This window comes from Nycticebus coucang, chromosome 6, assembly GCF_027406575.1.
Source record: "Nycticebus coucang isolate mNycCou1 chromosome 6, mNycCou1.pri, whole genome shotgun sequence".
Lineage (NCBI taxonomy): Eukaryota > Metazoa > Chordata > Mammalia > Primates > Lorisidae > Nycticebus > Nycticebus coucang.
In genome coordinates this window covers 15454837-15526925 of record NC_069785.1, presented here as the reverse complement: position 1 = coordinate 15526925, position 72089 = coordinate 15454837, and the positions used below count along the sequence as shown (strand labels likewise).

Genomic DNA, 72089 nt, shown 5'->3' with positions numbered 1-72089 from the left:
TACTCTGCAAAGGATACCATTAAAAGAATGAAAAGACAGATTATACCTGGGAGAACACATTTGCAAGTTACATATATATTAAAGGACGTATTTCCAAAATATTCAAAGAATTTTTAAAAGTTCAACAAAAACAACCAATTTAAAAAATGGACAAAAGATCTGAACAGGCACTTCAAAAAAGATTTATAGATGGCAATTAAACCATAGAAAAAGATGCTCAATACTATTTCTCATTAGGTGAATGAAAGTTAAAACAGTGACATACTACTACATACTTCTTAGAATGGTTAAGAGTAAAAAAAACTGTCAATACCAAATGCTGCTGATCTCATACTTGCTGGTAGGAATGCAAATGCCACTTTGGAAGACAATTTGGAAGTCGCTGTGAATGGCAGTTTAGCAATATCTTACAAAGTTAAACAGACTTATCACATGGCTCAGCAAGAGCACCCAGTTTGGTGTTGACTGAAAACTGAAAACATATATCCATATGTGTGGATATTTGTGAATAGGTCCATATTTACAGTTGCCAGCTTTATTCATAATTGTCAAAAACTGGAAGCAACCAAGAAGCCCTTCAACAGGTGAATGGATAAATACCTTTTGACACACCTCTATTACTTTCTGGTACTACAAGTGGTATATGCATACAATGGATTTTTATTCTGTGATAAGTAGCAATAAGCTATGTTTTTTTTTTTTTTTTTTGAGACAGAGTCCTTACTCAGTCCCCTAATGGCATCACAACTCACAGCAACCTCAGACTCTTGTGGTTAAGTGATCCTCTTGCCTCAGTCCCCTGAGTACCTGGGACTACAGTTGCTCACCACAACACTGGCTAGTTTTAGACATGGGGTCTCACTGTGGCTCAGGCTGGTCTTGAACTCATGAGCTCAAGCGATCCACCTGCTTCCGTCTCCCAGGCAGTGAACTATTAATGCTACAACACAAATGTACTGTAAATGCATTTTTCTGAGTTAAAGAAGCTAGACTGGAAAGGCCGCATGTTAAATGGTTCCATTTGTTTGGCATTCTAGAAAGGGCAAAACAGGAATGAAAGCTGATCAGTGGTGGCCAGAGATTTGAGGAAGGGGGAGTGTTTGATTAGGGGAGTTGGGGGAGTTTTAGAGTGATGAAACTGAACTCTGTAGTAGAGCACATATGGTGCTGTGTATTTTTCATGATCTGTAGGGCTCTACAGCATGTACAGCTTAATATATACAAATCAAATCAATCAAGAGTATGAAGGATCTCAGAAGGGAATGCAGATGAGGGCAAAAGAACCTACAGATGTATTACAGATGCTTGGTATGACCTCACTGAAGTGCTGACTGAAATAACTTTGGAAAACAGTTTTGATTGGGAACTGCAGACTAAAACCAAAAATGCATAAATGCTGTATTCTAGTTGGGAAAGTTGGTTCTCACCAGGGTATTGGTTATCAATTTTGAAATTGCTGTGAATGTATATTGGAAACTAACAAGTAACATATGGTGGCTGATAGGAGCTGTTTTCTTGCTGTTGGGAAGAAAGTTTTTAATAAGGAAGGAAGGCTAGAATGAAACATGTGATACTGAATTAGATTTGGAGACATCAGCATGAAATTATGTTTAACTTAATATAGATACAGCTAGATAGATACACAAATAATTTTAAACATGTGTGTATATATGGATATTTCCTAGTTCTAAGCTGAGAGGGTGTAGAAGTCATGATATCCCAGTAACAACAAGCAAAACCAGTACCCAGATATTTGGTTGCCAGTACCATTCTTCAGTAACAGGAACCAGGAATCCTTGCAGAAATAGTTGATTCTGGGACCAAGTTAATAAGTATTCATGATGTACCTGAAGTATATTTGTAGTGCCAGAAAGTAAGGAAGTGTTCACGGAGGTGTCAAAAGGACATAGGAACCAATTTGAAAGAGATACTAATGGTCAAAGCTGGCACAATTTAAGCAACAAAATAAATAGTGATAGTGTTCAGTTTAACCCAGAGTTACATACCCATGAATCTATACTGATATAAGTTAATAGTTGCATAAATAATCACAAAATCTCAAAACTGCAGATGCTGGTGTGGATGTGGAGAGAAGGGAACACTTTTACACGGCTGGTGGGACTGCAAACTAGTACAACCTTTCTGGAAGGAAGTATGGAGAAACCTCAAAGCACTCAAGCTAGACCTCCCATTCGATCCTGCAATCCCATTACTGGGCATCTACCCAGAAGGAAAAAAATCCTTTTATCATAAGGACACTTGTACTAGACTGTTTATTGCAGCTCAATTTACAATCACCAAAATGTGGAAACAGCCTAAATGCCCACCAACCCAGGAATGGATTAACAACCTGTGGTATATGTATACCATGGAATACTATTCAGCTATTTAAAAAAATGGAGACTTTACATCCTTCGTATTAACCTGGATGGACGTGGAAGACATTATTCTTAGTAAAGCATCACAAGAATGGAGAAGCATGAATCCTATGTACTCAATTTTGATATGAGGACAATTAATGACAATTAAGGTTATGGGGGTGGAGGAAAAGCAGAAAGAGGGACGGAGGGAGGGGGTGGGGCCTTGGTGTGTGTCACACTTTATGGGGGCAAGACATGATTGCAAGAGGGACTTTGCCTAACAATTGCAATCAGTGTAACCTGGCTTACTGTACCCTCAATGAATCCCCAACAATAAAGACAAACAAACAAACAAAAAAAAACAGATCATGCCAAATCTTATAGACAATAGAAAAAGAAGAAATATTTAAAATCATTCTACTTGATCTGGGTACACCTGATATTAAAATTGGAGAGAATATATTATTATAAAGGGGAAATTACAAACATATTTCACTTATAAATGAGGATGCAATATCCCAAACAACATATTAACAAGTTGAATTAAAAATTAATGTTTAAGTAAAAAAAAATAGTTGCATAAATAAATAGGAAGAAGAGAGAAATATCACATATAGAATTCTTAAATAATTTGTCTAAAGGTTTCTCTCTTAAAGAGTGCAAATTTAACTCTCCATCCTTTGAGCATGGGGTGTGCTTAGTGATGTGTTTCTAAAGAATGGAGTATGGAAAGAAGAAAAAGCCAATTGGCTAGGTGACAAGGTTAACATCATCAGTGGTAAGTCATGTTGATACGCCATACCCCTAACTGGAGCAATGACAATCACATTTCACCTCTGTAGTCTTCCTTCCAAAATCCTTAATACCAGTCTAACCATGACAAAAACATCAGCCAAACCCATACTGGGGGACAATCTACAAAATACTTGAACAATATGTTAAGGCATCAAAAATAATGTCTGATGCCTCAAAATGTTAAGGCATCAAAAATAAGGTCTGTAAATTTGTCACCAGAAGGAAGTAAGAAAACATGATGACCAAATTTAATATGATATCCTGAATGGAATCCTGGAACAAAAAAAGACATTGGCAAAAAACTGATGAAACTAATGAAATCCAAGTAAAGTGTGTAGTTAATAGTAATATACAAGTATCCATTCCTTAGTTGGGACAAATGTGCCATGTAGTGTAAGATGTTAATAATAGGGGAAGCTGGGTGAGTGGTGTATAGGAACTATCTTGGCAACTTTTCTGTAAATCTAAAATTCTTCTAAATAGGCCCATTTAAATAAAAAAACCTTCAATGAACTAATTTATTATGATTCCACAGTACAAAACCAAATAACATATACTAGCGTTACATTTCTCTATCTCTGTGTCTAGTCTCGTTTTTAAAATCTTCTTTTCCCAGAATATTCTTTGAGATTAATTATCTTTGGGAATTATCTCTGGAATTAATTTTACTTATTTTTTTTGTGTTTATTTTTTTCTTCCTTGCTCCTGGTTTTTCTCATATGTCTGGAAATTCTTCAAGGTTGTGTTTATTTGGGAGTTGACATGAATTTCCATCACTATTTGATAAATCTATTAAATACTTCTTTTGGAGTCTGACCGAGAGCCTTGTCTGTGGCTGGGTTCTATCAACTAGTAAGCTTTGTTTTAGGAAGAACAGGAAGAGGCCTGGTGGTTACCTGGCAGTCTGTCATTGCCAACAGTTTAGGGCGATTCTTCGTACAGTTTAGGGAGATTCTCACAGTTTGATGACCTCAAACAACCACTACTTAGGTCACTTTTGTGGCTTAGCAATTTAGGCTGGGATCAACTGGGTGATTGGCATCTCACTTTGGCTCCCCTATGCTTTTATGATCAGCTTCAGGTTAACTAGACGGCTGTGCTTATGAGGGTGACCAGCTCTTGCCTGAGGCAACAGGGGCAACTGGGTTTTGTGTCTCATTTATGTTGCTGCAGACTAACTTAGACTTGTTCCTGTGATAATTGCAGGGGCCCAGCCAGACAGCATAAGTATTGCGAAGGCCTTTTGAGGTGTAGACTTGGAACTGGCATAATGTCACTTCTCTTGGACTCTTTTGGCCAAAACATGTCATAAAGCTAGCCCAGACTCAAGGAATAGGGGGAATAAACTATGCCTTTTGATGGGAAGTGCTACAAAGTCATATTACAAAGGGTATCAATACAAAAAGGGGTAGGGAATTGTATTTAACCATCCCTTCTAGGGAATTGATGTGCCCTTTAGTATTCTTTTTAAAGTGAATTAAAAAATAAACTTCTATGTTTCTTTTTATGTGTGTGTATCTATATAAACTATATATGGATAGTTTCACATTGTCAAAGAGCAGGACAGTAAAGTGGTAAAAAATGGATATTATTCAGAAACTACTGCAATAGGGAAAAAGAGACCTTGTTCTGGACAGTGTACTCAATTCTAAATACAGCTTGGACAACTGGGGACTTATATCCAATGATTAGGGCTGGGGCCAGTGGATGAAAAATTACTGAGAAGAAACATCATGAGTATGAGGGATTCTGGTTAAACTTACTTGACAGGATTCTTGCTGAAGGCAGGTCAAGGTGTTCAGATATCAAGGATAAATTATTCTCCCTAAATTGACTTAGCAGGACTCTTAACTGAACAATGTAAAGACAAATAATGGTAATGCAAAGGCCAAGGTTTAATTGAAAAGAAGATTCAGAGGAGTGTGACTAAAGTCTGATCAAGGAGAGACTCTGCCATATTTATGTAGATACACACTGAAGATCCTATGTGAATTCCTTAGTATTTAAGAGATCTTTTAAGGTTCTATTTGTGAATATTTCAATTTGATGAGGAAATGAATAATATGAATACAACTTTGTGTGCTGTGAAATTTCCTACAGAATATTTTGATTTTCTGCCTTTGGAAGAAGATAAGGAAAAATCATACTGTATTTAGAGTTTAGATAGTACATTTTTTGTTTCAAATGTCTGACAAAGGGTCAGTGAAGATTAGGTAGAAGAACGTTTTGATTTCACATATACTGCCAATATTTCCCCCCTCTGTAAAGTAAAGCAGTTGAATAGTGATTAGATTCTCTATTTGTGTGCCTGGGTTTGAGGAGGGACCTGCCTGGTAAATAAGAGAGAATCCCCTGCTTTTGATGTAAAAATACTGGGAAAGACAGTCTGAGAAGAAGCAAGCTACACAAGTACAAGAACTTTGGAGTGGAGAGCATTATTATAACAAGTCCAAGTCCTTATCTAGGGTTTTAGATTCTGTTATTCTTAACATATGTAGACGATATCCTGAAATACAGCTTTCAGCTCAGCCCAGAGCAAGAAATTCAGGGATCTCCTCATTTCATCCATAATTCATGAGGAGACCCTGACACTACATCCCTATCAGCCACAGTATCCCAGGTGGAAGAGTACCTGGATGTGAGAAGGAGCCCTACATGCTACAAAATGTGGGAGATTGGGGATGGTTATAATAATAATGAAAACATCACCTCTTTTAACTGTGTGCCAAACACTCCTCCTTAGAGCTCTAACTTAAAGTCAGTATGAATCTCACATTCAAAGCAGATCATGTCTCTTCTCCTAAAACCCAGTTCTCTTATTCTAGAGTCTCTTTTCTTAATATAAATGGAATTACCATTTATTTTATTCCTCTAACCAGAAATCAGCTAGATATCCTTAAGAGCTCTCTCACCCTCACTTTCCATATGCTGTGCAAAGCCAAGTGATGTCAATTTTACTTTCTAAATATTTCTGAAATTTATTTTTTCTTCCTGCTGCTACCATACTTGTCCATAATCTGAGCATAGATTATTATCCAAGATTCTTTTCATATGTACCACTGCAGTAACATTTTATCCAGTCTTTTATAAGAGCATCATTCCTCCACCCCTTCAACCTTTACCTACCACAATTCACCCCCTCATTAGAAATTCATTCTCCATGAAATGAAGGAGGCTTATAGTGAAAATTGATTACATCATTCCTTTGTTCAAAAAGTATCAGTGACTTTCCATGACTATGCAGGTGTGGATCATAATTCTTACCAGGCTACGAGGAAACAGTGTTATTGATGAGGTGTGAAAATTGTGTAAATGTGTGGGATAGCCAGGGACTTTCTGAGATACCACACTTTTGCGTTTATACAAGTCAAGATAATCCCTTAAAGATAAAATTTCTGTAAATTGATATTGAGTCAATGAAGGCAAACAGGTTTAACACAGTTTGATAAATTTGCAAAATTAGTAGACATTTTAAATTGCTCATTTGTGCATTAAAGACACTTGTTTTTCTACGTTCATCCTTTTCTTACTGCTCTATTGTTAGGCCACTTGTCTCCAAAATAAGAGTTGCAGTTCTGTGCGATGTCTTCAGGAGATGATGCAGAAAGTAAATTTGTTTCTGATAATCTTTAAACTGTATAGTGGAGAATGGGCTTTGTAGCAGGTGGCCAGTGCTGTAGTTTGCAATGTTCTCATCTTTTTCCCACTTCTTTTCATCCAGAGCACAACCCAAAAACAATTGCCTTTATTTTTCTGCCTGTCTTTTTTGTCGTTAGCCAAACTGTCCTCTCCTGAGAATAGATTATTATGTAAGATTCTAAACAACTAGTCCAAATGCTAACTAATTCCTGTAGCTAGAAGTTATCTAACATTTTTACCTGAACAAAAATATCCAAAAAATTTCTTTTGGATAGCATGGGGAATTTTGTTTACTTTAAAAAAAAATTTCAGGTTAATGTGAGGGTACAAACAACTAGGTTGCAGTATTTGCTTTTGTTAGGTAGAGTTCCTCTTGTAGTTGTGTCCCGCACCCGGAAGGTGTGCCATATACCCTTACATTGTGCCTGTTAAGTGGGAGCACCCCAGTTCGCTTCCCTCTTCTCCTCTCTCTTGTTTGCCCTCCCCCAGCCCCCCCACCTTGAATTGATTTGAGTTTTTCTCTTATGTGGGCTTGTGTTAGGTCACTTACTGGCTTCATATTAGTATTGGATATTTGCTTTTCCATTCTTGTGATACTTTACTGAGGAGAATGTGTTTCAGCTTCATCTAAGATACTATAAAAGATGTAAAGTTTTCATCTTTTTTAATGGCTGAATAGTATTCCATGGTATACGTATACCAGTTTGTTAATTCATTCCTGGGTTGATGGAATGAACCACCAGGTTGTTTCCACATCTTGGTGATTGTAAATTTAGCTGTGATAAACAATCTAGTGCAGATGTCTTTATGATAGAATGATTTTTTTATCTTCTGGGTAGATGCCTAGTAATGGGATTGCAGGATCAAATGGGAGGTCTAATTTGAGATCTTTGAGGATTCACCTTACTTCTTTCCAAAGAGCCTCCAAAGATGCTTTCTTCTCTCCACATCCGCATCAGCATCTGCAACTTTGGGACTTTTGTTTACTTTTTTGTGAGGTAAAATGTGAGTCCCTTTGTGTCTAATAGGATTTCTTTGGGGATAATTTTGGGACAAAGAAACTACTGCATACATCAGAAGAGAACATAAGGATGTCTGCTATCCAATTGTGGTTAAGATTTACCTAAATAGGGCGGCTCCCATAGTGGAGTGGGTAGCGCGTTGGCGGTGTATACCAAGGCAAGTGGGTTTGAACCCAGCCCGGGCCTGCTAAACAACAATGACAACTGCAACAAAAAAATAGTCAGGCATTGTGGCAGGCATCTATGGTCCCAGCTACTCAGGAGGCTGAGGCAAGAGAATTGCTTAAGCCTAAGAGTTAGAAGTTGCTGTGATGCCACGGCACTCTACCCAGGATAACATAGTGAGACTATGTCTCAAAAAAAAAAAAAAAAACTAGGTAAAAAAAAAAAAATATATATATATATATATATATATATATATATATATATTTTACCTAAATAGTTCCATTTTAAAAGGTTATTAAGTAGAGCTACTAAAATACATCATAAAAATATAGTAAAATTCAAAGTAGTTTGATTTAGCAGGTTAAGAAGTGGAACTTTTCCCGTTCCCTCTGATTTTGGGCTGAGCTTCCAGAGCTGAGAACAATGCATTTTAGTGTCTGGAGTTGCTAAAGAAGGGATGCTGCTCCATCTGTGTGGAACCTGCTCTGGCCACAGTACTTGCCAGGGAAGCAATTCTAGACAGTTCCTTGCATATGGTGGGTCTGTATAGTGCCATGAGACTGCCAGCTTGTCTACAGTTAACTGGGGATTGTTGGATTCTGTGCTGTCTCCAGTGTAGCCAGGACAGTGGCCTTGGAGAGGATGCCATGATAGATGCAACAGCCACATAGATGCAACAGCCGTTTGCTGGTTAGTGACATTCTTTCTTTGAATTTTGTTTTGTTTTGAAACTGCCTGAGGCAGGCAGTTGATTACAGGAGCGAAAGTCAGAGAAGCACAGATAACCTGAGTCATGTCGGTGCAGCTTTAAAATAGAGATCCACCAACTCCTGCTAGAACTGTCCAGATTTGTTTGTTTTTTTTTGTAGAGACAGAGTCTCACTTTATGGCCCTCGGTAGAGTGCCGTGGCCTCACACAGCTCACAGCAACCTCCAACTCCTGGGCTTAAGAGATTCTCCTGCCTCGGCCTCCCAAGTAGCTGGGACCACAGGTGCCCGCCACAACGCCCGGCTATTTTTTGGTTGCAGTTTGGCCGGGGCCGGGTTTGAACCCGTCACCCTCGGTATATGGGGCCGGCGCCCTACCGACTGAGCCACAGGCGCCGCCCGAACTGTCCAAATTTGTATTTTAAAAAATATGTTTTCGGCTTGGCACCTGTAGCACACTGGTTACAACACAGCCATATGCACTGAGGCTGGCGGATTCGAGCCCAACCTGGGCCAGCAAAACAAGAATGACAATTGCAACAAGAAAATAACTGGGCATTGTGGCAGGCGTCTGTAATCCCAGCTACTTGGGAAGCTGAGGCAAGAGAATCACTTCAGCCCAAGAGTTTGAGGTTGCTGTGAGCTGTGATGCAACGACACTCGACTGAGGATGACATAGTGAGATTCCGTTCTCAAAAAAAAAAAAAAAAATAAATAAATAAAAAATACACACACACACACACACACATATGTTTCATCTGATCAGGTTCTATTTAAGTTTCACATAAGCTTGGTTTTAGGTATCAACCAGCCCCAGGTTCTTGGGAATAGTGCTCATCACCTGTTAGTTTATGGGAAGCACTTTTCCTGTTTCTGTTCTCCACGCACGTCCACTTGAAATCCGTATGTGAGTCTCCACAATTGTTGCACCGGTAATTCTATCTGAAGTTTACACTATAATTTTTGTCCACTTAATCTGTAAGGACTGACAGTATCTTCTGTTGCCATCATGATTTCTTTAGGCTCAGAGAGTATAGTTATATTTTGTACCTGTCAGGAAAGGAAGACTTGGTAAGATAGTGTTTATTTACAGAGTAATAATCTTTTCTTAATGTTATTCTCAAACCTGTTCCAAAAAGTGCCCCTGTTAAATAAAAACTTCACTCTAAGGAGAAAACATGTAATAGATAGCATTCAGTATAGTGTTCATGTTGTTGGCTTTTGATGGGCTTTGTAATAAGAGATTAAAGTGTAGTTTTATAGAAATCTAATAGGTTATATTGAAAGAGAGAGAAATGCAGGCTTCTTTTCCAGATTTATGCCTTCTGCCATGAACCCAAAAGTGTAATTCAGCCTCTATAAATAACCACAGGCGTCACTGAGTTTCCGCAGATTTTCTGGAGGGAAATTATATTGAAATTCTCGTGGTCACTGTCTTCTCCACCTGTTAACTAGACAGTGGAAATGGCTCTTTCTCCCTCCAGGGCTGTGTGAGTTGGAAACACAGAGCATGCAGGGACTGCAGCCTGACCATGTAGCTCAGCGGTTCTCAATCCCCGCGACCCTTTAATTACTGAATTAAACCTGTCACCACCCACAGGTTGAGAACTGCTGATCTAGCTGCTCTAGCTGAGGGCTTTTTTTGTTTTTCTTCCTGGTAGCTTTTCTATTAGATACCACTTGGCAACCTTTTTCTATGATAGCAGCTTTCAGCACTTTTTCTCACAACTGACTTTCACCTTAGGGGACTTTCTTTAGCAGTTGCCAATTTTGAACGCAGGGTCTTAGCTTTTAACTCCATTGCTAAGCACAGGCTCTGGGAGGTAAGAATTTGTTGAATGAAGGAAGGAATGAGCCCGGCAGCTAGACAGCTTAGAGTAGTGCTCCCAACACCATTTCTAAATAACAGCTTTCATCAGAGTTTCTGCCAGCCCACATGGGACACATATAGTGTTACATTGCTCTTTTAAAAAAGAGAGCAATCATTTTAAGAACCTTAATTCTATATATATATTTATTATATAAGGCAAGTGCTAGTTGTCATGGGAGATACAAAGATAAGCACGGCATAATCCCTGGTCTCCAGGAGTTTATAATACAGTATAATGGAGGAGACAGAGATGTTAGTAACTTTAACACAAGTAAAATTTTGCAAAGACTTCAAGAACGTAGTGATTTTTGAACTGGTCTTTGAAGGCTAGAGAAATACTGCACCTGAATATAGTGTGAGAGAAGAAAGAGGGTTATTCCAGGGGAACAACATGAACAAAAGCATAGGGAAAGGGAGGGGGAGGCATGACTAGGGAATGAAGGCAGCATTAGGTAGCAGCTTTGATGTGTGTAATGACTGGAAAGATAACATGGGACTGTTGTTATGTTATTCAAAGGGTTTTGAATGCCAAACAGAACATTTTGGATTTTATTTTGAGCAAGATCGAAAGCTATCAATTAGTTTTGAGAAAGGAAGTGATACATAGTAGAATTGTATAAGAAGGTGGTTTTTAACTGGCAAAATGCATGAGAAACTTCTGTGAAATTTGTAGGAAATGACCAAGCTAGGTTCTTATTCAAACTGGCTGACTCAGAATTTATGGGTTGGAACATAGGTTTATGAATTTTAAGCTCTACAGGTAGTTCCCATGCACACTAGTAATTAAGAATAGGACGGTCAGTAGAGAAGCTATCAAACACCAGTCTTGTTTCATGGACAAGCGACATAACTTTTCTGAATTTCAGTTTCCACATATGAAAAGAACTAGGAATATTAATGCCTGTAATATCTATCTCTTAGGTCATTGGGAAGATCACATATGATAATATATAGTCATAGGCCACATAACAATGTTGGGTCATCGAAAGATCACAAATACAATAGTGGTCCCATAAGATTATTATGGACCCGAAAAGTTCCTATCGCCTATTGATGTTCTAATATCTTAGTGCGGTAAATTGCCTTTACTATTTTTAGATCCACAAATACTTGCCATTGTGTAACAGTTGCCCACAGTATTCAGTGCTGTACCTGCTGAATAGGTTTGTAGCTTAGTAGAATTAAGCTATTTTATAGCCTGGGTGTGTGATAGGCTACACTATGTGGGTTTGTGTACATGCACTCTATGATGTTTGCACTATGATGAAATCACCTAACAACACATTTCTCAGAATGCATCCCTGTCATTAAGTGAATTATGTATATGAAAGTATTTTATGTGCTATATTAAATATACAAATGTAAGGATTAATTTATAGTCATACTTATGTTTTCATTGTAAATAGTTTAAGTAATGGGTTTACTGTAAGAATACAACCAGAAGTAAGGAAACAGGAAACAGGCCCATGGTGCTCATAAACTACTTGCTTGAGACATTGTATTCTTAGTGTGGAACATCATGGTGGTCTTTTCTTCTTTAGCTTTTGGAATTCTCTCTCTCTCTCTTTTTAACAACAATTTTATTAAGTGTCTACTGTGAATTATGCACTGTTCCAGGTGTCAGGGAGATATTGTGGTGAACAAAAAAATCTCTGCCATTACAAAGTATTGTTCTGGTAAGAATGGTTAGTAAATGTAAGTGGTACTACAGAGGAAAATAGTTGCTCATTTAGGTAGGATAGTTAAGGAAACCCTCTCTAATTAGATCACATTTGAGCAGAAATCTGAAGGAGGAAAGAGAATAAAAATAAAACATGGTTATTTGGTAGAAGACAATTCTAGGCAGAAATGATGGCAAGTGGAAAGGCCCTGCGGTTGAAGCATATTGCTTATTCACGGAATGCCAACGGTCCAGACTGGACTGTTACAAGCATAGAAAAGGCTAGTTGAGGTCAGAGAGTTAACAAATGGGTCCAGATTGTATAGGGGCTTATTGGCCATGGTAAGAGCATTTCCTTTCTGAAAATGACAGAAAGACCTTGGAGAGTTTTGAGTAGGAAAGTAAAAATTGTGATTTACATTATAAAAGAATAAGTTTGGTTGTTATTAGATTTCTAACAGAAATATGAAGTACATAGTTAAACATATACCCTAAGGCTGGAGTATAAGGAAGAAGCCTTGGCTGAATATAAAGTATCAACTTGTAATTTGTTGCTAACAAGATATTTAAATTCATCTTAAATGCTCTTAACTCTCTTAAGAAGATCCCATCCACTGTAGATTGTATTGTTCCAAAATTTTTTCTATGTAAATAAATCTTTAGCTCACCTAGAATTTTAAAACATGTTTTGATGTAGTGATTCAACATTATTTTTTTCCAAAAAATGGATAATAAACACTATTTATCAAATTAATCATTTTTTCCTTCCATATGGATAACTAGTCCCATTTCTTTCTTTTTCTTTTTTTATTGTTGGGGATTCATTGAGGGTACAAGAAACCAGGTTACACTGATTGCATTTGTTAGGTAAAGTCCCTGTCACAAATGTCACACACCGAGACCCCACCCCCTCCAAAAGGTGTGTCACACACCGAGACCCCACCCCTCCCTCCTTCTCTCTCTCTCTGCTCTCCCCTTCCCCCACCCCCACCATGTCATTAATTGTCCTTAATTGTCCTCATATCAAAATTGAATACATAGAATTCATGCATCTCCATTCCTGTGATGCTTTACTAAGTATAATGTGTTCCACTTCCATCCGGGTTAATACAAAGGCTGTAAACTAAGTCTCCATTTTTTTTTTAATGGCTGAATAGTATTCCATGGTATACATATACCACAGCTTGTTAATCCATTCCTGGGTTGATGGGCATTTAGGCTGTTTCCACATTTTGGTGATTGTAAATTGAGCTGCAATAAACAGTCTAGTGCAAGTGTCCTTGTGGTAAAAGGTTTTTTTTTCCTTCTGGGTAGATGCCCAGTAATGGGATTGCAGGATCAAATGGGAGGTCTAGCTTGAGTTCTTTGAGGTTTCTCCACACTTCCTTCCAAAAATATTAGTTTGCAGTCCCACCAATAGTGTAAAAGTGTTCCTTTCTCTCCATGTCCGCACCAGCATCTGTAGTTTTGAGATTTTATGATGTGGGCCATTCTTGCTGGGGTAAGATGATATCTCAGGTGGTTTTGATTTGCATTTCTCTAATAATTAAGGACAATGAGCAGTTTTGCATATGTTTGCTAGCCATTTGTCTTCTTTAGAGAAGGTTCTATTCATCTCTCTTGCCTATTGAAATATGGGATTGTTGGCTTTTTTCATGTGGATTAATTGAGTTTGCTATAGATTCTAGTTATCAAGCTTTTGTCTGATTCAAAATATGCAAATATCCTTTCCCATTGTGCAGGTTGTCTGTTTGCTTTGGTTGTTGTCTCCTTAGCTGTACAAAAGCTTTTCGGTTTAATTAAGTTCCATTGTTATTGGTGCAATTGCCATGGCAGTCTTCTTCATAAAGTCTTTCCCTAGGCCAATATCTTCCAGTGTTTTTCCGTTGGGGTCCCACCCCCGAGAGCAGCATCCCCTGAAACCTGTGGAAACTGGTGACGATCCACTGAAGAAATACAGAGTTAGACGTGATGGTAAAGAAAGACAAGAGACATAGAGTAGAATTAAAAGTGGGAGCCAGGGGTCCATTGCCCTTCCCTGGGCTTCTGGCAATGGCCCAGATTGTTTGCTCCACTCTGATTTTATTGAAGACTATTTGCCCAGAGGGTAAGATGAGGGAGAGAACAAAGACATCAGCAGTTTCTCCATAGATCATATCAGCTTCTATTTTTATTATAATTAACCTTAAGGGTGGCCTTCAGTAATCTGAAATCTGAGCCTTGGATTGGGAGAGTCTCCTGCTTGAGGTCACACACACAGATTTCTAGGGAGGTGTTAAGCTACACTAGTTCTCTGTGGAGTAAAACGCCATCAGCGTTCATCTCCTCTGAGGGATCGGTGGGAGAGAGGCATTTTCCTCCCATCACCACCACAGAGGATTTTCCTCGCTGTAAGGGTTATACGCTCTTCTGCCCATATCTCAGAGCTTGAGCTACTCCCTTGTTCTCTGGCCCAGGCAAATGCAAATCTCCGCAATGGGTATCTGCTTTGCTTGTTTAATGGGTAGGAAATGCCCTAGAAGATGTATCTTTTTCTAGGACTTGTCATAGACTTTTCTGTGATCATTATTCTCCTCAGAATGCTCACAGACCCAGCAGGGTTTTTATAAACTGTATCCCCAACAGGCTACAATTTCAGAAAAGGCAAGAACCTTGCTAGCAATGGCTACCTTAAATGTAAACTAGCTGACTTTTCTTTGTTCTGACTCCCTCAGCTTAGTTTTTAGTTTCCTCTTTTTCTGGGGGTGCTTTTCCTTTCCCAAGACTGGGGTCTTCAGTCCCCATTCTCCCAGCATTTTTCCTATGCTTTCTTTGAGGTTTTGTATTGTTTCACATCTTAAATTTAAGTCCTTTCTCCATCTTGAATCAATTTTTGTGAGTGGAGAAAGGTGCGAGTCCTGTTTCAGTCTTTTACATGTGGATATCCAGTTCTCCCAGCACCATTTATTGAATAGGGAGTCTTTCACCCCAGTGTATGTTCTTATTTGGTTCATCGAAGATTAGGTGGTTATATGATGTTAGTTTCATTTCCTGGTTTTCTATTCAATTCCAAATGTCTATGTCTCTATCACTGTGCCAATACCATGCAGTCTTGACCACTATGGCCTTGTAGTACAGCCTAAAATCTGGTATGCTGATGCCCCCGGCTTTGTTTTTATTACTAAGAAGTGCCTTAGCTATATGGGTTTTTTTTTTCCTGGTTCCATACAAAACGCAGAATCATTTTTTCCAAATCTTGAAAGTACGATGTTGGTATTTTAATAGAGTAGCATTGAATTGGTAGATTGCTTTTGGAAGTATAGACATTTTAATAATGTTGATTCTTCCCAGCCATGAGCATGGTATGTTCTTCCATTTGTTAATATCCTCTGCTATTTCCTTTCTTAGGGTTTCATAAATTTCTTTATAGAGATCCTTCACCTCTTTTATTAGGTATATTCCTAGGTATTTCATTTTCTTTGAAGCTATGGTGAAGGGAGTTGTGTCCTTAATTAGCCTCTCATCTTGGCTGTTATTGGCGTATACAAAGGCTACTGACTTGTGGGCATTGATTTTATATCCTGAGACATTACTGTATTTTTTGATGACTTCCAGGACTCTTGTGTTTGAGTCTTTGGGGTTCTCTAAGTGTAAGATCATATCGTCAGCAAAGTGGGAGAGTTTGACTTCCTCTGCTCCCATTTGGATTCCCTTTATTTCCTTGTCTTGCCTAATTGTTTTGGCTAGAACTTCTAGCACTATGGTGAATAGTAAAGGTGACAGAGGACAACCTTGTCTGGTTCCAGTTCCAAGTGAAAAAACTTTCAGTTTTACTCCATTCAGTGGGATATTAGCTGTGGGTTTGTCATAGATAGTTTTGATCACTTTAAGAAATGTGCCACCTATGCCTATACTCTTCAGTGTTCTAATTAGAAAAGGATGCTAGATTTTATTGAATGCTTTTTCTGCATCTATTGAGAGGATCATATGGTCTTTGTTTTTGCTTTTGTTAATATGGTGAATAACATTTAAGGACTTGCATATGTTAAACCAACCTTGCATCCCTGGGATGAAGCCTACTTCATCATGATGTATGACTTTTTTGATGATAAACTGTAATCTATTGGCTAGGATTTTGTTGAGAATTTTTGCATCTGTATTCATTAGTGAAATTGGTCTAAAGTTCTCCTTTTTAGTTGGGTCTTTTCCTGGTTTTGGTATCAGTGTGACATTTGCTTTGTAGAATGTGTTGGGGAAGATTCCTTCCTCAACTTTTTGTAATAATTTCTGCAGTATGTGAATAAACTCTTTTTTGGAGGTTTGATAGAATTCTGGTGTGAAGCCATCTGGACCAGGGCATTTTTTTTGTTGGGATATTTTTTATTGTTTCTTTGATATCAGTGCTTGAAATTGGTATGTTCAGGAGATCTGTTTCTTCCTGGCTAAGTCTAGAGAGAGGGTGTAAGTCCAAATAAGGATCCATGTCCTTCACATTTTCAAATTTGTGGGCATAGAGTTTCTGGTAGTATTCAGAGATAATCTTTTTTTTTTTTTTGCAGTTTTTGGCTGGGGCTGGTGTTGCGTGACCGGAGACGCGAAAGAACAGCAGCTTTGCCGTGGGTATAAGTTCACTCCTGTAATTATTAAAGGTAAACAAGAAACAGACTACATCGCGTGGGATGGCATGTAGCAAAACATCTTTATTCTTGACCACCTTATATACACTGGTGGTCACGTACACACTTAATCTATGATCTCTAACTCTTTCTATCTAACTTTAACTTGTGAGGAGACATCAAGTCTACAAATCAGCACAATTTCCTCTGCTTTTTCTTTCTTCTCAGACATATGTTAATTCTTGAGCAAGGTATCCAAATAAAAATCACAAAGAACTTCTGGGGAAGAAGGGGAAATAAAATCCCTCAAGCACACACTTTAGTTTGCCTCATAATGGAGTAATGACTTTGTTCTTCGCAAAGCAGAGAACTTTAGGCTCCAAAGACAATGTGTTTTTTTTTTTTTTTTTTTTTATTGTTGGGGATTCATTGAGGGTACAATAAGCCAGGTTACACTGATTGCACATTGTTAGGTAAAGTCCCTCTTGCAATCATGTCTTGCCCCCATAAAGTGTGACACACACCAAGGCCCCACCCCCCTCCCTCCGAAAGACAATGTGTTTTTAACACCTGTCAACCTCTGGGCCATATCTCCAGCAGAGAGATTATAAGTCTCTGACCATGTGGGCTTAATGGGAGCATAACATCAGGAGCATAACATCAGAGAAACTGTTCTGAAATAGGCTCTGAGTATGCCTCAGAGGGGAGTCCAGTTCCCTTTTTGCCTTTGTGTTAGCAAAAGCCATTTTTAACCCATTACAGACTTGCCTTGTGTGGCTTATGTGGGACAGTTTAACCCATAGGCTGGACTTGAACTTACCACCTGTGGCATACATGGGGCCGGTGCCCTACTCCTTTGAGCCACAGGCACCGCCCCAGAGATAATCTCATGTATTTCTGTGGCATCAGTGGTTATTTTCTCATTATCATTTCTGGTTGAGGTTACTAGAGATTTTACTTTTCTATTTCTAGTTAGTCTGGCCAGAGGTTTATCTCTTTTATTTATTTTTTCAAAAAACTAACTCCTTGTTTCATTAATTTTCTGAATGGTTCTTTTGTTTTCAATTTCATTGATCTCTGATTTAATTTTGGATGTTTCTTTTCTTTTATTGGGTTTAGGCTTAGATGATTCTTCTTTTTCCAGTTCCATAAGATGGCTTGTGAGTTTGTTAATGTGCTCTCTTTCTGTTTTTCAAATGTAGGCATCTAAAGCAATAAATTTTCCTTTCAGGGCTGCTTTTGCAGTATCTTACAGGTTTTGATAGCTTGTGTCTTCATTGTTGTTATGCTCAAGGAAGTTAATGATTTCCTGTTTTATTCCTGCACCCAACTGTCATTCAGCCTAAGGTTGTTTAGTTTCTGTGCCTTTGTGTGGGGTTGAATGTTTTTGTTGGAGTTGAGTTCAACCTTTAGTGCCTTGTGGTCTGAGAAGATACAAGGTAAAATTCAGTCCTTTTGATTCTGTTGAAGCTTATTTTGTGTCCTAGGATATGATCAATATTTGAGAATATTCCACGGGGCAATGAGAAGAATGTATATTCTTTATCTTTGGGATGGAGTGTTCTTTATACATCTATTAACCACAATTGTTCTGTGGTCTCATTTAAGTCCCTTATATCCTTGTTTAATTTCTGTTTAGAGGATCAGTCCAGCTCTATGATAGGAGTGCTAAAGTCCCCTGTTATTATGGTGTTATAGGATATCATATTGCTCAGACTAAGTAACATCAGTTTAAAAGAATCTGGGAGCATTTAAGTTGGGTGCATAAATATTTGGAATTGAATTTTTTTTCTTTGTTTTCAGTTTTTGTCTGGGGCTGGGTTTGAACCCGCCACCTCTGGCATATGGGGCCAGCGCCCTACTCCTTTCAGCCATAAGCGCTGCCCTAAATATTTGGATATTTGGAATTGAAATGTCTTCTTGTTGTATTTTTCCCTTGACCAATATGAAGTGACCATCTTTGTCTTTCTTGACGTTAGTTGCTTTAAATCCACCATGTATCTGAAAATAAGTTTGCAACCACTCTTTTCTTCTGGATTCCGTTTGCCTGAAAAATTGTCTTCCAACCCCTAACTCTTGAGTTTTAATTTGTCTTTTGAGGTTAGGTGTCTTTCCTGTAGACAGCAAATGGATGGCTTGTGTTTTTTAATCCAGTCAGCCAACCTATGCCTCTTCAGTGGGGAATTCAAGCCATTAACATTTATTGAGATAATTGATAAGTGTGCTAGCATTCTATTCATCTTATTTTGTGATGAAAGTCCATTGCTTAGTTTTGTCTTATGTATTATTGTGGAAGCTAGGTTCTGTCTTTTAATTTCTGGGTACTTACTTTGCTGGTGGTCATTGTGATAGTTAGTGTGTAGAACAGGTTGAAGTATTTCCTGTAGAGCTGGTCTTGTTGTGGTGAATTTCCTCAATGTTTGCATATCAGTAAAACATTTGATTTCTCCATCTATTTTAAAACATAGCTTAGCAGGATATACAATTCTGGGCTGTAAATTGTTCTGTTTAAGTAGATTGAAGGTAGATGACCATTGTCTTCTGGCTTGAAGAGTTTCATTAGAGAAGTCTTTGGTCACCCTGATGGATTTGTCACTGTAGGTCAATTGGCACTTACTCCTGGCAACTCGCAAAATCTTTTCTTTTGTCTTGACTTTGGACAGGTTCATCACAATGTGTCTTGGAGAAGCTGTATTTGAGTTGAGGCAACCAGTGGTCCAATATCCCTCTGAAAAGAGTGTATCAGAATCTTTGGTGATATTTGGGAAATTTTCATCTATAATATTCTCTAGAATGGCTTCCATTCCGCTAGGGCATTCTTCCCTTTTTGGATACCTATAACTCCTATTTTTTTTTTTTATTATTAAATCATAGCTGTGTACATTAATATGATCATGGGGCACCAAACACTGGTTTTATAGACCATTTGATGTATTTTCATCACACTGGTTAACATAGCCTTCCTGCCATTTTCTTAGTTATTGTGTTAAGACATTTATATTCAACATTTACTAAGTTTCACATGTACTCTTGTAAGATGCACTGTAGATATAATCCCACCAATCACCCTCCCTCTCCCTATCCTCGCCCTCCCTCCCCTCCCTCTCCCCCTTCCCCATATTCTTAGGTTATAACTGGGTTATAGCTTTCATATGAAAGGCATTGGATACTTTTTCTTCCATTCTTGAGATACTTTATTAAGAAGAATATGTTCCAGCTCCATCCATGTAAACATGAAAGAGGTAAAGTCTCCATTTTTCTTTAAGGCTGCATAATATTCCATGGTGTACATATACCACAATTTATTAATCCATTTGTGGATCGATGGGCACCTGGGCTTTTTCCATGACTTAGCAATTATGAATAGGGCTGCAATAAACATTCTGGTACAAATATCTTTGTTATAATGTGATTTCTGTTCTTCTGGGTATATACCTAGTAGAGGAAGTACAGGACTGAATGGCAGGTCTATTTTTGGATCTCTAAGTGTTCTCCAAACATCTTTCCAAAAGGAATGTATTAGTTTGCATTTCCATCAGCCGTGTAGAAGTATTCCCTTTTTTCCATGTCCATGCCGACATCTCTGGTCTTGGGATTTTGTGATAATGGCTAATCTTACTGGAGTTAGATGATATCTCAAAGTAGTTTTGATTTGCATTTCTCTGATGATTAAAGATGATGACCATTTTTTCATATGTCTGTAGGCCGTGTGCCTGTCTTCTTCAAAGAAGTTTCTCTTCAAGTCCCTTGCCCACCCTGCGATGGGATCACTTGTTCTTTTTTTGCTTATATGTTTGAGTTCTCTGTGGATTCTGGTTATTAAAGCTTTGTTGGAGACATAACCTGCAAATATCTTTTCCCGTTCTGAGGGCTGTCTCCTTGCTTTACTTACTTTGTTCTTGGCTGTGCAGAAGATTTTTAGTTTGATTAGGTCCCAATAGTGTATTTTTTTTTAACTTTTAGATATTTTATTACTTTAAGCAGTAACCAGTCCAGACATCACACAAATAAAAATGAAAGCGGTAGCATTTTTTTATTTTGCCTCAGAAGCAACTATTTCATATACATTTTTTCCCTTTCTAGACTAATAGTAGTGTGCCTCGCCTTGTGACTTTGTCATGATTTTTAATGGGTTGTAGTGTTGCATGACTGGAGACGCGAATGAACAGCAGTTTTGCTGTGGGTGTCAACTCGCTCCTGTAATTATTAAGTCAAGAAACAGACTACACGAAATGGGATGGCGTATAGCGAAGTTCTTTATTTAGGGGTTTGATTTTATACCTTTCCAGTTATGTACACACTTAATCTATTATCTGTTAGTTTCACCATTACCTCATTTTACCTATCTGAAATTAACTTGAAAGGAAATATCCTGTCACCATATCAATACAATCACTTTTTTAGTAAACATTTTCTTCTAGATACTTACTAATCTCTGGGCAGGTATCTAAATAAAGATCACAAAGAAGAAAGTAGCCACAGGGGAACAGAGTTAATGGAAGAGTATCTTCAAGCTTTCACTCAGTTTACTCAGTATGAAGTAACGACTATGTCTTTTCCTCAGGGCAGAGCACCTATAGTCCTCTGACAATATGTTGTTAACATACGTCAACTCTCTGGCCCGTATCTCTGAGGAAGGGCAGCATGCCCTTTGATCTCAGGCTTCACAGGTGCACAGCTTCAGAGAATGGGCTTGTGGAATTTTTAATCCAGGCAAACCAACTCTGCATGTGTCCAAGGGTGGGCCCAGGTCCCTTAAGCCTGTGGACAAAAAGCAAGCCATTTAAAACTCACACTGAGTTCACTTTGTGTGCTTGATGTAGGATATGTTTATTTCTAAATATTATCCTACACGTAGATAGCATCTTTTACCTTTGTGATACAATTTCAGGTGTAAGGATATAATACTTCTTCCCAATCATCCTTAGGAATGGTGAGGGCTTATGGTTAATGATAATGGGATAATTCACAGACTACTTTGCACTGCATTATATGGCATTCTGGCACAGAATCAGGTTACTTGTGGTCAGTAGGATCCTGCCAGCTATTTGCATTTCCTGAATTGTCACTGGGCACTGTTGGGGTAAGGGAAAGGCAGTGTCCACAGAGGCATGGTAGGGTGATAAGAGGTGTTCAGGTCTCAGCAAAGTGGATTCTTGGTCATTGACTATAGTTTTTAGGATATAAGGTCTAAATATTTACTATTCTTTGTTCTGTGTTGCCTCACCAGGAACTGTGTGCTCATCAGGACTCTCCCATACTCAAGCTCTAAATTCGGGTCTCCTGGGCTCCATTCTGTATTTACCAGCACAAGAGGGATCTATGACAAGGCTCTCAAATAATGTAGTTTGATTTCAAAGTTTTTGTAGTGAAGTTAAAAAAGAGACATACTCCCAGTTTGGTGCACAGTGCAGACCGAGCTGCTCGAGTGTGTGTTTGTGTTGTGTGTGTGAGAGTTGCCGCAGGGAACTGAGCTCACAGGTCACGATATCCCACAGGACTGGGCTGTGTTCCAGTAGTGTTATTTTTGAAGCTGCTTCAATTGCCTGGGGAGGTCCTCCTCAAAAAATACTCACCCAGACTGATTTCTTCAAGGGTTTGCCCTGCACTCTCTTGTATTTATAGTTTCATGTCTTAAGTTTAAATCTTTGATCCAGTGAGAGTCTATCTTAGTTAATTGTGAAAGATGTGGGTCCAGTTTCAGTCATCTACAGGTCACCAGCCAGTTCACCCAGCACCATTTGTTAAATAGGGAATCTTTTCCCCACTGAATGTTTTTAATTGGCTTGTCAAAGATCAAATATGGTAAGTAGCTGGGTTCATCTCTTGGTTCTCTGTTCTGTTTCAGACATCTTCTTCTCTGTTTTTGTGCGAGTACATGCTGTTTTGATCACTATCGATTTACAGTATAGTTTGAGGTCCGGTAGCGTGATTCCTCCTGCTTTGTTTTTATTTCTGAGTAATGTCTCGGCTATTTGAGGTTTTTTCTGATTCCATATAAAATGAAGTATTTTTTCAAGATCTTAAAAGTATGACAGTGGAGCTTTAATAGGAATTGCATTAAAATTGTATATTGCTTTGGGTAATATGGACATTTTAACAATGTTGATTGTTCTCAGCCATGAGCATGGTATGTTTTTCCATTTGTTAACGTTTTCAGCTATTTCTATTCTTAGAGTTTCATAGTTCTCTTTATTAGAGATCTTTTACGTCCTTTGTTAGATAAACTCCCAAATATTTCATCTTCTTTGGCACTACTGTGAATGGAATAGAGTCCTTAACTGTTTTTTCAGCTTGACTATTGTTGGTATATATAAAGGCTACTGATTATGAATGTTGATTTTATAACCTGAGATGCTGCTGTATTCCTTGATCATTTCTAAGAGTTTTGTAGTAGAATCCCTGGTGTTTTCCACATATACAGTCATATCATCTGCGAAGAGTGAAAGTTTGAACTCTTCTGACCCTACATGGATACCCTTGATCGCCGTTTCTTCTCTAATTGCGATGGCTAAAACTTCCATTACAATGTTAAAGAGCAGTGGAGACAATGGGCAACCTTGTCTGGTTCCTGATCTGAGTGGAAATGATTCCAATTTAACTCCATTGAATACAATATTGGCTGTAGGTTTGCTATAGATGGCCTCTATCAGTTTAAGAAATGTCCCTTTTATACCAATTTTCTTAAGTGTTCTGATCATGAAGGGTTGCTGGATATTATCAAAAGCTTTTTCCGCATCAATTGAGAGAATCATATGGTCTTTGTTTTTTAGTTTGTTGATGTGCTGAACTATACTTATAGATTTATGTATACTGAACCATCCTTGAGACCCTGGGATAAAACTGACTTGGTCATGATGTATAATTTGTTTTATGTGTTGCTGGATTCTATTTGTTAGGATCTTGTTGGATATTTTTGCATCTATATTCATTAGTGATATGGGTGTATCATTTTTTTTTTTTTCTTTTTGGGTCTTTTCCTGGTTTGGGGATCAGGGTGGTGTTTGCTTCATAGAACGTGTTGGGTAGTCTTCCTTCTTTTTCTATATTTTGGAACAGGTCGAGTAATATAGGTACTAGTTCCACTTTAAAGTTTTGGTGGAATTCTGATGTGGGGCCATCTGGTCCCGAGCTTTTTTTTTAAGGGAGATTTCATATGGTTGATGCTATTTCAGAACTTGATATGGGCCTGTTCAACATTTCCACTTGATTCTGGCTAAGTCTGGGAAGGTGACATGCTTCCATGTATTGGTCAATTTCCTTCAGATTTTCATAATTCTGAGAATAAAGTTTCTTGTAATATGCATTAAGGAATTTTTGAATTTCTGAGGAGTCTGTTGTTATTTCATCTTTGTCATTTCTGAGTGATGAAATTAGAGGTTTTACTCTTTTTTTCCTGGTTAGGTTAGCCAAAGGTTTATCCATTTTATTGACCTTTTCGAAAACCCCACTTTTTGATTTATTGATCTGTTGTATAATTCTTTGTTTTGAATTTTACTGAATTCTGCTCTAATTTTGGTTATTTCTTTTCTTCTAGTGGGTTTGGGGTTGGAATGTTCTTCTTTTTCCAGTCTTGAGATGTCCCATTAAGTTGTTTAACTTCCTCTTTTTCTGTTCTCTTGAGGAAGGCTTGCAGTGGTATAAATTTCCCTCTGAGGACTGCCTTTGTGGTATCCCAGAGGTTCTGATAATTTGTGTCTTCATTGTCGTTTTGTTCCAAAAATTTGGCAATTTCCTTCTTAATCTCATCTGTGACCCAGCTATCATTCAGCATAAGGTTATAACTTCCAAGTTTTTGTATGAGTATGCAGATTCCTGTTGTTACTGAGTTCAACTTTTATTCCATGGTGGTCCTAGAAGATGGAAGAAACAATTTCTATTCCTTGAAATTTACAGACACACTGAAGCAAGAACTTACAGCCCTCAAAGATATGAAAAATACAGTAGAATCCCTCAGTAACAGAATGGAGCAAGCAGTAGAAAGGATTTCTGACGTTGAAGATAATGTCGAATGCTCCCAATCTCTCAAAGAGGAAGAGAAATGGAGAGCAAAAACGGATCACTCACTCAGAGAACTCTCAGATAATTCGAAAAAAAGCAACATAAGGATTATAGGCATTTCTGAGAACGATGATGTGGCCTCCAAGGGCACAGAGGCCCTTCTGCATGAAATTATGAAAGAAAATTTTCCAGACATGCCTAGAGAATCTGAAATTCAGATAGCAGACAGCTTCAGAACCCCAGCACGATTCAACCCCAATAAGTCATCCCCCAGACATATCATAATTAGCTTCACTAAAGTTAACATGAAAGAGAAGATTCTCAAAGCAGCCCGGCGAAAGAAAACTATAATGTACAAAGGTAAGAATATTAGAATCACTGCAGATCTCTCTGCTGAAACTTTTCAAGCCAGAAGAGGCTGGTCATCAACTTTTAATCTCCTAAAGCAAAAAAACTTTCAACCCAGGATCTTGAATCCAGCTAAACTGAGTTTCATCTATGATGGAGAAATTAAATACTTCAATGACATTCATATGTTGAAAAAATTTGCCATAAGTAAACCAGCTCTTCAGGATGTTCTCAGACCTATCCTCCACAATGACCAACCCAATCCTATACCACAAAAGTAAACTCACTCAGAAACTTCGGATCAAACTCCAACTTCCACACTGGCGAAAGGATTAAAAATGTCCACTGGACGTTTGGAAGACTCGATACCCAAAATTCCACCAGACTTATCAATACTCTCCATCAATGTGAATGGCTTAAACTGTCCTCTAAAGAGACATAGGTTAGCTGACTGGATACAAAAACTCAAGCCAGATATTTGTTGCATACAAGAGTCACATCTCAACTTAAAAGACAAATACAGACTCAGGGTGAAAGGATGGTCATCCATATTTCAGTCAAATGGTAATCAGAAAAAAGCAGGTGTTGCAATTTTATTTGCAGATACAGTAGGCTTTAAACCATCAAAAGTAAGGAAGGACAAGAATGGTCACTTCATATTTGTTAAGGGTAATACTCAATATGATGAGATCTCAATCATTAATATCTATGCACCCAACCAGAATGCACCTCAATTTATAAGAGAAACTCTAACAGACATGAGTAACTTGATTTCCTCCAGCTCCATAATCGTCGGAGATTTCAACACTCCCTTGGCAGTGTTGGATCGATCCTCCAGAAAGAAGCTGAGCAAAGAAATCTTAGATTTAAACCTAACCATCCAATATTTAGATTTAGCAGACATCTACAGAACATTTCATCCCAACAAAACTGAATACACATACTTCTCCTCAGCCCACGGAACTTACTCCAAAATTGACCACATTTTAGGTCACAAGTCTAACCTCAGTAAATTTAAAGGAATAGAAATTATTCCATGCATCTTCTCGGACCATCATGGAATAAAACTTGAATTGAGTAACAACAGGAATCTGCATACCCATACAAAAACATGGAAGTTAAATAACCTTATGCTGAATGATAGCTGGGTCAGAGATGAGATTAAGAAAGAAATCGCCAATTTTTTGGAACAAAACAACAATGAAGACACAAACTATCAGAACCTCTGGGACACTGCAAAGGCAGTTCTAAGAGGGAAATTTATAGCACTGCAAGCCTTCCTCAAGAGAACGTAAAGAGAGGAAGTTAACAACTTAATGGGACATCTTACGCAACTGGAAAAGGAAGAACATTCCAACCCCAAACCCAGTAGAAGAAAAGAAATAACCAAAATTAGAGCAGAATTAAATGAAATTGAAAACAAAAGAATAATACAACAGATCAATAAATCAAAAAGCTGGTTTTTTGAAAAGGTCAATAAAATAGATAAACCTCTGGCCAACCTAATCAGGAAAAAAAGAGTAAAATCTCTAATATCATCAATCAGAAACAACAAAGACGAAATAACCACAGACTCATCAGAAATCCAAAAAATCCTTCATGAATATTACAAGAAACTTTATTCTCAGAAATATGAAAATCTGAAGGAAATAGACTGATACTTGGAAGCACGCCACCTTCCAAGACTTAACCAGAATCAAGTGGAAATGTTGAACAGACCCATATCAAGTTCAGAAATAGCATCAACTATACAAAACCTCCCTAAAAAGAAAAGCCCGGGACCAGATGGTTTCACGTCAGAATTCTACCAAACCTTTAAAGAGGAAGTAGTACCTATATTACTCAACCTGTTCCAAAATGTAGAAAAAGAAGGAAGACTACCCAACACGTTCTATGAAGCAAATTATATAGGAATTATATAGGACCATTCTTGTCCTTCCTTACTTTTGATGGTTTAAAGCCTACTGTATCTGCAAATAAAATTGCAACACCTGCTTTTTTCTGATTACCATTTGCCTGAAATATGGATGACCATCCTTTCACCCTGAGTCTGTATTTGTCTTTTAAGTTGAGATGTGACTCTTGTATGCAACAAATATCTGGCTTGAGTTTTTGTATCCAGTCAGCTAACCTATTTCTCTTTAGAGGACAGTTTAAGCCATTCACATTGATGGAGAGTATTGATAAGTCTGGTGGAATTTTGAGTATCGAGTCTTTGATCCCCAAACCAGGAAAAGACCCAACAAGAAAAGAAAATTATAGACCGATATCACTAATGAATATAGATGCAAAAATATTCAACAAGATCCTAACAAACAGAATCCAGCAACACATCAAACAAATTATACATCATGACCAAGTTGGTTTTATCCCAGGGTCTCAAGGCTGGTTCAATATACGTAAATCTATAAATGTAATTCAGCACATAAACAAATTAAAAAACAAAGACCATATGATTCTCTCAATTGATGCAGAAAAAGCTTTTGATAATATCCAGCATCCCTTCATGATCAGAACACTCAAGAAAATTGGTCTAGAAGGGACTTTTCTTAAACTGATAGAGGCTATCTACAGCAAACCCACAGCCAATATCATATTGAATGGAGTTAAATTGGAATCATTTCCACTCAGATCAGGAACCAGACAAGGCTGCCCATTGTCTCCATTGCTTTTCAACATTGTAATGGAAGTTTTAGCCACCGCAATTAGGGAAGAAAAGGTGATCAAGGGTATCCATATAGGGTCAGAAGAGATCAAACTCTCGCTCTTTGCAGATGATATGATTGTGTATCTGGAAAACACTAGGGACTCTACTACAAAACTCCTAGAAGTGATCAAGGAATACAGCAGCGTCTCAGGTTACAAAATCAACATTCATAAATCGGTAGCCTTTATATACACCAACAACAGTCAAATTGAAAAAGCAGTTAAGGACTATCCCATTCACAGTAGTGCCAAAGAAGATGAAATATTTGGGAATTTACCTAACAAAAGCCGTGAAAGATCTCTATAAAGAGAACTATGAAACTCTAAGAAAAGAAATAGCTGAAAATGTTAACAAATGGAAAAACATACCATGCTCATGGCTGGGAAGAATCAACATTATCAAAATGTCCATACTACCCAAAGCAATATATAATTTCAACGCACTCCCTATTAAAGCTCCACTGTCATATTTTAAAGATCTTGAAAAAACATTACTTCGTTTTATATGGAATCAGAAAAAACCTCGAATAGCCAAGACATTACTCAGAAAGAAAAACAAAACAGGAGGAATCACACTACTAGACCTCAGACTTTACTACAAATCGATAGTGATCAAAACAGCATGGTATTGGCACAAAAACAGAGAAGTAGATATCTGGAACAGAATAGAGAACCAAGAGATGAATCCAGCTACTTACCGCTATTTGATTTTTGACAAGCCAATTAAAAACATTCAGTGGGGAAAAGATTCCCTATTTAACAAATGGTGCTGGGTGAACTGGCTGGCAACCTGCAGAATACTGAAATTGGACCCACACCTTTCACCATTAACTAAGATAGACTCTCATTGGATTAAATATTTAAACTTAAAACATGAAACTATAAAAATACTAGAGGAGAATGCAGGGAAAACCCTTGAAGAAATTGGTCTGGGTGAGTATTTCATGAGGAGAACCCCCCGGGCAATTGAAGCAGCTTCAAAAATACACTACTGGGACTTGATCAAACTAAAAAGCTTCTGCACAGCTAAGAACACAGTAAGCAGAGCAAGCAGACAGCCCTCAGAATGGGAGAAGATATTTGCAGGGTATATCTCTGACAAAGGTTTAATAACCAGAATCCACAGAGAACTCAAACGCATCAGCAAGAAAAAAACAAGGGATCCCATCGCAGGCTGGGCAAGGGATTTGAAGAGAAACTTCTCTGAAGAAGACAGGCGCAAGGCCTTCAGACATATGAAAAAATGCTCATCATCTTTAATCATCAGAGAAATGCAAATCAAAACTACTTTGAGATATCATCTAACTCCAATGAGACTAGCCTATATCACAAAATCTCAAGACCAGAGATGTTGGCGTGGATGCGGAGAAAAGGGAACACTTCTGCACTGCTGGTGGGAATGCAAATTAATACATTCCTTTTGGAAAGAGATATGGAGAACACTCAGAGATCTAAAAATAGATCTGCCATTCAATCCTGTAATTCCTCTGCTGGGCATATACCCAGAAGACCAAAAATCACAACATAACAAAGATATTTGTACCAGAATGTTTATTGCAGCCCAATTCATAATAGCTAAGTCATGGAAGAAGTCCAAGTGCCCATCGATCCACGAATGGATTAATAAATTGTGGTATATGTATACCATGGAATACTATGCAGCCTTAAAGAAAGATGGAGACTTTACCTCTTTCATGTTTACATGGATGGAGCTGGAACATATTCTTCTTAGTAAAGTATCCCAAGAATGGAAGAAAAAGTACCCAATGTACACAGCCCTACTATGAAACTAATTTGGGACTCTCACATGAAAGCTATAACCCAGCTACAATTTAACAATAGGGGGAAGTGGGAAAGGGGGGGTGGGTAGAGAGAGGGGGATCGGTGGGATCACACCTGTGGTGCATCTTACAGGGGTATTTGCGAAACTTGGTAAATGTAGAATGTAAATGTTTTGGCACAGTAACTGAGATAACGCCGGAAAGGCTATGTTAACCACTGTGATAAAAATGTGTCAAATGGTTTATGAAGCGAGTGTATGATGCCCCATGATCATATCAATGTATACAGTTATGATTTATTAAAAAAAAATGCAAAAAAAAAAATTTACTGAAGTTAGGCTTGTGACCTAAGATTTGATCAATTTTGGAGTATGTTCCGTGGGCTGATGAGAAGTATGTGTATTTAGTTTTGTTGGGATGAAATGTTCTGTAGATGTCTGCTAAATCCAAATTTGGATGATTAGATTTAAGTCTAAAATTTCTTTGCTCAGCTTCTTATTGGAGGATCTATCCAACACTGCCCAAGGAGTGTTGAAATCTCCAAGTATTATGGAGCTGGAGGAAATCAAGTTGCTCACGTCTGTTAAGAGCTTCTGTTATAAATTGAGGCACATTCTGTTTGGGTGCATAAATATTGATAATTGAAATATTACCATATTGAGTATTACCCTTAACAAATATGAAGTAACCATTCTTATCCTTCCTTCCTTTTGTTCCTTTAAAGCCTATTTTATCTGCAAATAGAATTGCAATACCTGATTTTTTGTGATTATCTTTTTCTCAAATATAGATGATCATCCTTTCACACTGAGTCTATTTTATCTTTTACGGTAAGATGTGATTCTTGTATGCAGCAAGTATCTGGCCTGAGTGTTTGTATGCAGTCAGCCAACTTGTGCCTCTTTAGAGGACAGTATAAGCTGTTCACATTAATGGAGAATATTGATAAGACAGGTAAAATTTTGGGTATTGAGTGTTTCGAAAGTGCAGTGGACTTTTTTAATCCTTTTGCCACTGTGGAAGATGGAGTTTAATCAAAAGTTTCTGAGTGAGTTTACTTTTGTGGTAAAGGATTTGGCTGGTAATTATGGATGATAGGTCTGAGACTATCCCGAAGAACTGGTTTGGTTATGGAAAATTTCTTCAACCTATGAATGTCATTAAAGTATTTAATTTCTCCATCATAAATGAAACTCAGTTTTGCTGGATACAGGATCTGGGTTGAAAGTAATTTTGTTTTAGGAGATTAAAGGTCGATGACCACCCTGTTCTGGCTTGAAAAGTTTCAGCAGAGAGATCTGCAGTCATTCTTATATTCTTCCCTTTGTAGGTAATAGATTTGTTATCTCTGGCTGCTTTCAGAATTTTCTCCTTCATATTAACTTTAGTGAAGTTAAGTATGATATGCCTGAGGGATGTCTTATTCGGGTTGAATTGTGCTCGGGTTCTGAAACTGCTATCTGAATTTCAGACTCTCTTGGCTTGTCTGGAAAATTCTCTTTCATAATTTCATGGTGAAGAGCCTCTTTCCCTTGCAAAGCTACTTCATCGCTTTCAAGGATTGCAATGAGGCGGATATTAACCTTCTTCGAATTATCCCAGAGCTCTCTGAGAGAATGATCCATTTTTGCTCTCCATTTCTCTTCCTCTTTGAGAGTTTGGGAGCATTCAAAAGCTTTGTCTTCAATGTCAGAAATATTTTCTTCTGCTTGCACCACTCAGTTACTGAGTGATTCTACTGTATTTTTCAGATCTTTGAGGGCTGCAAATTCTGGCTTCAGTGCGTCAAAATCTTTGGGTGTTTTGTCCTTAAATTCATTGAATTCTTGAGATGACTTTTGAATTTCACCTTGAATTTCTTATTCCAAGTTTTGAATTGCTCCTCAATTTTCTAATTCCAAATTTTCTTTCTTTCTTTTGTTTTTTTATTAAATCATAGCTGTGTACATTGATATAATCCTGGGGCATCATTCACTAGCTTCACAGACCGTTTACCAAGTTTCACATACACCCTTGTAAGATGCACCGCAGGTGTAATCCCACAAATCCCCTTCCCTCTACCTACCTCCCCTCTCCTTCCCCTCCCTTTCCCCCTTCCCCCTATTGTAAGGTTGTAACTGGGTTATAGCTTTCATGTGAAAACCCTAAATTAGTTTCATAGTAGGGCTGAGTACATTGGGTACTTTTTCTTCCATTCTTGAGATACTTTACTAAGAAGAATATGTTCCAGCTCCATCCATGTAAACATGAAAGAGGTAAAGTCTCCATCTTTCTTTAAGGCTGCATAATATTCCATGGTGTACATATACCACAATTTAGTAATCCATTCGTGGATCGATGGGCAATTGGGCTTCTTCCATGACTTAGCAATTAGGAATTGGGCTGCAATAAACATGCTGGTACAAATATCTTTGTTATGATGTGATTTTTGGTCTTCTGGGTATATGCCCAGTAGAGGGATTACAGGATTGAATGGCAGATCTATTTTTAGATCTCTAAGTGTTCTCCATATCTCTTTGCAAAAGGAATGTATTAATTTGCATTCCCACCAGCAGTGCAAAAGTGTTCCCTTTTCTCCACATCTGCGCCAACATCTCTGGTCTTGGGATTTTGTGATGTAGGCTAGTCTCACTGGGGTTATATGGTATCTCAAAGTAGTTTTGATTTGCATTTCTCTGATGATTAAAGATGATGAGCATTTTTTCATATGTCTGAAGGCCGTGCACTTGTCTTCTTCAGAGAAGTTTCTCTTCAAATCCCTTGCCCAGCCTGCGATGGGATCCCTTGTTCTATTCTTGCTAATGCGTTTGAGTTCTCTGTGGATTCTGGTTATTAAACCTTTGTCAAGACATAACGTGAAAATATCTTCTCCCATTCTGAGGGCTGTTTGCTTGCTTTACTTACTGTGTTCTTGGCTGTGCAGAAGCTTTTTAGTTTGATCAAGTCCCAGTACTGTATTTTTGAAGCTGCTTCAATTGCCCCGGGGTCCTCCTTATAAAATACTCGCCCGGACCTATTTCTTCAAGGGTTTTCCCTGCCCTCTCCTCTAGTATTTTTAAAGTTTCATGTCTTAAGTTTAAATCTTTGATCCAGTGAGAGTCTATCTTAGTTAATGGTGAAAGGTGTGGGTCCAGTTTCAGTCTTCTACAGGTTGCCGGCCAGTTCACCCAGTACCATTTGTTAAATAGGGAATCTTTTCTCCACTGAATGGTTTTAGTTGGCTTGTCAAAGATTAAATAACGGTAAGTAGCTGGATTCATCTCTTGGTTCTCTATTCTTTTCCAGACATCTACTTCTCTGTTTTTGTGCCAATACCATGCTGTTTTGATCACTATCGATTTGTAGTATAGTCTGAGGTCTGGTAGCGTAATTCCTCCTGCTTTGTTTTTATTTCTGAGTAATGTCTTGGCTATTTGAGGTTTTTTCTGATTCCATGGTGAGCATTTTTCATATTGGCCATTTATATGTTTTCTTTTGTTGCTCAGGCAGTAGCACGGTCATAGCTCACAGGAACCTCGCAGTCCCAGGCCAGCCTCAGCCTCTCGAATAGCTGGAACTACAGGTGTGTGCCACCATGTCCATCTAAGTAATAAAAATTTTTCTTTGGAGATAAGGTCTTGCTGTGTTACAGAGGCTGGCCTCTCAAATGCTGAGATTATAGACATGAGCACCTGTGTCTAGTCTTTAGTGGATGATTATTATTTTTTTGTCTTTGAGTTGTTTGATTTATTGTATGTTCTTGAGTTGTTCAAGTCTCTTGTTGGATGAATAATTGGCAAATGTTTTCTGCCATTCAGCTGGTTGTCTGTTCACTCTGTTTCATTTGATGTGCAGAAACATACATTACCCCATCTCCCCAAAGTAGAAAGGAAAGACAAAAATACTATAAATCAGACCGAAACAAAGAAAAAGTTGGGGGAAAAGCCAAATAATACTTGCAGAAACACTAGCAGAAATGAAGTTCTAATTGTTAAAGAAGGCAAGAATGGAAAATTGTATTTAAAGTAGAAAAATGAAGAAAGAAAAAGAAAAAGAAAAAAATGGAGAACTAGAAAAAAAGAAAAATCTAGAGGGAAAACGTTGAAATAAACAAACAAACAAACCAAAACCCCAAGCAAAGTAGTGTCTTATATGTTGCTGAATATTGTCTGGACTACAGGTGATCTTCTGGAATATGAGATGTTAATCATAATGCTGATATGGCTGTATGAGATGTAGAGTGGAGGCCTTGGCTGATTTCTGAAACCCTGCAGGGTTGAGAACCTAAATTTCTCCTTAGCCCACTTAAAAGACACTTTAAGCTGTTAACCTTGGCTAAACAGAAGCTTTCTCAGGAAAGCACTTGTGGCTGGGATCTCTCTTGAAGTGGCTGCCTGCCTATCCAGTGTGCCAAAACTGGTCTCACTCCATGCCTCTGAGGACCGAGGCTGTAATTTGCAAAACACTGAAATCTTCGCATCTCAGTCTCTGCCTTTGGGCTGCTCAGTTACTGGATTACTGTCCTAAGGTCTCCTGGCTGATCCTTGCACTGCAACCCTGTGGACAGAGCCCATAGGGGCCGTTTTCCCACAATGGCTGTGCCGGCGGCCCACAGCTGAACAATATTATCTCTGTTTGGGGTCAGTGGCTCAGTCTGGGGCCCTAGACAACACTTAAAGTTATCTGCACTCTTGCCCAAGTTCTCCCAAGGTAGTTCAACTGTGTGTCCAAGTCAAAAAAAAACAAAACAAAAAAAAAACAAACAAACAAAAACAAAACAGCCTATAGATAAGGCCTTCCCTGCTTCTAATCTCGCTGTTGCTGTAGTTACAGCTGTGGGCAGCCTCTGACCCAACAAATGGCTCGCTGCCACTTGCCAGTTCTCCTTTGCTTTTGTCCTCCTTGTAGGCTCCAGAAGTCTTTTGCTATCTGCCTGTGTTCCCAAAGGGATGTTTCTGGGCAGATACCACCAGCCAGAGATGCCTGGAGTCTTCTCTCCCCAATGTCACTGCACCTGGTTGCAAAGTAGCTCTTACTTGGTTGCCATCTTGATCCTCCTCAGAACCCACATTTCTTAAGCCAGTGAATTTTTCATATACAAAGTCATCCTATAGGGTGGTATCTATTTCTGTATTCTCTGCTCTCTTTCTATGATCTTTAATCTAATGCCAATATCATATTGATTTGATTGCAGAAACTTTATTACATGTGTCTTATTAGGCTTATCCCTCTTTATAATTTTATACTTATGTTTTATACTTTTGGGGACTGTTCTTAGGCATTTTTACTTCCATATGAATTTTAGGATAATTTTTTATTAAGTGAACAAAACACTTCATTCTATTATATTAACTCTGAGGGTACTGAGAGGATTTATAATTTATGTGTTTCCAGTGGTTATTGGTTAGTTATGTCCTTTAGTGAGATTTTGTAGTTTTCTTAAATAGGTTCTGTGTTTTATTTTTTAAGTTTGTTACTGTAGTACGCATGTTATTTTTTGTTGTTATTGTAAGAGGAAAAATTTTTCACCTTTTCCTCTTCTGGTTACTGGTTGCAAGTATAAAGAAAAACATTGATTTTTTCTATTTTTAATTTGACTATGGTTATCTAACTACATCTTAAAATGTGGATGTTTTTACTAAACATCTGGCATATTTTCTAAATATATAATCATATCACCAATTTCTTTTTTAGTGTTTAACCATTTAATTTTGGGGTCTAATTTTTTTTTTAATATTTTTTAGAGATAACAGTCTTGCTGTATTGCCCAGACTGATCTCAAACTACTGACCTCAAGCAATCCTCCTGCCTCAACCTCCCAAGTCACTGGAATTACAGGTGGGAGCCACCAGACCTAGCTAATTTCTATTTTTCTTACTTCTAAGACAATTAATTTCACAGTGATTTATTGAGTACCTTTAAACACTTTATTTGGTGCTAGGAGTTCAATAGTGAACAAAAGGATGAAATTCCTGCCTCATGGAGCTTGCAAAAGTAAAAAAGCAGTCTCTCTTATTTGCCTCCTCCCTTTAATTGAAATGATGTAGTGTTTCATTGGTTAGTAAAATATTTGCTGTAGGTTTTTGTGAACAGATTTTGTCCTATTTGTATGGTTTTCTTCTAGGCATGTATTTCTTTCTTTTTTTTTTTTTATTGTTGGGGATTCATTGAGGGTACAATAAGCCAGGTTACACTGATTGCAATTGTTAGGCATGTATTTCTTAAATTTTTTTTATTAGGCATAGCTGCTGAATTTTATTTGACGTGTTTTCAGCAACCATTGACATGATCATCTTGTTTTTCTCCTTTATTGATTTTTATGGATTATAGATTTTGATTTTTTTGTAATTAAGTACTATTCATTTAGTATGAAGGCAGTGTCTTACATGGTACTGTATACTTGGCATATTAGTTAATATTTAAATTAACAAGTATTGTAGATGGTGTTTTCCAAAGATGAACACAATAGTAACTCCCCTCCTACTGAGCTTTCTTACAATATGACTTTGAACTCTTCTTATTAAGAGGTAGAGTCTTTGTTACCTCCCCTTGAATCCAGATGGGAGTGTAACTATGGTAGTAGTGATAGAGTTCTGCTCCTGAATACTTTGCTCTTGGAACCCAGGCACTAAGAAGTGAAGAAATCCAAGCAGCCCGTGGAGAGGCCATGTGTAGGTGTTATAACTAACACTCCCAGCTGAGAACTCTGCTGACAGTCTGTGTCAACCAGCAGACATGTGAATGAATAAACCTATAGGCGAGTCCACCTCCCAGTTCTTAAGTCACCTTCAGTCTCCAAGGCCCTAGACATTGTGGAGCAGAGACAAGTCATCCTGTTCTACCCTTTCTGAATTCCTGACTCACAGAATCTAGAATAGTAGTTGCCTTGTGCAATCATCACATTTGGATGGTTTTCACATGAAAATAACTAAAACCAGAAAAGGGTAATTCATATGCAAAAATAATAGTTTCTCCCTCATTTTATACAGTATACATTAATTGTGTTCAATCAATTGTGCAATCAGCTTTAACAATACCAACTTCATGTGGTACAAAGATTATCTGGAGTCACATAAGCAAAATTCAAGTTGCGGAACAATACTAAAATATGTATTATTATAATTATCATCATTATTAATTTGAGACAGAATATCACTCTATTGCTTCAGTGAGGTGATGTCATCATAGCTCGCTGCAACCTCAAACATCTGAACTCAAGTGATCCTCCTGCCTCAATCTCCTCTGTAGCTGAGTCTATACGTCCCTGTTATAATGCCCGGCTAATTTTTCTATTCTTAGAAAATTTAAGATGGGGTGTTGCTCTTGCTTAGGCTGGTCTCGAACTCCTGAGCTCAAGGGATCCTCCTGCCTGGGCCTCCCAGAGTGCTAAGATTGCAAGTGTGAGCCACAAATCCTGGCCTAAAATACGCATTTAAATTATTTTGAGAAGTTCAAATAATCTTTCCAGACAAGTTTCCTTTTCTTTAAAATGGCAAGGGATATTATCAACATAACTTAATTATGAGTGGATAAATAAAAAATTTTGTTACCTAAAATGTTACACTATGTTAATGTAAAACAAATAGTAATTAATGAGTAATTTTAAGAGTTATTTGAGATTTTCAATGTACATATATCAAAAATTATAGGTATTTTGTTAACAAAACCTTAGTATTAAATTAACAGGCAAACAGGAACATATAAAGCTGTAATTCTTCTCCCCTTCTCCCTTATTTAATCAGTATGAGAGGTTGATCATTCACTCTAATAAGAACAGGTAATAAGGACTGTATATGGACTTTTGATACCGGTTTAAGACTTCCATATACTTTCTTCTTACCTTTTCTAGTTTATAGACATTGATGATGGTAGCTATCTATTTGGCATGCAAAAATTAGATTGTTATCTTTAAGAGGTGTATTCATCCTTTGTGTCCAGGAAGACTCAGCTATATAGAGGTAGCTACTTACCCTATGTATCATAGAAATCCTATCAGTCCAGAAAATATGGACTTGAAAAATTTCTCTTATTTCTGTACACTGAGGAGAACAGTTTTCTGTGATCTACTTGGGTCAAAATACTTTCCTTTGAAAAAAGCATGAAATATCAAATTGTTCTCTCAATGAGCTTTCTTCAACAGAATAGTAAAATTTCTTCTTAGCTAAAAATTGAATGTTTTTAATTACTTTTACTTCTAATTTTTAAGCACAGATAGCTATCTTTATTTTTATGTAAATGGAATGCATTCATTTGATTATATCTTTCATGCTTACTTTTCATTACATACTTTCCCATCCCCTCTTTCTCCTTTCCTCTTTCTTGTAGCTTTTCTCCCCTCCCTTCATAATTTATATTAACAACCTGGAGTGTGTCTTTCCCTGTTTTTGTCCATGCACATATAATCATGAGCGTGAACACTGTTAAAGTGCTTGTTATAGAACCAGGCACTGTTTTAAAGGGCTCTCCACATATTAGCTCTTCAATCTTCACATCAACTTTCTGACCTAGCTGCTCTTTATTAGCCCCATTTACTCATGAAGGGATTGAGGCACAGAGAGCTAAGTACTTGGCTTTGAACTTTGGCAGCCTGGCTCACAGTCTGTTTTAACCACTGTACATAACTGCCTTTGTATAACATACAGTAGAATCTCTGTGGTTGACCACTGCCTTATGTTAACCTCCTTCTTAAGTCGACCTAATTTTCATAGACCAGACATGCGCCATGTGTACCTGTCAGTGCAGCAGGCCTATTCCTTATGTTTACCACCTCTGTATATTGACCAGTCAGTTATAGTGTCTTGAGAGGTCAACTTACAGAGGTTCTACTGTGTATTCATGTACACATCTATAGTTAGGTTGTTTTCTTAATGAAAACAATATCATTTATACACACCTTTCTGCATTTTGCCTTTTATCCTGACAGTATTTCACAGGTTGGGCATGGTGGCTTACACTTATAATCCCTGCAGTTTGAGAGGCCAAGGCTGGAGGATTGCTTGAGACCAGGAGTTTGAGACCCAGCTCGTAGCCTGGGCAACAGTGAGAACCTGTCTCTATGGGGGGGGAAAAAAAAAAAATTGTTTTTTTTTTTGCTTGGTATCATGACACATGTCTATAGTCTCAGCTTCTTGGGATGCTGAGGCAAGAGGATTGCTTTAGCCCAGGAGTTTGAGGTTGCTGTGAACTATGATGACACCACTGCCCATTAGCACTGGCAACACATCGAGCCCCTTTATCAACAAAAAACAACAACAATATTTCATGGAAATCCTGCCAAGATATGGCATATCTCTGATTTTAAAGCCTATATAATATTCCCTGGTTGGTATACTATAATTTATTTGGCTATTCACCAATTTACGTTTTCTCTTGTTCCTTGTCCTTCTGTTCTCAAATGCTGGGGCTTGTATTTTAGTTGGAAGGATTTCCAGGAAGGGGATGCTGGGTGAGAATGTAGTTGTAATTTAATTTTTAATGGATTGTCAGATTTCTTCCCCCAAATTCTTAACACTTCCCATTATCATCAGCAATATATGAGAGCCATGTGTTACCAATTTAGATTTTATAACTCTTAAATTTTTGCCAATATGATGGGTATAGAGGGATTTCTCTATTTCCGTATTTTACATTTCTCTGTTAGTGAGTTTGAGTATCTTCTCATTTTCTTTTTGCATTTGCCTTAGTATATAGTGCCTATTTGTATTTATTGCCTAATTTGTTATTCACATGTGCAGTTTTTTCTTGTGAAAGGAGGAGTACTTTCTGTGTTACAGATAGTAATCCTTTCTCATTTGTGTTGTTAACACTTTCCTCTCAAATCTATCATTTGTATATGATTCTGCTCCTGATATGTATTTTCAGTGTATCAGTTCATTAATGAAGTTAATGAATTATATTTACATAGTTCCTGATCTTGAAGTAATTTATATTCCTGGAGTATGCTATATTTGATCATATAATTTGATTCGTTGCTAGATTCTATTTAATTATTTTCTTTTTATTTAAACAGATTATTCTGTCAACCAGGCTGCAGTGACATCCTTATAGCTCATTTTAACCCCCCACTCCTCAAGCATTTCTCTTGCCTCACCCTCCCGAGGAGCTGGGATTACAGACATGTGCTCCCATGCCTTCCCATTTTTTGTGGAGTTGGGGTCTCCCTATGTTTCCCAGGCTGGTTTTGAACTCCTGGCCTCAACCAGTCCTCCCACTTTGGCCTCCCAAAGTGCTAGGAGGCACTGTGCCCAGCCTATTACCTATACTTCATTTGAGAATGTTGCACTTTGTTTATTTGATTATATTCCCCTGTAACAGCCATAGAAGTGCTTCCAGCCCTTCATGATCTTCTAGAACCTTGACAGTTTTCTGCCTGAGAGGTAGAATCCGTTTCTACTCCCTTGAACTCGAACTGGACTTTCACTTCCTCGATGAATTGAGTGCTAAATAAATGACACTGAGTGATTTCCAAGGGTTGCTAGAAATTGTGAGGAAGGCCAGGCCACAAGGAGGGTCCAGTTCAGGACCTTATAGCTGCAGCAGAGATCTCAACTAAGCCAGTATTAACCACCAGACATGTTGATGAACCTTCAGACAATTCTAGGCCCCAGCCTTTAGGTGGCCCCAGCCTAGGCTGAGTGGAGCAGAAATGAATTATTCTCAGCAAGCTCCACCCAAATTGCATATTATTGTTTTCAGCCACTAAATTTTGGGAGAATGTATTAATATAGTCATAACAAGAATAGATTTTGATATCTGCAAGTGGGGTGCCATGTAATAGAAACCTAAAAATGTGGCAGTGACTAAGGGTAGATAAGACAAAATGAGACAGAAGGCAGAAAGTGAGAGGACCTTTAGGTGACTATGGAAGCCTGATGGCCCTCAAGGAGGCTGTCATAGAAAGTTTAAAGCAAAGTGAAAAAGTATCATTGGAAGCTGAACAAAAGAGGATCCTTGTTAGGTAATGACATGAAGTTTGACGACGTTGTCACCTATGGTAATGTGGACAGTAGCAAATGGTTAATATGAATTGCATGATAAGGATATTTCCAGGTAGAGGTTTGAAGTATTACCTGGCTCCTTGCTGGCTACAGTAAAATAGGAGGAAGGCGGTGCCTGTGGCTCAGTGAGTGGGGCGCTAGCCCCATACACTGAGGTGGTGGCTTCAAACCCAGCCCCGGCCAAACTGCAGCAAAAAAAATAGCTAGGCATTGTGGCGGGCGCCTATTGTCCCAGCTACTCAGGAGGCTGAGGCAAGAGAATCGCCTAAGCCCAAGAGCTAGAGGTTGCTGTGAGCTGTGATGCCATGCACTCTACCAAGGGTGACAAAGTGAGACTCTGTCTCTAAAAAAAGAAAAAAATTGTTAAATATGAAGAAGGCTGAAGTTGTTGAGCTTGAAAATAAAGCTTTTTCTTTTCTAGTTTCTCCAGATGGCAGACAATTCTAAAATTAAGAAAAGGCTTATGGAAGGAGATAAAATGTAGGGTATTGTCAGGAAAACATGGTTTACTATGAAGCCAAGAAAGTAATTATAAAAATCTTAGTTAAGACTTAAGGAAATTTAATGTCATGCCTCACACAGATAATAGTCCCTTGAAGAATCTTAAGGACATGCCAGGCCTTACAGAGCCTCTTCATTAGCCTGTTTATGTCTCATGTTCCATTACTGGAACATCAGAGATGTGTGAGTTATTTATATCCTACTGCTCAAGGTCATCACTTAGGTCTGTTTTTTCGTATGTCTACCTCCTAAGGGTACATGTTACCACGTGGTGTACAGAGTTAGTCACTGTTGCAGATACTGGTGTGCTAGGAGATTGTCAAAACAGTGCTGTGGATTTTGGAAAATTTTTGAAAACTTTCCAAAGATAGGTAAGTACAACTATACTGCATTGCATCTTATACTGCTTTTTTTTTCCTATTACTTCTCGACTAGTTATGCTATTGCGCTGTATAAAGAAAATACTGAAGTTGTTGTGTTAGTTATGGATTTGACATTGTGCACATTTCATTTTTGGCAAGACCCCTACCACTAGGACTAATAATATCCTTTTAACGTTTTTTAGTTGGAATCGTTTTACAAGTCTCAAGATGCCTCAAATTGCTGACCTTTTAGAGACAGATGACAGCATAGAAGCAAGTGCAATAGTGATACAACCCCCTGAGAATGCTATAGCACCTGTTTCTGATGAGGACTCAGGAGATGAAGAAGTGAGAACAATAAATAATCCGCCATGCTCTTTGCTGCACGCACCTGCATATCTTATTCAAGAAGGCTGTGATGCTGAGTCTGACTCAGATGATCCTCATACGCACCTGGAGATGACGCTCTTAATGATGAAGTTCTATCTGTGTCTACTGTGCAGCAACCTCCTCCATCAAAGAAAAAGAAAGTGACAGAAATTGTTCTCAGATGGAAAAAAGCTGACTTAACTGCACAGCTCACAGCAGGTAGAGTTACAGAACCACCAAATGACTTCTTCACCAAAATGAGAACTCCCACAAAAATTCATGAACTATTTCTTGATGATGAGGTGGTTGAACTCATTGTCATGTACTCCAATTTATATGCTGGAGGTAAGGGTGTAAATCTTGGCTTGTCTGGCTCTGAACTCAAATGTTTTCTGGGAATTATTTTTCTGAGTGGTTACATCTCAGTTCCTAGAATGTGTATATGTTCTGGGAACAAAGAACCGATGTGCATAGTGGACTCATTAGTGCTGCCATGAGACGTGACCACTTTGAAATTATATTTTCTAATTTGCATGTTGCTGACAATGCAAATTTGGATCCAATAGACAAGTTTTCCAAGTTGTGACCTCTTTTAAACATACTCAATGAGAGATTTATGAAATTTGTTCCAAATGAAACATTTCAGCTTTGATGAATGTATGGTTCCTTATTTTGGTCGTTATGGGTGTACACAATTTATCAGAGGAAAGCCCATTCATTTTGGCTATAGGTTTTGGAGTGGTGCAGCATGTCTGGGATAAATTAGCTGGTTTCAGCCGTGTCAGGGTAAAATCCCAAGTAGTAAACATGAGGAATGTGGTGTCATTGCATCACTTGTCCTTCAGTTTAGTGAGGCACTTTCAAAGGCACATCCTGGACGACACCATTTTGTATTCGTTAACTTTTTCATCAGTATTGCACTTCCTGATAAGCTCAGTTCAATGGGACATCAGGCAACAGGTATAGCAAGAAAGGATCGCATTGACAAAGCTCCACTGGAATCAGATGTATCTCTGAAGAAAAAGGAACAAGGCACAATTATCGAGTTGATGGCAAAGGCAATATTGTCTGCAGATGGAATGGTAACAGTGTTGTCACTGTTGCCTCATCTGGTGCTGGTATTGATGCCCTGTGCCTTGTTGACCATTATTCCCAGAAACTGAAAAAGAAGATCCAAGTTCAACAGTCAAACATGATCAAAGTGTCTAACTGTTTCATGGGAGGTGTAGACAGAGCTGATGACAACATTGATAAGTATCAAGCATCAATCCGTGCAAAGAAATGATATTCAAGTCCTCTTTTGTTCTGTTTCAAATTGATCTTACAAAATGCTTGGCAACTGCATAAAACATATGATGAGAAGCCAATGTATTTTCTGGAGTTTCGTCAACGTGTGGTATGCCATTATTTGGAGACCCATGGTCTTCTTCCAGACCCTGGCTGGAGAGGAAGACCTTCTCAGAAGCGTAACATTGACTCACATTTTGATGGCATGAATCATGTGATAGTCAAACAGGGAAAGCAAACTCGATGTGCAGAATGTCCTAAGAACACCACTTTCTGATGTGAAAAGTGTGATGTTGCCTTACATGTGAAGTGTTCTGTTGAATATCACACTGAATAGTAGGTGTCACCACCTCCTGAGATAAGAAACATGATTTTATACATTATGTACACTTTAGCAAGTGTTTTGCCTAGTGTTCCCTTTTTGGAATATCACGTAACAATGGAGTATAATAAAACTTTTTTCTCCAAATTCTTGTTCTTTGAATTTTTATAGGTAACATATATGAATTTCATGCAAAAAATTAAAAAATTTCAATCTCAAGCATAAATAGGGAACAAAGGGACATCTAAGAATTTAAAGAACATTGTCCCTCAGCACCCTTAGAAAAGGCTCAAGGACTTTATCTTGAAGACATTTGTGGGTGCAGCTTCTGTCTAGTTGTGTGGATTATAAGTTGATTCACATGACATCCACACAGTTTTTTAATTTTAAATAGACTGTTTTTTAAGAGCAGTTTAGGTCTACAGCAAAATTGAAAGTAGAGTTCCTATGGATCCTGTCCACCTTTCCCTACAAAGCCAGCCCAGTGTCAGCATCCCTCACTACAGTGGTACCTACAGTGGTACCTTTTTTTATTTTTTTATTTTTTACAACCAGTGAACCTACACTGATACATCATTATCACCCTAAGTCTATAGATTACATTAGGGTTATGTTTGGTTTTGTATATTGGTATGCATTTTGACAAATGTGTAATGATTCCAACATTGTAGTATCATATTTCACTGCCCTAAAAATCCTCCGTGCTTTACCTGTTCATTTTTCCCTTCCCCTATTCCTTAACCACTATGAATCTTTCTACTGTCCCCATAGTTTTTCATTTTCCAGATGTCATATAGTTGGAGTCATGAATTTTTAGGTTGGCTTTCACTTAGTGATGTGCCTTTAAGTTTCCTTCATGTCTTTTCATTGCTTAATAGCTCATTCCTTTTTAAGTGCTGAATAGAATTTCGTTGTCTGGATGTACTAGAGTTTATCTGTTGCCCCCTGAAGGATATCTTGGTTGTTTCCAAGGTTTGGCAGTTATAAACAAAGCTGCTATAAACATCTACATGCAGGTTTTTGTGTGGACATGTTTTCAACTCATTTGGGTAAATATCAAGGAGTGTGATTGCTGGGTCATATAAGAGTGTGTTTCATTGTAGAAGAAACTACCAAACTGGGTCATATAAGAGTGTGTTTCAAACTACCAAACTGTCTTCCACAGTGGCTATACCATTTTTCATCCTCACTATCAGTGAATGAGAGTTCTGTTTTTCCAAACCTTGGCCATCAGTTGGTTGACAGTGTTTTGGATTTTCACCATTCTAATAGGTGTGTAGTGATGTCTCATTACTGTTTTAATTTGCAATTCCCTAATGACGTGACATGGAACATAATTTTGTATGCTAATTTGCCACCTGTGTAGTCTTCTATAGTGAGGTGTGTATTTAGGTCTTTTGCCTGCCTTTAAATTAGGGAGTTCATTTTCTTATTGTTTAGTTTTAAGAATTCTTTGTACACTTCAGGTAATGGTGCTTTATCAGATGTGTCTTTTAAAAGTATTTTCTCCCAGTCTGTGGCTTGTCTTCTCACTCTCTCTCTTAAAAGGATTGTATCATCTTGGACTAAGAAGCACAAACAGTGACACAAAAAGAACCCCTTTGACCCTAAGCTTCTGCAGACAAGAAGTATGCTCACAACATGGCTACATTTAGTGAAAAAGAAGAGTGATTCAGAAGATGGAACCAACAGCCTGGAGTGGAGAGTCATGAGCCTACAGTGAATCATTCCCAAGGAGTACAACTGAGCCCTAATCAAGGAACTAGCACCAGATGTCCAGGTGACTTCAAACTTTTAATGGACTAGTAGTGAACTTCTGTGTCTCTCCTTTCCCTTTTTTTTTTTGTAGTTTTTGGCCAGGGCTGGATTTGAACCTGCTACCTCTGGTATATAGGGCCAGTGCCCTACTCCTTTGAGCCACAGACGCTGCCCCTCTCCTTTCCCTTTTTTGAATGGTTTGTGTCTGCAGCAGTCATCCTATACCTGCTGTAGCATTTTGTATTTGGTGTTTATGGGGGCAGATAATTTATCTCTTTCAGATCAAGGGGACCTGTAACTAAGGGGCTGTACTCAAGCCTTAGCTTGATGGTACAGGTCTTAAGGAAAGAAATGAATGTATTTTGCATGTGGGGAGGATGTGATTGCTGAAGTCTTTTCCCTCTCCCATAAAGAGATGTTTATTTCCCCTCCCCTTGAACCTGGGCTGAACTTTGCACCACACTGCATGATGTCCAAAGTGAGGTCATAAAAGATGGTACTGCTCCACCTAGCTCTCTTGGGAAGCTTACCCTTAGAACTCAGCCTCTGTGGTGTGAAGCCTAGGTCACATCTAGAAGCCATGTGCAACTGATCTGGCCCCAGCCGTGGACTCATCTGACAGTATCAGCCACCACCCATGTTAGAGAGTGAGCCTTTGTATGATTTCAGTCCAGAGCCTTTGAGCCATTCCAGCTGACGCTGAGGGGAGGAAAGATAAGCTATGCCTTCTGAGGTCTGTCCAAATAGCAGTTTCATGAGCAAATTAAATATTGTTATTTTGGGGTGCTGAGTATTGGGGTAACTTTTAATGTAGCCATAGTAACTGAAATAATTAGGTTTATAGTTTTCAGGTTTATTTTTAAATTAAGTTTTTTTTTTGCAGTCTTTGTCCTGGGCTGGGTTTGAACCCACCTCCTTCGGTATATTGGGCTGGCACCCCACTCCTTTGAGCCACAGACGCCACCCTTAAATTAAGTTTTGGTAATGAAGTTATGCTGGCTTCACGAAATGAATTGGGAAACATTTCATCTTTTTATGTGGTATGGAATAATTTAACATTGTAATTATTTATTCTTTAAAAGTTAGGTAGAATTCATATTTAAAATCAGTTTTTTTGTAATTATTATTATTTAAGATGATGGTCACCTTTCCAGTCCCTTCTTTGGTCACATTTAGGTTTTCTTCTTGTTTTAATCTGAGTTTGTATTCTCTAAGAAATCATGCATTCTTAGTCTTGATAATTTTTTTCCTCTTACATTCTTAAATGCGAAGGTTTATTTATCTTTTTAGTCTTTAAAAATCCACCTTTTAGAATTATTTGTCAATTCTGTTTTTCTTACCATATCAGCAATTATATCTATTGTCTTTATTCTTTTAAAATTTTCTTTTGGTTAATTTTGTGTGTGTGTGTGTGTACGTTTTAAATCTTAAAGTAAACAATATTCTTGCAGTTTTAGTCATTTTTCATAATGAAAGGATTTAGGACTCTAAATGTTTAAGTGTGTCTATTGCTGCATTCTGTAACTTTTTTTTTTTTTTTGAGACAGAATCTTGCTCTTGTTATTCAGGCTGGAGTGCAGTGGTGCCATCACAGCTCACTGCAACCTCCACTTGCTGGGCTCTAGTGATCCTCTTATCTCAGACTCCTGAATAGCTGGGATTACAAATGCATGCCACCACGCTTCTCTGAATTTCAAACTCCTGGCCTCAAGCAGTTTTCCCTTTTCCTCACAAAGTGCTAGGATTATAGGTGTGAGCCACAACAACCAGCTCTGTAAATTTTTATGTAAAGCATTCACCTTTTCATTAATTTCTGTAGTTTGATTTTTCTGTTTGATCAGAAATTAATATTCAAGTCATTAAGATGTTTCAAACCATTTAAAAGTTATTTCTAATATTATTGTATTATGATCAGTGACTATTGCCTTTTGTATACATACATATATATATTTACTTTTAAATGTTACGGTTTGCTTTATGAAAATTTCTGTAAAACTGTGAACAAATGTAATTCTTTCATTGAAGGAAAATAGTCTATACGTAGGTTGAAAAAAATCTTTGAAATGAAACTTTAGATAGTGAACTTAAGGATAGTTATTCTGGAAACCTGCCTGAATTAGTAAGGTTCGAAAAATCAAGAAGAAGAAATATCTAAAAATTAATACAGAGAAATAAATTATTATAACGACATTCATTTAAAGATTCATTTTCCATGCCCTTTCTATGAAAATTACTGGAGCTTCTGTACCATTGTGCCAAAATAATGGTATAAAAATAAAATCTAAGGAAGAAGAAAATAAAATTTAGGGAATGGGATCCAACATAGAAGAAAGACAGAGGATCGTGTGGGTAAAGAGCCACAGGCATATAAGTAAGTCAGTCTGGATTGAAATAGGTCCAGAAGCTCAAGAGAGACTTCTTTAAGAAGATGAAAATGATAGAATACTACCTAAGCAGTCTGATATGTTGAGAATAGACTTGTATAAGTTCTGATTACATAGAAAAGGAAAAATTTTAAAAAGGTAATTTTTAATAGTGTTTACATAGTCAATGTAAATAATTGAAATTGCTCTATTAACAATGTATATTGACCCATCGTAACATAGTAAAATGATATATTGGGAAAAAAGATGTGTGTGTTTGGTCAAAATAGTGTCTGTATGAAAGAGAGCTAAATTCTTCTATAATAAATAATATCAGTAGATAATACCTATAACTGAAGGCTATTAATAACCTAAGACTCTAAAAATGTTATTTAGAAATTGAGAGCAAATATGAAAAACTAGTAGAAAGTTGAAAGCAATCCAGGGATTGAGAAATTTGAAGTGTATGTGGGCCTAATGTTTTTCATAACAAAATTTGTAAAGTTTTAAATAATGTACATATGTAACCCTACTAAAAAAAATCCCCTAAATTAAAAATAAAATGAAATCATGAGAGTAGATAAAGACTTGATACATCCAAGAGATGTAATATTAGAAGAAGTCCTAGGAGGTTCCAAAAAAGAAAAAAAAAGTGAGAAGACAAAATAGTAAAAACTCTTGTTAGAAGAAAGAGCTAAGTCTGAAACTTGGAAAGTACCACATTCCCTTACTCAAATTCAAGTTTTAGTTAGGAATGATGAGGAAAACCAGATAATAGCATATTCCTATAAAATTTTCAGCCTCCAAAGATAATAATAAAATCTTACAGAGTTCCAGATAGAAGATATGAATTACTGGCAAAGTACAAAGAATCAGATGGACATTGAATTTCATATGTGCAGCCCTGGAGACTGGAAGATGCAGGAATAATGCCAATAGACTAGGAAGTTGTATCCATGCAAATAATGAAAACTACAATGAGAAACCATCTCGCCCCAGTTAAAATGGCTTTTATTAAAAAAAGGAATAATGAATCCTGGTGAGGATGTAAAGGGGAGCCCTCACACACTGTTGGTAAGAATGGAAATTAGTGCAGCCACTATGGAGAACAGTATGGAAGTTCCTCAAAAAACTAAAAATAGAATCACCATAGGACCTACCAGTCCCAGGGCTGGGTATATATCCAAAGGATGGAATTCAGTTTATTGAAAAGATACCTGTACTCTCTCATTTATTGTAGAGCTATTCATAATAGCCAAGATACGGAATCAACCTTAAAGGTTCATCAGCAGATGAATGGGTAAAGATGAATGGATAAAGAAATTGTGGTACATACACAATGGGAAAGCTGAAGCTAGAAAGGAAGAATGAAATCATGCTATTTCCAACATCATGGATGGAACTGGAGAACATTGTGTTGAATGAAATAAACCAAGCACAGAAAGAAAAATCTTGTATGTTCTTATTTGTATGTGAGAGTGAAACATTAAAAAAATTGATCTCATAGAGAATGACAGTTATCATAGGCTGGGAAGGATAGTAGGGAGTGGGGATAAAGGGGTAGTTTATGGGTGTAGAAATATAGTTAGAATGAACAATATTTGATAATACAACAAAGTGACTATAATCAACAATAAGGGTATACTTTAGAGTAATTAAAAGAGTGCAATTGAAATGTTGCTAACACAAAGGAATGTTAAATACCCAAGGTGATGGATATCCCAATTACTCTGATTTAATTAAATCACATTGTATGCCTGTATCAAGCATCACATGTACCCTAAAAAGATATACAACTATTATGTACCTATAATAATTTAAGATAAAAATATGAAAAAAATTTATATACTCATGAGTCTAAGCTATCTGTCACATCTTAGGGAGAAATATTGCAAATAGTAAGATTCAGAGATTAGAGAAATCTTGAGAAAATACACCAATCAACAAAGGGGTTTTTGAACAGTGATGTGAAGATGAAAAAAAGAAGCGGTAAGCAGTGAACTTGGCAGTATACACAATTTTCTATCTCAGTAGTTGGTGATTTGACAACTATTGGCAGATGTTTAAGTTCTAAAAAGGTATTGTTTCTACAGCTTTCCAATTTGAAAACCTTCAGAAAATTCAAAAGACTATTACCAGGTTTAACCAATTTCTCTTGAGATATTTCTTTTCTAATTTAGGAATCCTCTATTTCTTTAGAAATGGTTCATTCTAGAGCAGGAAAAATAGAAGATACCTGTGTTATTTTTACATGCCAGAAAGCAAGGAAATGCTCAGACAAATGGGAAAAAAACTAAAAGGGCAAAAAGCACATTTAGGAGATTGATTGGGGAGTGCTTTTGGGAAAAACACCTGTAAGGGAGTGAGCAAAGCAGGATTATCAGGAGAAGTTGAACTATGATGTATTCATCTTCTATATGGAAAGCTCTAGAATTAGGATGAGCCTTCTGAGTTGTCCTGAGTTGAAAGGCCAGGGGCCCTTGTACCCCACTTGGACCAGTCATTCCATGTGAGTTTCCCCTGGAGAGGGGGCATACCCTTGGATGAGGAACCTCCTTCCATGGAGAGTAATTCCCCAGGACATGTCAGTTGTGAGCTGCATGTGCAGCATTCTTGCAGTGGTAGAAGAGTGCTCGATACTGAAACACATCCAGAGTACATTTCGTTGCTTCATATAGTATATCACTCCATCTGGGAAACAGCTTCTCTTAAGATTCTATTTGGTCTCTTGCTAGAAATACAAGAGAAGGGTAAATAGGACTTATTCCAGTCTCTCTTGCTATAGCTGATCTTGGGGCCACAGATAATATTCCTGGTCTCCTCTTGCTACCAATTCTAGATTTCCCCTTACCCTTGGCTAATTTGCTCTCCTGATGTCAGCTTACCTGGTGGGTTATTAAGGTCCTGTGACTGTGCTCTCCTCAGGATGTGACTATATAGTCTGTCCATTTGTTATCCAATTTGGGAAAAAGAGTATGGAGAATTTCCCTTCATATAATACCTTTGATATCACAAACATAAAGCGTTTACCACCTGGATGGTAGAATTTGCTTTATTGTCACTGTTGACAAAAGCCCTATCTCTTCCTGGTGATCAGGGTCAGGTACCCCTTCCCAGATTGTGACTCCTTTCCTTGGCCTCTGATCTTATGGCCTAAGGTGAACGAGTGGCCAGTTGGCACTAGGAGGAGCTCAGGAAATTTCATCGCAAAACTACACGTTGGTGTAAAGATCATTAGAGTTCAGCAGGCCATTGGAAGGGACTTTTTCTCTATCTGCATACACCAGGCAGACCCTTCAAAATGAATAATTGACTTCTATTCCTCTCTCTGTTACCTCAACAATGCAATTAGACCTGGCCCAAATCATTTTAAATAGAATACCTGTCTCTCAGCTTTATTTATAAATTAATCTGTTTCCCCATCCATCCATCCATTCATTCTTCTAAGTATCTATTCATCCTCCCTAGCAACCATCTATTGTCCCTAAATAGAGTTACCTGCATTGCTCATCTCCTCCTCCCCTCTGTGCTTACACCTCAATAGAGGGGTAAGGGGGTTTGATGCCCAGGTGGAGAATGCCTGTTCTGGTTTAATAATTGTGTAATTTGCATCATTTACTGAGTCTTTTCCACACAGAGCTTTCTTTTTCTTTTTTTGTTTAGTTAAATGTTTTATTTTGAAATCATTGCGGTTTCACATTTATAAGAAATAGTATTGAAAGGTCATATGTACCCTTTACTCAATTTTTTCCAATAACATCATGCCAAATTAGACTACAGTATCATAACCAGATATTGGCATTGATGAGAACCAAATACAGAATATTTGTTGCCCTTTTATACTTAAACCTACCTCTCTCCTGCTTCTGTCCCCCCCTTTTTTGGTATTTTGAATAATCTTCTGTTGAAACTTGGACACTTTTGTTATTGTTGTGAAACTGAGTCTTATTTGAATCTTCTGTTTTAGCTGGCTTCTCCTGACAGTGCTGTGTCAGGGAAAGTGAGGGTGCCACTTCATCCCTGCCAGGTGGGTGTCAGAAGCAGAGCTTTCCACTAGGCTCCACTGAAACCTGCTTAGATTAGAAAGGAAAGAGTCCAGGCTCCCCACGTGGTCTCCATTGCCACTGTTGAGGGATGGTGGGTTGAATACTTACATAGCCTGGCATGACTGGGATATTTTTCTGTGAAGTTTGGCTAACGTAGAACAATTATTGTCTAAAAGTGTTCCGTCTTGCAAGGCTGTCCCTTTCCTCGTCCTTTGGCTAGAGATAGCAGGGTTTGTTGGAGCTTTTTGTCTGTGCTAATTGCATTTCCTGGTTGCTGGCTTTTTTAGCTCCTAGGCTGGGATATATGAGGCCAGAAGAGAGCCCAGAGATTCCCTGCTGCCACACAGAGCTTTTGATTTTATATATTTTGTGAGGGCATATGGGGCTTTTAGAATACACACACACATTCATAAATAGCTGAAAAGCTGAGACCTAGGAACTATGGCTGGACTAAAATCATGGGTTATACCTTGTTTATGGCAATGGAGACTTTCTTCAAGCTGTTTTTGTGTGGCTTTTCTGGATCTAGTAAAAGCTGTTCTCTACCTTTTTGGAGGCACTGCTTGCTTCCTTGATTGAAGTTATAACCATGATTAAAGCTTGTTGGTTTCATTTAAAAGGGTGCTGTTTGTCCCAGCTGATGTTTGCTTCATTCATCCTCACTCCCCTCTAGTCCTTCCTCTTTGCTGATCATGGAGTTTTGGCCAGTCAAAGGCAGCTGACTTTTCAAACTGTTTAAGGAAGGCACCTGCTGAGCTCTAGCCAATTCAGCTGTTTCCATACCTCATTTCTGTTTTCTGTACATCATTTTCTCTTTTCTGTCCATGAGTCTGCTTCAACCAAATTGCATCATTGGAGTCTCTCAGAACCTGTTCTGGTTCAGCTTTCCAATTCATGAATCACTCTTTGCTCAAACTTTGTTAAATTTAATTTTTCAGAAGTGGGTTCTGAGTGGAGCTTGCAGAGAAACCCAGGAGCACAGAGAATCCAAGGGAGGCACCTGCCAGACCTCTTGTGTCCATTGCTCTCTCCCTACAACCGGGGCACATGGACAAGTTCTTTCTCAGATTCCAAAGCCCCACATATTTGTGTTTTGAGCTCTCCATGTTTGTTTGAGCAAATTTTTGATCCAAACTGGGTTCAGAAGTCATGACACAAGCTAAAATAGGTCCAGGATTGGACTGGATTGATAATTAATTAGCTTAGATCCAGTGGAGGCCCCAAATGTCTGACTCAGTCAGGCAAAAACAGTAAATGGCAGTGCTACAGGGGGTATGAACTTCAGCTATTGGGAATTCTCAGACATTTTTGTGTTACATACCTTTGTTCTTTTTTCTGTGTAAGGAAAAATCATTGCCTAAGTCCATCATGGAATCTGAGAACCAAAGCCAACGTTCAAGGTAAAAATAGGATCCTTAATTTCTGAAGAACTGAGTACTTCACTATGCTTATGTGCATAAGTAGACATATTAGGCCTGGAAGCAGCAAATACTTAAAGGAAGCTAATGATTGTTTAAAACAATAAAATAAGTAATTAAAGATTGATAGTCTGAATAAAAATAATATTTAAGAACCAGTAAATGATTTTTTAAGAACTGTAAGATCTGCTTCTGTCTGTATGTGTCCGTGTATGTGTTCATGATTATTTTACTATCAAAAATATATAAAAGAACATTAAGTAGTTAGCTTAAAAGTAAATGCCTAAATCAAATATTTTAAGAAGATAAAAATGAATTCAAATAGCTTTTAGTTCATGTAGCTTTAATAATACAATAGTTGGGCAAGATGGCAGACTAGAGACATCTCCTTTGCAGCCACGTGTTGTGAGATTGGGGAAAAAAGGTCTTCAGCGAATTCTGACTGGGGGGCTCTGCCCAGAAACATTGCTTCAGGGGCACAGGGAAGCAGCAGGAGACTCCAGGAGCCAACTAAGAAGTTGGGAGTGAAGAACTGGCACAGAAGGCGAGTGCTTGCGTGCTGGCAGAGGCTGGCCAGCCACATGCTGTGGCAGTTTTCAGGCAGAGAAGGCCTGCCCTGCAGGTTTTTTGTTTCGTTTTTTTTTTTTGACCTGGACATACTTGCTGGAGTTTCCTTGGGAAAGCTTGGGCAAACAATTGATCTTGAACAGTGAACAGGGGCCAGGACTGAGCCACTGGGTGGAGCGCAGCTCTCGTTTAGTTGCTGGCTGGGCACAGCAAATGTAGGAGAGCTACCTGGGAGGGAACAACCTGCAGGGTCTTAGTGTGGGGCCAGTTCTGGTGCACCTGTTGAGCTGGGCAGGCATCCATGAGGAGACTGAAGGGAAATTTGCTTTCATGGGAAAGCCACTGTGTAGCCAAGGTACACTGTTTGGAAAGGTTGAGGTGTGTCTATTAGAGTAGGCTGATGAGAGCTTCAAGCTCTGAACCTTGTGGGGATTAAGGGCTAAGAAATCAGAAAGACAAGACCAGGTCTCCTCAGCAAGTCAGTGGCTTCCAGCCCCCATCTAACATAGCCAAAGAAGTGTCATGAATAGCATCTTGCATCTTATCCCCCAGAAAGTTACAAGTTACTTGTTATCCAGGCAATATATATACATATTTTCAATTCCCCCCCACAAGATTTCTCCTCTTTTTTGTCCTTATATTTATAATTTTTCATCGTTTCTTCTATAGTAAGGGCTCCATTTTTGCTACAGTTTTTCTGCTCCTGATATTCTTCCCCCTGCCCAGTTTTTTTCCCTTAAGGTTTTTAATTATATTTTTATTTTTACTTTTTTCAATAATAAGGGCTCCATTTTTGCTATGGCTTTTCTACACCTTTTATTCTTTCCTTTTCATTTTTCTCCTTTTCTCTTTTTGTAAAGATTTTTCTACTTTCCCACATAAATTTCTCAAATAATGACTAAGATATAACTCCCCCTTTTTAAAGCTTGTATAGTTTTATTTTCACTTTTTAATAATATGCTTTCATTATTATTGTTATTTTTTATCTTTTCAGATACGTTTTATTCTTTGTTAATCAGTATTCCATTTATGGGACATAGCCTCACTCTGAGGCCTGGCCTGGGATGCCACAGCATTGGGCTGGCTCAAGGAGACTTTGATCCTCTGGTCTAGGGGGTCCTTCTAGCTTAGGCCTTTGGAAGGATGCTATTGGTAGGTCCCCACTGCAATTTATTGGTGTTTTTTTTCCTTCTTCTCTATTTGGTAGAGGTGGGGTCTTGTTTTTGCTCAAGGTGTTAAGGAGCCCCTGACCTTGAGGGCCCTACCCATCCCAGCTCCACAGAGTCTGGGCAGTGTGGATATGGGTCAAAGCACCCTGCTGAACATCATTATTACTCTTGTCTATCTTTTTCTGTTTATCAATCTTTCCTTTTACCCCCCCCCTTCCCCTTTCTCTTTTTCTGTCTTTTCTCCCTTCTTGCTCTTCACTCTTCTCTTCCTTTTAGTCCCATACTAAAAGGACATTTTAACACCTATGCACAGAGACAAGGCAATTTAAAGAGGAGGAAGTGGAAGGAAAAAGTAGGGGAAGGAAGTGGACTAGAAGAAAACACTCCTTGACCCCCTAGACCAGAGGATCAAGGTCTCCTTGAGCCAGGCCAATACTATGGCACTCAAATATTCTGGCAAGATGAAAAACTAGAACAGAGCAACTCCCCCCCCAACCCCAAGGTATCATGGGGGTGGTGGTGTTCACTTCATGGATGGATTCTACCTATAAAGAAATGATAGAAATGGCAGAAAGGGAGTTTAAAATATGGATGATAAAAACAATGAAGAAAATTGCTGAGAAATTGGAAAGTAAACAAAAGGAAATCTAAAAACAGAATCAAGTTAGGGATTAAAGATAAGAAGAATATAGAAAAGATATAGTGGATCTTAAGGAATTGAAGGAGTCAATCAGGGAATTTAAAGATGCAGTAGAAAGTATCAATGACATTAAACCATGGAAAAGAAAGAATCTCAGCTAGAGGATAAAGCTCTTACGCTAACATAGGCAGTTAAAAAGGCAGGAAAGGGGCGGCGCCTGTGGCTCAAAGGAGTAGGGTGCCAGCCCCATATGCCAGAAGTGGCAGGTTCAAACCCAGCCCTGGCCAAAAACTGCCAAAAAAAAAAAAGGCAGGAAAGAAGAGAGAAAGCAGGACATTTCACTGAGAGAATTATGGGACTTCCTAAAGCATTCAAACATATGAATTATAAGCATCCCAGAAGGGGAAGAAGAGCTCCCCAGAGGATTGGAAGCCCTACTGGAAGATATCATAAATGAAAACTTCCCAAGTATGACCAAAGATTCCAATGCACTCCTTTACATGGGATATCGAACCCCAGGTCATCTCAACTCAAATAGAGGTTTTCCAAGACACATTGTCATAAACCTGTCCAAAGTCAAGAAGAAAGAAAATTCTGCAAGCAGCCAGGAGTAAGCACAAATTGACCTACAGGGGCAGAGCCATCAGGGTGACAGTGGGCTTCTTAATTGAAACTGTGCAAGCCAGAAGAGAATGGTCATCTACCTTTAACCTTCTTAAACAAAATAATTTTCAGCCTAGAATTCTATACTTTGCTAAGTTAAGCTTTAAAATTAATGGAGAAATCAAATCTTTTATTGTTATTAAAACATTGAAGAAAAAAAAACACACAGCAAAAATGGGCAGTGCCTGTGGCTCAAGGAGTAGGGCGCTGGTTCCATATGCTGGAGGTGGCGGGTTCAAACCCAGCCCCAGCGGAAAAAAAAAAAAAAAATTGAAGAAATTAGCCACAATAAGACCAGCTCTATAGGAAATACTCAGACCTGTTCTCCATGCTGACCATCACAATGGACCACCAACAAAGTAAACGCCCAGAAACTAAAGGACAAAACTTAGCTTCCGCAATGATGCAAACAAAGGATAAAATTAAGCAATGAACTTTCACAAAATAAGATGTCCAGAACGCCACCAAACTTATCAATTCTCTCAATAAATGTTAATGGCTTGAATTTCCCTGTCAAGAGGCGCAGGTTGGCTGATTGGATAAAAAAGCCCAAGCCATCCATATGTTGTCTCCAGAAAACACAACTAGCCTCAAAGGACAAAACAAGACTCAGGGTGAAGGGTTGGCAAAGAATATTTTGGGCAAATGGAAATCAGAAGAAATGAGGGGTCACAATCTTATTTTCAGACACACGTGGATCTAAAACACCTCCTTTCCTAAAGTCAAAAAAGACAAAGATGGACACTTCATACTGCGTAAGGGAATAATATAAGAAGACATTTCAATTCTAAATATTTATACACCAAACTTAAATGTGCCCAGATTTATGAAACAGACTTTAATAAGTCTGAGCAATGTGATATCCTATAACATCATAATAACAGGGGACTTTAACACCCCTCTTACAGAGCTGGACAGATCTTCTAAACATAAACTAAACAAATATACAAGGGACTTAAACACAACCCTGGAACAAAAGTGCTTAATAGACATATGCAGAACACACCACCCCAAAGCTAAGATATATACGTTCTTTGCATCAGTCCATGGAACATTCTCTAAAATAAACCATATTCTAGGACACTTGGATGATGAAACCTCAACAAAATTAAAAGAATTGAAATTTTACCTTGTGTATCTTCTCAGACCACAAGATAATAAAGGTGGAAGTCAACTCCAACAAAAATTTTCATCCCCACACAAAGGCTCAGAAACTAAACAACCTTATACTGAATGACAGTTGGATCAAGGAAGAGGTAAAGGAGGAAATCATTAACTTCCTTGAGCATAACAATAAGACACAAACCACCAAAATCTGTGGCACACTGCAAAAGCAGTCCTAAAAGGGAAGTTTATTGCATTAGATGCCTACATTCAAAAAACAAAAAGCACATCAACAACCTAATGAATCATCTTAAAGAAATGGAAAAGGAAGAGCAATCCAATCCCAGACCTGACAGAAGAAAAGAAATAACCAAAATTAAATCAGAAATAAATGAAATTGAAAACAGAATCATTCAAGAAATTAATGAAACAAGAAGTTTGTTCTTTGAAAAAATAAAATTGGTAAACCTTTGGCCAGATTAACTAGAATATCAAGCACTGAGATCACAGAAACAATAAAAAAAATCTTCCAACCACGACAACAACAGCAGCAGCCCAGGACCAGATTCTATTAATCTTCACACCAGAGTTCTATCAAACCTTCAAAGATGAGCTTGTACCTATGCAGCAGAAGCTATTTGAAAAGGAAGGAACTTTCCCTAACACATTCTTTAAAGCAAATATCTGATTCCAAAACCATAAAAGAACCCAATTGAAAAGGAAAACTACAGACAAATTTCACTAATGATTATTGATGCAAAAATGCTCAATAAAATCTTATCTAATAGATTGCATGTACACATTAAAAAAATTATATCCCAGGATTAAGTAGGCTTTATCCCAGGGATGCAAGGAGGGTTTAACATACACAAATCCATAAATGTAATTTGCTATATCAATAGAAGCAAAAATAAAGACCACATGATCTTCTCTATAGAGACAGAAAAAGCATTTGACAAAATTCATTATCCTTTTTCTAACAAGAACACTTAAGAAAACAGACAGGTGGCTCATTTCTTAAGGTGATTGAAGCCATTTATGACAAGCCCACAGCTAATATCATACTAAATGGAGTAAAACTGAAAATTTTTCCACTTAGAACGGAAAGTTTTTCTACTCCAAACAGACAAGGTTGTCCACTATTGTCACTATTATTCAACATATATAGTTCTGGAAGTTCTAGCCAATGCAGTCAGGCAAGGAAAGGATATAAATGGTATCCAAATGGGGGGCAAGGAGGTCAAACTCTTAGTCTTTGCTGATGATATGATCTTATACTTAGAAAACCCCAGAGACTCAACCACAAAACTCCTGGAAGAGATCAAGAAATACAGTAATGTCTCAAGGTATAAAATCAATGTCCACAAATCAGTAGCCTTTTTATATGCCAATAAAAGCAAAGTTGAGAAGCAATTCAAGGACACAATTCCCTTTGAAGCTATGCAAGTAGCTTCAAAGAAAATGAAATACTTAGGAATATACCTAACAAAATGAAGAGTGAATGTGGGAATACTTAAGGGAAGTATTATATCTTGATATACTTGCATTACTAGTAATGCTTTTATAAACTTGAAACCAATATTCAATTATTGTTAATAGATTAGAAATATTATTAGGAATAGATGCAGAGTATGGACAAAGGGAGACCGTAATGGAAGATTAACTCAGACACAATTTCCTGGCTTAAAGCACAAAGCGCAAGACTTTGTCACTTTAATATTCTGAAGCCTGCTGTGTTGAATAACCCCCGTCCTGGACTCAGGCTGCAGGTTTTGAGGCCGTTCTCTGCCAGGGCGGGCTGTGTGCTCCAGGAAGAGTGTTTTTGGGAGTGTGGAATCTTTAAACTATGTTCAACACAGGACGATTTGCTGTAGACCAGATGACATGAACTATCTCTTTTTTTCTATAACCTTAGTTTGGTCAGAGGAGTCTATCTGTCTGGACACAAGGCTGTCAGAGTATTAAAACATCACATCTGTGATGTGTGACTGGGGGTCAGTTAGGGTTTGTTCCTTGAGTCAGCCTCTAATTGTCTACCTTATCAAGACTCTGTTTGTATTAAGAATGTAAATACCTTAAAACAATAAAAAGTAGCAAGTAAATCTATACAATTAACATAATTAGTTATAGAATTAGTCTAGTTAGTAGAAAAGCAAGTGCAGCAAGAACCATGACAGGATTGTTTCCTTGCCTTCATGAGATTTATGATTGTAACCCGGATGTATGAAATAAATACAGAGCTAGCCTGATACTAGGGGCGGCATATTGAAAGCCTCATGAAGAAGGGTGTGTTGCCTCTCGAATCCTCTCTGCTCTTAAAACTATCTCTTTTGGAATTCTGGGAAGATGGCCGACTAGTAGCAACTCTTGGCAGAGGCTCCTGAACAGAGGGAGTACAACTGACTGAATTGGACTCTATGAAGCCAAAGGTGGGGAGCTGAGCCAAGAAAGAAGTTCAGCAGCTGGGACTCCAAGGATGAGCATTCAAGAAAACAAATTATGAGTACAAAGTGTATCATCCTAGAGGATGGGAGATCCCCTTCCCCAAGTAGGAGGCCCACTGCAGACTCTGCAAGTGAGCAGGGAACAAAAGACCTCTCATTTTACTGCACTGGAGAGAGCCACTAAACACTGGTTCTCTTTCTCCAGGGATATCCCACTTGTGAACCTAGATACCACCATGCCTGGCATAAAATTGAACAAATATTTCCCCCCACAATTCTAAACTCCCAGTCCAACCTCCCCCCCACCCTTGCATGGTAGTCTGAAGTTCTGCCTCCTGCACAGTGCAGAGTATTTGGTCTTTTCCTGAGAGAGCTGGGCATAGAGTAGATTGCCAAACATCAGGATGGAATCTGTGACCACTGGGTAAGAAAGAGGGTGGGAAGAAAGGGATACTCAGCAGGAGGAGGAAATGTCTCCTGGTTATGACTTTGTCTGGCAAGTGGTGGTGTTGACCCTTGATTTAGGCTGTGTCTGGCAGGAGGGGGTGCAGAACCCCTGGCTCTGATGGTGCCCACAAGTTGGAGAGTGGTTGCCCAGCGTGGACTGAGTTCAGTGGGTAGGACTGGTCCCTGGCTTCAACTGGGCCAGTAAGCAGAGGCTTGCAGGGTGTGGTCCCCTGACTCCAGCTGGGCCTGCAAGGAGAGGTTTTCCAGGTATGTACTGAAACCAGTGGGTGGGAACATGGTCCCCTGACTCCAACAGAGCTGGCGAAACAGAGGCTTGCTGGGTGTGGATTGAGATCCCTGGTTGGGGGCGTGGTCCCCTGACTCCGACTGGGCTGCTGAGCAGAGAAGCAATGCCAGTGTGGACAGAGTGTGGCAGGTGGGGCATGGATGCCTGGTGTGAACTGAGCCTGGTGGATGGGGTTTCAGACTCTTGGCTTTGATTGTGTCTGGGATGGAGTGTTGATCAGTTGGGAATTTGATGGGCATTTCACAGCTCAACAGAGGGGATCAGGTGCCATACCCTCAAGGTTGTGGGAGAGAACTGTCTGAGGATTTCTACATGCAGTTGGAGACCCTTGGATCCCTCTCTGTTGAGCAGTTGTACTACACAAGACAATTTGATTGGAACTCGTGTCTGGGGCTGTCCACCTGGGACACTGTGAGGTTGACCTTCGAAGTTCTATAGTGGAAAAGAACTGAATGGTGGGGGTGGGGCACTGCAGCTGTCTGTTTAAATCTCTCTACAGCGGAGATTTAAACCTAATGTTGTGGCTTCTTAGGATAGGGTAGATTGGCTGATTTCAAAACAGAGCCAGCTTGCACTGTTTCACCAAGTAGGTCCAAGGAGTCTCTGGCCAAAACTCTGAAAGGTGCCTTTGTAAGGTTGTAGAGGATAAGCCACAATTACAAAACCTAGCACTTTGGTAAGGGACTGATTAATTCTACTACCTGGGAATCCCAATTCAATCTCACCCTACCAGTTCTAATAACCAAACAGTGGAAAATAAACATGGCACGGAACCAACAGAAGAACTCTGGCAACATGAATAACCGGAGCAGATTAACCCTCCCCCAAGAAATGACAAAGGAGATAGAATTGAAGATACTATACATAGACAAATGGCTGAAATGTCAGAAACTGAATTCAGAATGTGGATGGCAAATAAGATGAATAGAATGAAAGAAAAGTTAGAAATTGAAATCCAAAGAGTAGTTCTAAAGTTGTCTCAAGAAATTAATGAATTCAAAGACAAAGTCACCAAAGATATGGACACAATGAGAAAAGAGATAGCAGAGCTCAAAGAAATGAAAAAGTTATTTGAGGAGCTCCAAAATACAGTAGTAGAGTATAGAGTTGACCAGGTAGAAGAAAGTATCTCTGAAGTTGAAGATAAAGCTTTTGAATGTTCCCAAATGTTCAGAGGCAGACAAATCATGAGCAAAAACTGATCACTCCCTGAGAGAGTTGTAGGATCACTCCAAAAGATCAAACAATTGTCTTATAGGAAGGAGAAAAGGATGGTCCTAAAGGTCCATTTGATCTTTGATAAGCCTACCAAATGCATTCAGTGGGAGAAAAACTTCCTATTTAACAAATGGTGCTGAGTGAACTGGCTGATGACTGTAGAAGACAAACTGGACCCCAACCTTTCACCATTAACAAAAACTGATTTTCACTGGATAAAAGATTTACATTTAAGACATGAAACTATAAGAATACTAGAAGACAGTGCAGGGAAAATACTTGCAGAAATTGGCCTGGGAGTATATTTTATGAGGAGGATCCCCTACAGTAATTGAAGCAACACCCAAAATCCATTACTGGGATCTAAAAACTAAAAAGCTTTTGCACAGTTTAGAGCACAGTAAGTAAAACAAACAGACAACCTTCAGAATAGGAGAAGATTTTGCAGTTTTACTTCTGACAAAGGTCTGATAACTAAAATCCGCAGAGAATTCAAACTAATGAATAAGAAAAGAACAAATAGGGGGGATGCACTAGTGGAGGGTCGGCGGCGGCGCCGCGCCTGGCTGTCCCCGCTCTGCCGGCCCTCCGCCTGGCTCGCCTCCAGCCGCGGGACCCGCGCGAAGCGGTACCCGGGCCATGCAGTCCTCAGCCATGGACCTGCGGATGCTGGCCCGGGAGCTCTCCCTTTACCTGGAGCACCAAGTCCGGGTTGGGTTCTTCGGCTCGGGGGTGGGCTTGTCCCTGATCCTGGGCTTCAGCGTCGCGTACGCCTGCTACTACCTGAGCAGCATCACCAAGAAACCCCAGTTAGTGACCGGGGCTGAGAGTTTCAGCCGCTTCCTCCGGGACCCCTGGCCGGTGATGACAGAAACGTACTACCCGACGGTCTGGTGCTGGGAGAGCCGAGGACAGACACTGCTGAGACCTTTCATCACTTCCAAGCCCCTCGTGCAGTACAGGAATGAACTTATTAAAACGGCAGATGGAGGACAGATTTCTCTGGACTGGTTTGATAATGATAACAGTCCATGTTACATGGATGCCAGCGCCAGACCTACTATTTTATTGTTGCCTGGCCTCACTGGAACAAGCAAGGAATCTTATATCCTTCATATGATCCATCTCAGTGAAGAATTAGGATCAGATGTGTTGTTTTTAACAGCAGAGGAGTGGCAGGAGAAAATCTCTTGACGCCAAGGACTTACTGTTGTGCTAACACTGAAGACTTGGAGACAGTTATTCACCACGTACACAGCCTGTACCTTTCTGCTCCTTTTCTGGCAGCAGGGATTTCAATGGGAGGGCACCGGCATATGTTTGTAAAACAAATTGGTATGGATCATGTCATGAAGGCTAAATCCATCAGAGAGTTTGATAAGGGATTCACTTCTGTCATGTTTGGATACCCAACCGTTGACGATTATTACACTGACGCCAGTCCAAATCATAGACTGAAGTCAGTAGCAATTCCAGTGTTGTGTCTAAATTCTGTGGATGATGTTTTCTCACCTAGTCATGCTATTCCAATAGAAACTGCTAAGCAAAACCCTAATGTTGCTTTGGTCCTTACTTCTCATGGAGACCATATTGGTTTTCTGGAGGGAATTTGGCCACGGCAATCCACTTACATGGATCAAGTCTTCAAGCAGTTTGTGCAAGCCATGGTTGAGCATGGACATGAACTCTCTAACATGTAGTTCTTTGGGTGCATTTTGTGTGAACCACCATTGTAAAGGCAGCTCAGCTTAGTGCACAAATTTTAATATGTATATAAAGCAAATAAGCCAGCAGATGGGTGAAGAGGTCCAGAATGATATGCAAAAACTACTTTTTAGGGAAACAATTTTGTAGCAAGACATTAAATATAATATTAGATTGTTACTTATGTAGATTTTATTTTTACTATGCCTTACTGTAGTCCCAGCTACTCGGGAGGCTGAGGCAAGAGAATCGCTTAAGCCCAAGAGCTGGAGGTTGCTGTGAGTTGTGTGAGGCCACGGCACTCTACCAAGGGCCATAAAGTGAGACTCTGTCTCTACAAAAAAAAAAAGAAAAAAAAAAGTAGTACATAGATGAAATTGCACTTAACCAAAACTATTGTGTAAAAAAAATTTTTAATTCCTCAGGGTTTTAATTTAGGCTAGTATTTTTTTTAGATCATTCATTTTAGGTGATTTAATGGGACTTTAATAACTCTTAAGAGATTTTTGTTATCTGAATGTAAGTTATAAGGTGGTACATTCCTAAGGGTATTTGTACTTGATGATGATAACATGAAAACTGAAATTAGGGCCAGGCACAGTGGCTCACACTTATAATCCTAGCACTCTGGGTAGCCCAGGCGGGTGGATGGCTTGAGCTCAGGAGTTGGAGACCAGCCTGAGCAAAAAGTGAGACCCCATCTCTACTAAAAATAGAAAAACTGAGGCAAGAGGATTACTTGAGCCCAAGAGTTGGAGGTTGCAGTGAGCCACAGCACTCTACCCAGGGTGACACCTTGAGACTCTGTCTCAAAAAAAAAGAAAACAGAAATTAGATAAAATATAATGTGATTAAATATTTTATGTATTCTAACTTTAGAAGATGAGTTAGACTGACCTCTATGTGAGCTCTTTTACTCTGATAATATTATTAGGGCTGATTTATGTTTTATAATGATTATAATTTAATGCTTATTTTAAAAATAGTATATGTGCGCACACACACACATATATATCATATTAAAATAAATTCTGTCATTTTTTAAAAGAAAAGAAAAGAACAAATAACCCCATTTCTATGTGGGTAAGGGACTTGAACAGAAACTTATGTAAAAAAGACAGGCGCATGGCCTACAAACACATGAAAAAATGCTCATCATCTTTAATCATCAGAGAGATGCAAATTAAAACCTCTTTGAGATATCATTTACCTCCAGTAAGATTAGCCCACATAACAAAATCTCCAAACTACAGATGTTGGCGTGGATGCAGAGAGAAGGGAACACTTCTACACTGTTGATGGGAATGCAAGCTAATAAGTCCTTTTTGGAGGGAAGATTGGAGAATGCTCGAGGAACTAAAAGTGGACCTACTGTTTGATCCTGCAATCCCCTTACTAGGTATTTACCTAGATGATCAAAAGTCATTTTACAACAAAGACATTTGCACCAGAATATTTATTGCAGTTAAATTCATAATTGCCAAGACATGGAAACAGCCCAAGTGCCCATCAACCCATGAATGGATTAACAAATTGTGGTATATGTACACCATGGAATACTATGCAGCCATAAAAAAGAAGGAGACTTCACATCTTTTATGTTTACCCTGATGGAGCTGGAACATATTCTTCTTAGTAAAGTATCTCAAGAATTAAAAAAGGAAGAATCCAAATGTACTCAATACTACTATAAAATCAATATATAATCACCTACACATTCATATAAATGGTAAAACATAACTATGGTCCAGAAAATAGAAGAGAAGAGGAGAGAGAGGGAAGGGAAGGGAAGAGGTAGATGGGAGGAGGGAGGGTATTTGGTGGGACCTCACCTAATGTTCATCATGCAACGATACATTTCAAAACTATTAAGAAAAGTGTATAATTGTCTTAATGCAACAAATAAGTGAGGTAATGGATGTGTTAATCAGTTCAATGTAAGCATTTCATATTGTATATCAAATCAGTATACTGAATCCCATAAATGCATCAATGTATGCAGTTATGACTTAATACAAAATTAATGAAAAAAACTATTTATTCTCTATAAGTTTCAAAATAATTTTCCGTTGGTCTTGTCGCACCAACAGGCCACAAGGAAGTAGACTCACAGTGTGTTGTGGCTAGTTTCCCAACACAAAAGAGGTGAAGGATCTTTTCAAAGAGAATTATGAAACACTAAGAAAATAAATAGCAGTAGACATTAACAAATGCAAGAACATACCATGCTCTTGGCTGGAAAGAATCAACATTGTTAAAATATCAACCCAAACCAATCTATAGATTTAATATAGTCTCTATTAAAATACCAACATCATGCTTTGAAGAACTGGAAAAAATAGTATTTCATTTTGAATGAAACCAGATAAAACCTTGTATAGCTAAGGCTATACTTAGTAATACAAACAAAGCTGGAGGCATGTCTCTAATAGACTTCAGGTTATATTAGAAGTCCACAGTGATCAAAACGGCATGGTATTGGCACAAAAATAGAGACATAAGGCGGCACCTGTGGCTCAAAGGAGTGGGGCACCAGCCCCATATGCTGGAGGTGGCAGGTTCAGGCCCAGCCCTGGCCAAAAACTACAAAATAAATAAATAAATAAAAATAGAGAGACATAGACATATGGAACAGATTAGAAAACCAAGAGATGAAACCAGTCTCTAGTTGCCATCTGATGTTTGATAAACCAAACAAGAGCATGCACTGGGGAAAAGAATCCCTATTCAACAAATGATGCTGGGATAACTAGATAACCACATGTAAAAGACTGAAACTGGACCCACACCTTTCCTCACTCACAAAAATTGACTCAAGATGGGTAAAAGATTTAAATTTCAGACATGAAATGATAAAAATCCTAGAATAAAGTGTGGGAAAATCTCTTGATGGTGTCAGTCCAGGGAAAGATTTTATGAATAAGACTTCAGCAGCAATCGCAACAACCTAAATAAATGAGAATTAAACTGAAAAAGCTTCTCTACATCTAAGGATACAAAAAGTAAAGCAAAAAGACAGCCTTAAGAATGGGAAAAGATATTTGCATGGTATGAAACAGGCAGACAAATGGTTAACAAACATTTGAAAGATACTCATCATCTCTGATCATCAGTGAAATGCAAATCAAAACCACCCTGAGATATCACCTAACCCTAGTGAGATTAGAGTACATCTCAAAGTCTCAAAGTTCCAGATGCTGGTGTGAATGTGGAGAGAAGGGAATACTTTTACACGGTTGTTGGGACTGCAAACTAATGCAATCTCTTTGGAAGTAAGGAGGAACTAAAATTAGACCTCCCGTTTGATCCTGCAATCCCACTTCTAGGCATCTACCTGGAAGAAAAAAATTCTATCATACAGACATTTGCACTGGATTGTTTATCACAGCTCAATGTACAATTGCCAAAATGTGGAAACAACCTAAATGCCCACCAACCCGGGAAAGGATTAACGGACTGTGGTATATGTATACCATGGAATACTATTCAGCCATTAAAAAATAGAGACTTTACATCTTTTGTATTAACCTGGATGGAGTTGAAATGCATTTTTCTCAGTAAAGTATCACAAGAATAGAGAAGCAAAAATCCAGTCTGCTCAATACTAACATGAAGCCAATAGATGATCTAATACATGTTCACATAAGAGACAAACGCAAATGAATTCAAGGTGGGGGTGGGTGGGAGAATGAGGGAGCGGGGAGAAGAGAGGATAGAGGGGGATGAATGTGCTCCCACTTAATGGGCACAATGTTAGGGTGTATGGCATATCTCTTGGTGGTGGAACAGAATTACGAAAGGGACAATACCTAACAAATGCAAACATTTTATCCCAATTCTTTGTACCCTCAAATTAACCTGAAACAACAACAATAAAAAAATATAATAGTTGACCTCTGCTCAACTTTCTTTTTGGTTCTGTTGCACCCTGATTCACAATTTCTCTTTACATTTGCCTTTAGGGGGAGACAATTAACATGGATCCACATATCTCCTTTGATATTCTCTAAAATAATCAAAGCTGATTTAGGCTCTGTAGATCTTTATCTGAGGATCCATGCTTGTGCACTACATTGATGATATTTTGCTCTGTAAACAGTGTGTCCTAAGAGACTCTCATTTTTTTAAAGACTCTAGCTGAATGAGGCCATAACACCTCTAGGTCTAAACGTCAATGGGTACAGACAACTGTTACTTAGGACACAAAATAGTGTACTCAAAAGCTCACCCCAAAATGCTTTGAGTCAGTTTTCTCATAGCTCTCACTAGAGCTTTCACATTGGCAAAAGGAAAAGCTGCCACTATTTACAGACTGAACACATGTGTATGTCTTTGGAATCTGCTATGCAGTTGGCACAATTTGGAAATCTTGTGGTTTCTTAACTTTTGCTCACACTCCTATTACCAATTGCTGCCCTAATACAAATTATTCATCTTCCTTCTAAGATTGCTATTGTTCATTGCCCAGCCCACACTGAAGAAATGGATCCTGTATTCCTATCAAACGATAGAATAGACAAGGCTCTAAATATGTAGCCAAAATGGCCCTTCCGATTTTTTTTTTAAATAGCAATTAAAACTTTATTATTATTATATTTTTAAAGATAAAACTTTTAGGCAAGTTTCAGGTTCACAGTACAGTTAAGTGGAAAGTATCAGGAATTCCTATGTACCTGATCTCTATATACATGTACAGTCTCCTCCACCAGCAACATCCCCCAAGCAGAGTGGTATGGTACATTTACTGCAATCCATGAACCTACACCGACTTATCATCGTTACCTGAAATTCTTAGTTTATTAGCTTCACTTTTGGTGTTGTATATTCTGTAGGTTTTGAGAAATGCTCAATGACATGTATCTACCATCATAGTATCAAACAGAGCATTTTCACTGCCCTAAAAATCCTGGGTGCTCCATCTTCTTATCCCACCCTCCCCTGGAACCTCTGGAAACCACTGGTCTCCATAATTTTGCTTTTTCTAGGATGTCATATAGTCATATATAATTTTTTACTTCAATTTTTTGTTTTGTTTTCCTTTTTAAAAAATTTTCAAAATATTAAGGGGGTACAAATATTTTTTGTTACATGCATACCTTGTATAATGCTTAGGCAGCACTTTTGGTGTGCCTATCACCAGAATAATTTTCATTGTACCCAAAAGGTAAGTTTTTAACCTACAGCTCCCCTCCCACTCTTTCCCTTCTTGGTTTCCAATGACCTTTGTATCTCTGTACCCATGTGTACCCATTGTTTCGTTCCCACTTATTAGTGAGAACATAATCATGTTTGGTTTTCCATTCCTGAGATACTTCACTTAGGATTATGGTCTCCAGTTCCATCCAAGTTGGTACAATGATATTATTTCATTTCTTTCTATGTCTGAGTCATACTTTGTGATGTATATGTATGCCATATTTTCTTTATCCACTCATGCATGAGTTGATGGGCATTTAGGTTGTTTCCACATTGTTGACTTCAGTTGGTTAATTTTCTGCATACTTGATTGCATAATGCCTTCTTCATGGCGGTTGTTCTCTGATAGATCCCCATACTTTGTGTCCATTCCCATAGGTGCATTCTCATGCCCTTTTCCCAGGAAAAGCAGTTAAGAGGTTTGGCAATCTTCAGACAAGAGTTGAAGCCCTGAACTAGAAGAGTGGCAGTGAGAATGTAAATAAACAATGATATCTGAGTGGAATTTCAGGGTCGGCTTATGAAATTTTGGAGACTCCAAAGTTTCTAATCTGATTGATTAGGAGGGTCAGAGATTTATTTTAATTGAGGCAAGGGATTTAGGAAAAATTTGCTCTGTAGGTTGGGAGGCTATATTTAATTTAGACCAGGAGACTATCAGAAATGTTGGTATGAAACTCCAGGAGTCTGTTTTAAGGAGACAGACACATAGCCATGTTACAAAACTACCCATTTTACAACTGACAATCACAGAGAAAATTTGGTTATTACTGCTCTAATATACCCATTGCAATCCTCAACCTGCTGGTTATTGGGAGATTGGGAATATGTGGGAACAATTTCTTTGAAATAAATAACAGCAAACATTCAAGGAAATTGGTTCAATCAGGTTTAAAACTTAGCCTCATGTAAGAATTTAAACATTTCCATTCAATAATGCTTACTTAGCTTTTCGAATAATTATTCAGGGTCTCAGCTTCTCTAAGATGGAACCTGGGCATGTAGTGCAGGGATGGTGTCTGTGATTTTATGGCTTGAGGGAAGCAGGATTCTCAGATTTGCATACTGTCCCCAGGCTCCTCTGGTTGCCACAGTGATGTCCTTTGTTGGCCACTGCTCTCTGTCAGCATTTGGATTGCTTGAGTTACTGGCTTCTGCCTCGGTTTGGTGGGAGCCTGGTGATGCTTCCTGGCTGATGAGGCCTTTGGCATTAGGGACCCTTCTGGAATCTGGCTGTGAATTAGAGTTGTCTCAGTTGGGGAGGCTCACTTTGATCCTTAATCTTCATGCCCACATAGAAAACTCAGCCTGAAAGCTCCCTGGCTAGATATTCTGGGGCTAACCTATGCCACTCATGAGAAAGCTAAACTCATAAAACCTTCTAATGACAAGGCTCAGTTGCAAAGTTTATTTTAATACTTTCTTGCTTATTTGCCTTTTGATTTGTTTAGTATCTGTTATTGCCTGCCCTTCCTCCTCTAATACATATAGAGGAGGAATATAAGCTCTTGATTATGGAGATCTTGTTATTTTTTTACTGCTGAATCAATCACAAGCTCCTGGAAAAGTACCTGTCACCTGGTTAGCTAATAATAGACCTTTGTTAAATCAATGAAGGAAGGAAGGAAGGACAAAAATAATGATGAAATCCCTGAGGAAGAACATGTCAAGTGAGAGTAAGATGAGGACTAGACTGTTAGTACATCTTTTGCCTTCTATTTTAGAGGTAGAAGGCACAGGAGGCTCCAGGGAAAGAAACAGAATTGTTTAAGAGAAGTGGGAGGAGGTTGGGAGTGTGAAAGTGGGACAAGCGTGCATCAGTAAAGAGAATAATCACTGTTGCCCAAAGCTTCAGAAATTGAGCAGGAGAAACTGAATCTGGCGAAAATTTATATTTTAAGGAATTGTGCCATAAAAAGGAGAAGAGAATTGTGGCAACAGGTAACTTTTTTTATGAAGGTTGGCAACAAATGGAAAAAAAAAAACTAGGGTATGTCACTGAGCTCCTCAGAAATAGGACTTGTGGAAGACTCTTTCCCCCCAAGATGGAAGAGACTTGGTGTGTTGCTATCTAGGGAGGAACTTGTGAAGAGGAAAAGGAGGACGACCAAAGGAGGTGGTGTATGAATTAAAATCTCTTAATTTAACTGGGAAGGGATGAGTTCAGCCTTGGAAGGGAAGATAGGAAGAAAAGAAGAATGGTTGGAAAATAGAAAATATGATACAGATGGGAAGAACATAAAGGAATTCACAGCAGATTTTGCTCAGTGAAATAGGTATGCAAAGCCCTACTGAGAAATAGGGCTTTGTGAAACGGGGCAATGCCACTAAGTTTGGTTCCCTATTGCTCACACTTTGACCCTTTCTTGGCTCAAGGTGAGTGGGTATGCTCCCTGGAAGTGCCTTCTCAGAGTTCTGATGAAGAGCACACTTTAGTCCTTTTTGTTTAAATTCAGAGAGGAGACCTTTTTGAGGGCCAAGTGTCTTCCCATCACAGGAAAGTCAGGTTCCCAAGAAAGGCCTGGATACCCTGGAGTTCTCCAGAAAGAATATGGGGATCTCAGTAGATTGCAAGCTCAACTCTGTTTGTGTTTCTGGGTAGCATAAAAAATATGGTTAATTTAAATAATACAAGTCCAAGTCTCTTTGTACCTCAGCCATGCTGACACATTATCAAATAAATAAAATTTATTCATGCTGAATGTTTCTTCTTAGTTTGTTTTCTTAAGTGTTGATGACAGAGTTCAGCAGTATCTTGTTTTAGATTATCCTATGATAATTAAGAAGTTATGAATTATATGCTAATTGAAAATTCATGTTTGTTCTTAATTTTTATTCCATGTATATTAATTTTATAAAATGCAACTTTATTGGGCAAGGCAAAAGCTACCATAGATGGAATTGTATAATGAACATATCTGGGATGAAAAGAATGCTTTTTATTAATAAAAGTTTGTATAAAGTGATATTTGCTATGCTTATTCTTTTTGCCTGATTGTCATTTATTTATTCCTTTATTACATACTTATTAGCGACAATGTGCAGATTCTGTTCTAGGTGCTGTAGATATAAATCCGACCACATACAGTTTTTGAATTTTAAGAAGCTTATCACCTATTTCTGGGAGACAGATACTGTAACAAAGTATGATAGTATATTGTACGTGCTAAGAAAGAAACACTCATAGGATGGAGTAGGGCCCAAAGTAGTCAGTTTTGCCAAAGAAGGTTGGGGACCTGCTGTCAGAAAAGGGTTTCTCTTGAAAAGGTACTTAAATCCTTTTTATTAATATTTCTGTTAGATGATAAAGTCTTTTCAGGCAAAGAATTTAATGTAAATTTGTATTCCCACACAAGGATATTTGTTGGTAAATGAAAGGCTCTTTAAGTAGGGGTGTCCAGCTGTATTTCTTTTTGGGTGAAGAACTTTGGAAGGATAAGAGTTGGGCCACACAGTAAATACACAAACCCTAATGAAAGCTGATTAGCAAAAAAAAGGTCTATGCATACTTTTTGTGATATCTGACATCACAGATAAGCAAAGTAAAGTGTCCTCTCAAAGTCTATGGCCACAGGTTG

At 38.3% G+C, this 72089-nt stretch overlaps 1 long non-coding RNA gene and 1 pseudogene across 3 annotated transcripts; both read left to right on the top strand.

The window, feature by feature from the left end:
* Nucleotides 1-16756: 16756 nt before the first annotated feature.
* LOC128587863 (uncharacterized) lies at nt 16757-49017 on the top strand. 2 transcript variants are annotated; one of them, XR_008380655.1, is made up of 5 exons: nt 16757-16847; nt 35374-35467; nt 41693-45247; nt 46109-46265; nt 48829-49017. It is a non-coding gene; the product is annotated as an uncharacterized LOC128587863 (long non-coding RNA). The 2 variants fall into 2 exon arrangements; XR_008380656.1 differs by lacking the exons at nt 16757-16847; nt 35374-35467 and adding an exon at nt 41401-41498.
* A 13136-nt stretch (nt 49018-62153) lies between these two features.
* Nucleotides 62154-63521, top strand: LOC128587975 (phospholipase ABHD3-like; annotated as a pseudogene). Its single transcript, XR_008380668.1, has one exon. The product of XR_008380668.1 is annotated as a phospholipase ABHD3-like (transcript).
* Nucleotides 63522-72089: the final 8568 nt, after the last annotated feature.